This window comes from Schistocerca piceifrons, chromosome 7, assembly GCF_021461385.2.
Source record: "Schistocerca piceifrons isolate TAMUIC-IGC-003096 chromosome 7, iqSchPice1.1, whole genome shotgun sequence".
Taxonomy (NCBI): Eukaryota; Metazoa; Arthropoda; class Insecta; order Orthoptera; family Acrididae; genus Schistocerca; species Schistocerca piceifrons.
Window position 1 is genome coordinate 358938406 of NC_060144.1, and position 72089 is coordinate 359010494.

The window sequence follows — 72089 nt, forward strand, 5'->3', positions numbered from 1 at the left end:
GGAGTACAACAGCTAGAAACAAAAACCGAAGAGATTGATAGGAAGGTAAATAGTGCCACCTTAACAGTAGGGGAGGGAAAGTTCGTTACGTTTGTAAATGCTGATAATAGGTATACCCAGACCGACATGGGGCAAAAATATAAACCCAAAGGGGCATTGCATCCAATGATATTTACTAAATGGTTACGAGGAGTTTTCCCAGCACATGTACGAGATGCAGATAAAATTAAGTTCGCAGTAGACAGAATGGAAGGTGAAGCTTTCACCTGGGGAGTTAGGAAGAAAGAAGAAGTTACCAGCTACAGTCAATTTGAGGAAGAGTTTTTAAAGAAATATTGGTCCAAAAGTCACCAATGTGCAACTCTTGAAGATTTACTGCATCACAAGTCCCCTAACACCTGGAGAGGTACCTTGAGAGAATTTGCTGAGCATCTACGGGAGTTGAATGAAACATTGGAGCAGCCATTGAATGTCGACATAATGATATCAGCAATTAAAAGGAGGTTAAGTCGTAGGATGCAAGAAAACTTATCTGGAAGCCTGATTAAAGATAAAGATACTTTAATGGAAGTATTGGAGCAATTAGAAACTATTTGTGCACAGGAAAACAATCTGATGCATGATCAGAACCAAGGTGGAAATAATTACCGTCAAAGTCAACTTAATGGCCCACCGAATTACAGAGGTAGAGGTGGGGGTAATGGAAATAGGAACCGTGGCAATGGTCGAGAGTTTTACCACAATCATAGGAAGGATGACGATAACAGGAACTATGAGAGAAGAGATGATAGACAAAAGGATCACAAGGTACGAATTGAAGAAATAAGGAACTCGGCAAACTAAACAGCGCACCGGATGTGGTCCAATCGGGAGTGAGACCTATTAGGACCAACATTAATCTTATTAGACATGATGAGGGAGGTGACTTAAGAGAAGACTTAATGGAAGGAAGTCAGCTAATTTCCAAAGAACCTGTGTTACCCATGGTTAAGGTTAGACTATACAGTCTGGGGGTTAATGCCCTAGTAGACACTGGAAGTGAAGCTTGTGCTGTATCCCAGAAACTAAATGAACAATTATTAACTACCAAAGTCAGTTTACCAAGTTTTCCAGTGGTGGGTGTGAGAGTTGTGAATGCTGTTGGTGCCAAAAGCAAGTCCATTAAAGAGCAGGTGTTAGTTAGCTTTGAAGTAGATGGAGAAGAATATGAAGCGACATTCTTAGTGGTGCCAGGGTTGAACCTGCCGATCACTTTGGGTATAGACTGGATGAACGAGGTGGAAGCAAGAATCAGGTTTGACGAAGGTATCATAGAGGTTAAAGGAAAAGGAGGAGAAAGGAAGAAGCTGATATTTACAGAAAGGGGTGAAGCAGCGGATGAGGAGGAATTTAAATGGGTGAGCTTATGTTGGGAAGAGGAGCCAGCAGCAGGACAGCGAGAAGGGGAACCAGAGGAAGAATGTATGCTGATATTCTATGAGGGATTAGTACAAGAGTATCAACACCGAGAAGATATGATAGGCAAGAAACTGGAAAAGATGACACACTTGGAAGAAGAGATTCAGAGGAAATTGGCTGCAATACTGCGTAAACATCAGAAGGTCTTTTCCCAACAGCCTGGCGTTATGAGAGGAGTAGTATGTTAATTGAAGATAAAGGATCACAAACCATTCAATATCAAACAATACCCCATTCCTCAAGCAAGAAGGAGGGCAGTGGAAGAAGAAATTTAGAGGATGATGGACCTTGGTGTCATAGAGAGAGCGAATAGTCAATACAATAGTCCACTATTTGTGGTAGATAAAAAGGATGGGAAGGTGAGAATAGTTTTGGATGCATGCACAGTAAACCAGATCACTGAGCCAGAACGAGACAAACCGGAGATGATAAAGGAGCTAATCCAAAAATTACGAGGGGCAAAGATACTCAGTAGTATTGACTTGACTGCTGGGTACTGGCAGATACCATTGGCCCCTGAGTCTCGCCAGTATACAGCCTTTACATATGCTGGTAGGAGTTACCAGTTTAGGGTTTTACCATTCGGGCTTAATGTATCTGTTTCGGAATTTGTTCGAGCACTGGATAAAATTTTGGGTGAGGAGCTGCTAAAGGAAGTCACTGTCTATGTAGATGATGTATTGATTGCGAGTGAAACGTGGGAAGAGCATTTGGACAAATTAGATGCCGTGTTAGAAGCATTTGAGGTAGCAGGAGTGACAGCAAACCTAGGTAAATCAGAGTTTGCCAAATCGCAGATAAAATTTTTGGACCACATAATTTCAGAGGATGGTATCTACCCTGATCCGAGTAAACTGGAGGCAATTAGGCAGTTGCCGGTGCCAAGTAGTAAGAAAAAACTGAGAGCATTTTTTGGAGTCTGTGAATTCTACAGAAAATTTATAAAGGAGCCAGTACTAAATGCACCAAATTTGAGGAAGCTAACTATGGCGAAGATGTCGTGGCATTGGAATAAGGAATGTCTGGAGGAATTCGAGGAGATTAAAGAAACTCTATGCAATGCGGAGATACTTTACCATCCGGATTTTACTAAAGACTTCTATTTGGGGGCAGACAGCTCGGATTATGGATTGGGCATACATTTATACCAAGTGGAGAAAAACGGGGAGAATGATATTATAAAAACTATAGCCTTTGGTAGCAGAACCCTGAATGCCTGGGAAAGACAATGTTCTATTACCGTATGGGAAGCGCTTGCAATAGTTTGGGGCTTCAAACGATTCCATTACTACTTAGCAGGAAGACATGTAAAAGTGGTCACAGACCACAAGGCCCTGACATTTTTAACAACCAGTAAACTGACACATAGTCGCTTGATAAGATGGGCGCTTGCCCTGCAAGACTACGACTTGGAAGTAATATACAAGCCTGGTAGAACCAACACAATACCACATCCACCATCAAGACTGCCACTTGATTCACTGGGAATAGTGATGAGCGGACCAAAACATGAAGAAATTAGGATTAACTTGATGAAGGGTGTGCAACACGAAGAGTTTATAAGAAGATCCCTGAGAAATGTACGTAGGGAACAGAACGAGGATGACCGACTGAAGTTGATTAAGGGAAAGTAGAGGTGTGCGGGAGAAGAGAAGATCAGCGTGTATTATTATATCCACAATGGGATACTGTACAAGAGGAGCAATGAGAATGAGGAAAATTGGAAACTGTGTATACCGCAACATGTAGTGGACAAGTTGATCTGGTATATTCATTATAGTAATGCTCATTATGTACCCAAGAAATGTCTTGAGAAAGTGAAATTAGATTGTGCTTTCAATAACATGGGGAGATGCATACATACATTGTTAAGTACTTGTGACACTTGTCAGAAAGCTAAGACAACAACAGTCCAACATAAAGGTTATATGCATCTCATAGTACCAGCAGCAGTTAAAGATATCGTAGCTGTAGATTTATTTGGACCCTTGCCTGCAGCACGGGGGAATTGTACACAGATTCTAGTGGCTGTAGAATTAGTTTCAAAAATTGTAAAGTTCTATCCATTGAAGAAAGTTACCAGCAAAGCTATCGTTAATAAACTGGAAAAGGACTATTTCAATAGTATATGTGTACCGAAACGAATTCTGAGTGACAACGGGTGACAATTTATATCCAAGGAATGGAAAGAAATGCTAGATAAGCATCAGATAGAACCAATTGCAATCTCAAGATATAGACCGGCCTCCAATCCGGCCAGACGATCGATGAAGGAATTAAATCGTTTATGCAGGACATACTGTCACAGGAAGCATGGGTCATAGAAGGAATACCTGGGAGAATTTGAATGTATCAGGAATCACCTCCCACATGACTCGATGGGATTTGCACCGTGTGAGATCTTACTTAACCAAGAACCTGATAGTGTGTTTCGTGAGCTATTACATTATCCACCTGGAAATGACATAACATGGGTGAAGAAGTTAGAATTAGTGGAACTGAGTATGAAAGAGAAAGCAAAGAGGAGACAGGAGAGACATGATAAATTGGTAAAGCCAATAACGTATCGAGTTTGGTATGTAGTGCTAGTAAAAGTGCATGCCAAATCGAAGAAAATAAATTCTGAGATACATAAATTTAACCATGTTTATAAAGGACCATATAGGATCATAAGAATTGATCACCCGAACACAGTTCAATTGGAATATGTGCTAACAAAAAGTGCACATGGTAAAGAACATGTCGAGAATATAAAAAGATACTATCCACGTACAGATAAGGGCAACCCAGGTGATGGAGTAGAGTCAGAGTAGGTGTGGGGAGCCAGCAACTCTTTTGCTGGTATACCAAGTGGCGATTGATACACTCCCAGCTGGGTGAGACTTTATTTCTTATTTCAAGTTTCACTGCTCTATCATCTTTCTCTATCCTTAGGTTAAGAAGTTAGTGTATAGTAGTTATAATAGGTAGTAGTCATCCAAATAATACAGTCAGGAACCATGCAGCAAATATACAGTTGAATTATAATAAGAACTAATAATTACTGTTGAGGTAGAGTATGAGATGTCAAAGAATCTAAAAGTTAAAAATCAGTTTAGTGTCAGTACATTACAAAATTAATTATGCCTGAAGTAATCAAATGAGAACCAAATCAGAAAGCCAATGTCTAGAAAATGTGGTGGGAAGCTAATTGGTCAAACAAGAGTATGTGTAATCTTATACAGATGTTTTATGAGAGATGAAAAGTTCAAGCAATTGTGAGAGAATCGAAATAATGTATTAGCTTGTAATTAGGATTGCATATAAAGAAACAGATACATGAGGAGATAGTTGTTCGAATAAATGATGTGAAATATGATGAACGGAGAGGCCAAGGAGCCTGAAGTAGTATTTTTATGTAGTTATTGCAGCGAATATGGAGGATTGATGATGTAGGTTGAAGATATATATTTATTTGCAGTTGAAGTTGCTATTAAGTTGAGGGAGTTATGTGTAATGAAGAATATGGAGCATGAGATGTTTGAAGTATTGAAGTAGCCTATGTCATTTAGGACATGAGCAGTATCAGTTTGCAAGTTGTTTGTAGGTATACATGTTGATCTGAGGTATGCTGATAAAACAGAAATTGTAACTTATCAGTAATGAGCAATTCATGTCTTCAGTTAGCTATCAGAGTCAATTATGGTTATACTTGGGTCAAGCTTGAGAAGCAGAATTCTGGCACTCTGTGTGAATAATAAATATCCATATAGCAGATTTGAATTAATGTCAATTTAATAGGAAATATTGTACCTCTCATCTAAGCTTTAGTGATAACAATTCACATATGGCAGTAATGTTTGGCAAAATGAAATGATCAGTGGTTTAAAATTTTTCGTTGGATGACCACATTAGTTACAGTGATGCAAATTGTTATGTAAGACGTACTTAGTGCAATAATGGAGCATTTAATATTATTGAATCAATTTGCAGAGGTATGAGGGATTGTAAAATAATTGCATAAGTCAAGGTGTAAATGCTATATTTTGTTTTGATACTCAATTTCGCTTGTGTTAAGGACTCAAATGAATAAGTTGTGAATTTCATCCTTAACATTGCTGTGTGTTGACGAAGTGAGTTACAAGTTAGGGTGATAGTAGTACAGACGGCACGAATCCAGCTGAAAGGACGGCATACCAAAGGAGTAGCTGGCATTCAACTAATTTGTTTTTTTTTTTTTTTTGTCTTTGCTGTAGCAAGTTATAACAAAATATGTAGTTAATGGCCAAGAGAAACCTTTGAAAGTGATAATTTTTGGTAATTGAATGTAAGATAAGTTTGTAAAAATTTTTACCATGCCATATTAATTAGGATAGATTGATGTTGTATAATGTTTCTGTAGAGGCAGTTTGCTACTGCAGTCAATAGGGTGTAATTTTCAGTATTTGAACAAGAACTTATGTTCCTCATTTTCATTTATATACTATGTGATAATTTTTTCCTATTATTCTTTTTCGCCTGTGGCTACAAAGAAGGTTTTTAGGGCGGGGATGTAAGGAATCCGTGATCCCACGATCGCAGACTGTAGTCGATTGTCGAGTGCTGAAGGAGGCAGTGAGACTAGTATTGAGTGCGCAGTAGTAATGGAGAGTGTCGAGTGAGTAGTAGTGCGAGAGAGACGGGCAAGAATGGTGGTCGAGTAAGTTGTAAACGGTAAAATTCACCGGAGTATGACGAGTGAGCACGTCCCCCTGATCGCCGTGGGGTTGACCCTCACTAATACCGATTCGCGAGTGATATGAAACCAAAAGTGACAGGTGCCGAATTACGTGTTTCGCGTCAACCGCGCCGGCCAGCAACAACCATGGATTGTTGTGAAAGTTAACCATCAACATTGCGTGTGACGAAGTACTGAAAATCAACAACCAATAAAAAGATATAACTGTGAATAGACGTGTAAGGCGAAGGTACCAACTGCCTCAGCATTTGTGTGTTAGTAGGAAATATATATCAGTTTGCACATCGCAACCTTTGTGGTCCTTAATAATAGACAAACTTTCTATCATTTCCACTATTTAATCTCAGAACAGCCGCACTCGGTTGAAATACCCCCGAAACCAGCAGACAAACCGATGGCCTTTCCTCCATTAAGCAGACAGTCATATAATCATAATAATTAACTGTTTGGCGGCTATAATAAATTACACAAAATCCAGTAAAGGAATTAAATGTGGGTGATTCAAACTGATGAAAGACAAAACGATTGAAGACAAAATTAATGAAAATTATAGATCGTGTTGGATATCATTCAATTAAAAAGTCGGCAGATTGCCTGGCAGTTGCAAACACCACGAGTAAGAGGGTATGGTAGAAAACATGTTGGTTGACTTCAAATTATTCGTTGTCTCAGTATGCTTTAAGCTGGACTTGCTGGACTCCAGCTGTTTTCAAGAATAATCAACGTGGTGGGATGAGTGTCAGGAAGGAGATTTAATTATGACATTAAAGAAGGCAGCGGAAGTCCCAGGCCCGATGGGATGTCAGGGTGATAGCTAATAGCTGGGTGCTTCACAGTTTGTATTAGCCCTGAAGGAGCCAATACTTCGCCGGACATGGTGGCCGAGCGGTTCTAGGCGCTTCAGTCCGGAACCGCGTGACTGCTATGCTCGCAGGTTCGAATCCAGCCTTGGGCATGGATGTGTGTGGTGTCCTTAGGTTAGTTAGGTTTAAGTGGTTCTAAGTTCTAGGGGACTGATGACAGATATTAAGTCCCATAGTGCTCAGAGCCATTAGAACCAATACTTCATTATAATGTAATGAAAGCCCCATCGACATTTAGTGAGAAACCTTTCGCAACAGAGGGGTACCCGCTAAGGGTAATTTCTGAGAATAACATATCAAACATGTTAGGATCATGTAAATTGTTTAAGTAAAATAACTGTAAACTATAAATTTGTAGACCTGTGTAACATCTCAATATGTGCTTGAGAAGCTTGTGTAAAATGTTCAGAACAACTACAGACGATGTTTCATAGAAAAATTCGCAGTCATGCGTTTGTGGAACCTTTCATGAAAAAGCTTTGTGATTCCGACTACGAGATTGTGGATTTCGTAGTTTGCAATGAGTACGTATCGGTACGTGCACAATAGTACACAGGGCCAGAATGTTCCAGAAAGTGGCGCCAGATCACAGAGATAAGGATTCAATTCTTTTCAATAGCAATTGGCCTAGCGATCATTTGTATACCTATTGTAAGAAAGGGGGATTCTGTGACTGTCCTACAGTAAATTTTTCAAATTTTGGATGTTACAGACTTCTTCCAGCACAGAAAAATTGTGGAAATCTGTTAATTCTTTGCCATTAGATGTGGTCTAGTGTGGGCGTTAGACTCATAAAATCACCATTCATTCATTGGTGGTTACTGAGAAAAACCCAAAAGCCATCATTTCTGGGTACCAGAGTACAAGTTGTGACGATGACCACTTCTATAATTTCTATTTGGGGCAAGTAGTCGAAATTTTTAACCGTTATTCTTTTTTCTATACCACTGTACATTATTGAGACCCAAAGGTACATAGTTACCATACCTCCGTGCGTAAATATGGACGTATCTAGTCTCAGGCATAATGTAGTTTCAGCTGATATTGTGAGAACATGACAAGGGTCCGGGGGCATCTCAAGAGTTCTGAGGTCACCAAACTGTTTTTAATCACCATTTATTCAACAATACAGCTTTACGTTGCGTTGTCTCTGTATAACAGCACTTCACTCCCATACAGGCTGTCTTGACCTCAGACAAATTTATCTTCTCAAACGAAATTCATTATACTTTCAAATTAAACGCCGAATTTTTTGACACACTGTAGGTGTTTCCTAAACATATTGTGCATCTTTGTGTAAAGTTGTTCAAAATGCATATGCGATATATGGGAGACGATTTTGTGTTAATATTACTTTTTTCTACATATTTGTTGTTTATAGATGTCAAAGTATGTAAAAGTGCTGAAGTACACTGAAAAGCGAAAGAAGTTTGCACGCCTGCTTAATATAGAGTAGGGCCACCAAGAGCACGCAGAAGGGCCGCAAAATGACGCTGCATGGACTGTACTAATGTCTGATATAGTGCTGTAGGGAACTTACACCATGAGTGCAGCAGGGCTGTCCATAAATCGGTAACAGTACGAGGGGGTGTAGATCTCTTATGAACAATTCGTTGCAAGGCGTCCCAGATATGCTCATTAATGTTCATGTCTGGGGAGTTAGGTTGTCAGCGAAAGTGTTTAAGCTCAGAAGAGCGTTCCTGGAGCCACTCTGTAGCAATACTAGGCGTGTGGGGTGTCGCATTGTCCTACTGGAATTGCCCAAGTCCATCAGAGTACACAATGGACATGAACGGATGCAAGTGACAAGACAGTATGCATACGTACTTGTCACCTGTCAGAATCGTACCTAGACATATCTTGTCACCAGAACTTCACACTCCCCACACCATTACAGAGCCTCCACCAGCTTGAATAGTCCCCTGCTGACACGCAATGTCCATGGATTCATTGCAATGCCTCCATACCCGTACATGCCCATCCACTCAATACAATTTGAAACGAGATTCGTCCGACCAGGCCATATGTTTCCAGTCATCAATAGTCCAATATCGGTGTCGACAGGCCCAGGCGAGGCGTAAATCTTTGTGTCGTGCAGTCAGCAAGGCTACACGAGTGGACCATCGGCTTCGAAAGCCCATATTGATGATATTTCGTTGAATGGTTCGCAAGCTGACACTTGTTGAAGGCCCAGCATTGAAATCTGTAGCAATTGGAGGAAGGGTTGCACTTCTGTCGCGTTGAACGATTGTCTTCAGTGGTCCCGTTCTTGCAGGATCTTTTTCCGGCCGTAGCGATGTCGGAGATATGATGTTCTACCGGATCGTAGATATTCACGATATATTCGTAAAATGGTCGTACGGGAAAATCCCCACATCATCTCTTCCTCGGAGATGCTGTGTCCCATCGCTCGTGCGCCTACTGTAACACCACGTTCAAATTCAGTTAAATCTTAATAATCTGCCATTGTAGCGGCTTTAACGGATCTAACAACTGCGCCAGACACTTTGTGTCCTATATAGGCGTTGCCGGCGGTACCACCGTATTCCGCCTATTTACATATCTCTGTACTTGAACACGCATGCCTACACCTGTTTCTTCGGAGCTTCAGTGTATATAAACTTTCATAACTTAACTGACCTACAGAATTTATTTTGTATAAGCAGCACTCCCCTCTATAACACTGAAAAGAAATCAATTAGCAAAAAAATGCTTCTGTCAGAGCACAGAAATGCAAACGCGCTGCTACTTAAAGCACTCAGAGAGAGAACTGTCAGAGTCCACTCCCTATATCCACATTCAGTCTTCATCACTAAAAAAATTTGGCTTGTGAACATATTAGCGTCTTTCTGTGCTGGAGTATCAGAGAGATAGTGACAGAGGAAAAGAGAGGAGACAGTGACAGTGGACAGAAAGAGGGAAGAGACAGTATTGGAGGGAAAGAGATTGTAGCATTGAAAGACAAAGTGAGGTGGATGAAGACAATAACAGTGGAAGCCAAAGAGAGAAGAGACTGTGACTGTTAGTTACAGAGAATGGCTGTAAAAGAGAAACAGAGATGGGTGGAGATAGTAGCAGTTGGAGGACGGGAGAGAGGAGGTTGTGGAATTGAAAAAGAGAGAGATGTGGAAGACATACGTAGACATGGGGGCTCTGGAGGTCACCAGACGGCGAACTTCAACACGAAAAATCGGCACACTATCTCACATCCTCTGGACGAATGCCTTCTTTACTTACTAATTTTGTGAAGATCTTATTATTTATAATAAACCGTCCATTTCTTCTGAAATTGTAATCATTGGTTTGTATGTACATCTAAATCAAATCTACCAATCTCCGTCCCATTTAGATCATCTCTTCGTGGTGTGGTTCAAACTGGCTCTGAGCACTATGGGACTCAACATCTGAGGTCATCAGTCCCCTAGAACTTAGAACTACTTAAACCTAACTAACCCAACGACATCACACACATCCATGCCCGAGGCAGGATTCGAACCTGCGACCGTAGTGCTCACGCGATTCCAAACTGAAGTGCCTAGAACCGCACGGCCACACCAGCCGGCCCGTGGTGTGGTTTTTTTTATTTTGGTATATGTTGAATGCACATAAAGCACATTCTGGATCAGGTACGAGGAACATAGAGAGGCATTCAGATTAAGTAACTACAACAAATCAGCCTTAGCGAAACATACAACGAAACAGGCCACCCTCTCATCCCCTTAAGGCAGTGGTCATCAAACTCATTAGTACAGTGAGATACATGTCAACAATACGACGAGTGAAATTTTTTCCGAGAGCCAAGCTCTTGAACTTGTTCTATAAAGGCAGGTAATAGAAATGAGCTTATTGTGTCATTGGCTGGGAGGCCCCTTACGAGGAGAAAATCACCGATACAGCCGGGAATCGAACCCGGGCCCATAGGACGGCAATCCGTCACGCTGTCAACTCAGCTATCAGGGTGGACATAAAGGCAGGTATATTGTTATTAATTAGAATATTCCTAAACTGGCCTTCGCTAAAGTGCCAGAAATAAGTAACCTAAAAGTACATGTTTACTATTCCCCAAAGTATGAATTATGTAGCCCCTCTTAGTGTCCCAGATAATAGACTATGCAAGTGATGAATAAATAAGTAGGCGAAACAAGTATTTACTTATTTATTTTATCTCTGTTCCTACATTGTCTCTATATGTCCAAACGATTTTGTTGTGGACTGGCAAGACAGCCAATCCACAATGACGGGTAGCCGAAAGGCACGCGTTCAAGCTCACGCAGGCTAGTGTGAGGTATGGAACAGTTAAAGGATTGAGTCTAGCAAATAAAGTACGTACTTGTTGGAATACTTAACTTTAATCCATAATTGGTGAACATTGGTCTGACTGTACAGGCATCACAAGATAAATAGCAATTGATAATGGCGCCTTGCTAGGTCGTAGCAAATGACGTAGCTGAAGGCTATGCTAACTATCGTCTCGGCAAATGAGAGCGTAATTTCTCAGTGAACCATCGCTAGCAAAGTCTGCTGTACAACTGGGGCGAGTGCTAGGAAGTCTCTAGACCTGCCGTGGGGCGGCGCTCGGTCTGCAATCACTGACAGTGGCGACACGCTGGTCCGACGTATACTAACGGACCGCGGCCGATTTAAAGGCTACCACCTAGCAAGTGTGGTGTCTGGCAGTGACACCACATTCCTCCCCTGCAAATCGGCGTACGGTTGTGTTATAAGGCTTCCGCCCGCCGTGGAGAGGACCCCATGTTGACGTATGCGACGAGGTGGGGAGCCTAACAACAGGTGAGGCTGTGCCACCCGCACCCTGCCATTCGGTCCGAGGGGAGCTAGCAAATGCCTGAAAACCTAGTCCAGGGTGCACACCAACATGCGGTGTATGCGCCCGTAAGGAGACAGGAGGGGCCGTAGGGTCGACCGCCCTCGGGTGGGGGCAGCCGACGGGCGAAGACGCCATATAATCCGGAGCGGGCAAGAGGTCCATGGCGGAGGACAGCTGGTCACGGGAAGCGATCGGCGGCGCGTTACCCATGGAGGCGCCCGACGGGCTCAGCGACGCGTCCACTGCGGGCGTCGCCGGCGGGAGAACAGGCGGCGGCGCGTCGCCATGGGGCAAAATGGAAGGCAGCGTCGGTAACACCTGGGGAAGAGGCGAGCCAGTAGATGGGGCCCCAGGGCGTTGACCGGACGGCACCGTCGCTGAAAGCAGACGGGGAGCGGCAGAACCCGTGCGACGACAGAGGCGCAGCTGATTGAGATGCTGACGCACCTCACCAGAGGCCCCCAAAACCAGATACATAACGCGGCCGAGGCAGTGAAGAATGCGCCCTGCGAGCCAACGCCGTGAACCTCGATAGTTGCGATAGTATACAACGTCGCCTGGGGTAAAAGCAGGTGTCTGCCGCTGCACAGGAACCTGATGCGGCGGATGTAGCAAAGACATCAAGGTGCGATGAGGGCGACCGTGCAACAACTCAGCCGGCGACCATCTCGGGGCTGAGAGCGGTACGTGGACAATAAGAGCAATAAGGCGTCCTCCCGAGAATGTGACTCTTTCATCTTCAACATCTGTGACTTGAAAGTCCTGACCAAACGTTCAGCGGCACCGTTTGACTGCGGCGAAAACGGCGCGGATGTCAGATGTTGAATACTATTGGCCTTGCAGAATGACTGAAAATCTGCAGGCATGAATAGTGGGCCATTGTCGGAAACAATAGTCTGTGGAAGACCTTCAATGCAAAAGATAGCAGACAACGCTTGGATGGTGGCAGATGACGTCGTGGAAGACATCCAGACAACAAAAGGAAAATTACTCAATGAATCGACAACAACCAACCATCGAGCATCCCAGAATGGACCAGCAAAATCGATGTGTAAGCATTGCCAAAGGGTAGTGGCTTTCGGCCATGCAAAGAATTTCCGCGGTGGTGCGGACTGTTGTTCGGCACACGCCATGCAAGAGGAACACATATTCATAATCGCAGCATCGATTCCGAACCAAGTACAGTGCTGACGAGCAAGTTGTTTCGGTCGCACTATACCCCAATGTCCTTGGTGGAGAAGTCGTAAGACAGAGGGCTGTAACGAACGTATGACCACGACCCTGGAGTGATCATTATCAGAACGCAACAGCAAAACACCACGTCATACAAAAAGTCTCACCTTGTGAGCAAAAAATCGGCGAACCAACGGATCCTCGATCCGTGACTTTGACAAGGGCTATTGCGTAGCAACAAAACGCAAAACGGTAGCAAAGACAGGGTCAGCAGCTGTGGCTGTAGCTACACGACGAAAATCAATCGGAAACGATTCTACCACGTCATCAGTTTCCGAATCAATGAAGATGCAAGCAAGTTCGGAAGAATCGAATGCTCTATCCTCAGCAACAGGCAAACGGGACAACGCATCGGCGTTTCCGTGCTTAGCAGTGGACCGAAACAAGATATCGTAGCAGTACTGCGATAGGAAAATAGACCAGCGAATGAATTACGGCGCTGTATGTGGAGGTACAGGCTTGGTCGGATGAAAAAGCGATGTCAAAGGTTTGTGGTCTGTGATGATGGTAAAGTGACGACCATACAAGAAATCATGGAACTTAGTAACACCAAACACGAGAGCCAAAGCTTCTTTCTCTATCTGTGAATAATTTCTTTGCGCAGACGAGAGCAATTTGGACGCAAAGGCAATAGGGCGATCATGTGAGCCAACTTTGTGCGCAAGCACAGCACCGATCCCGAAATCCGATGCATCTACCATCAACAAAAGGGGTTTCTGGGGATCGAATGGTGTAAGGCAAGTATTGGAAAGCAACGCCGATTTCAACTGACGAAAGGCGCGTTCGCATTCCGTCGTCCAGACGAACGGAACACCTTTATGGCGTAGGCGATGAAGCAGAGCTGAAATGGAAGAGGCGTGGCGCACATATTTATGGTAGTAATTCATTTTTCCCAGCACACTCTGTAGCTGCTTCAAATTCTGTGGCGAAGGCAAGTCTTGTATGGCACGGAGGTGCTCTGGACTGGGATGTATGCCTTGGGCATTGAGTACATGGCCCAGATAGGATTCGTCACAAGCAAAAAACACACATTTGTCCTTCCGCAAGCGAAGACCATTTTGTCGTAAGACCTGAAATAATGTTCTGAGATTGGCTAAATGTTCGTCTTCCGTCTTACCGGAGATCACAATATCGTCCAAATAGTTTGCTGCAGTAGGGACCGACGCACAAACAGTTTGTAGACATTGCTGAAACAATGCAGGGGCGGATGCACACCCAAATGGCAGTCGTTTGAATCGGTACAAACCAAGATGCGTGTTAACCACCAAAACGCGCTGGGATTCTTCGTCCACCGGTATTTGCAAGTACGCATCTGCTAGGTCCAACTTCGAAAAATATTTACCCGGGCACAGTTTGTCAAAAAGATCCTCCGGGCAGGGTAAAGGAAAAGTTGCAATCAGTAGTTGTGGATGCACTGTTGCCTTGAAGTCCACACAAAGTCTCAATTTTCCGGAGGGTTTTGGCAAAATTACTAATGGTGATGCCCAGAGAGAAGCCTGCACATGTTCAATTACACCTTGTGATTCCAAATCGTGTAATGTTCTTGCGACCTCATCACGCAATGCGTGGGGAACATTGCGCGCTCTGAAAAATTTCAGTTGCGCGTTTACTTTCAGTTCCAAATGTGCTTTATAGTTCTTAGCGCAACCGAGGCCCGGTGCAAAAATGTCTGCAAATTCTGCAAATAGACGAGAAACACTGTCTGAAGGCACAGTCTGGTTCACTGAGAGGACCTGATTTACTATAGACGAGTTAAACAACTGAAATAACTCGCAACCAAACAAGTTCACTGCAGAAGAAGAACGAAGGACGTACAATGACACGAGTTTTGTTTGTCCTTTGTATGTTGCAAGAAGGCTGCATTGTCCTAACACAGGGATTGCTTGTCCTGAATATGTAGTTAGCTTAACATTTGTGGCACACAACGGAGGTGTGCCCAGCTGTCAGTACGTGTCGTCATTGATCAGTGAAACTGCAGCTCCAATATCGAGCTGGAATGCTATCACTTTGCCATGTATGTCCAAATCTACAAAAAGTTTATTGTCCTGCTGATGACAAGAGTGACTGTCTCATGCAACGTGACACTGGTACAGAATCACTTGCGATGCGACGGGATTTCCAGCGATGTCGACACACACTATTTGTGGGGCGAACACAGTCACTGAGAGAGAAAGTGGCACTGGGTGGAGTGGAATGAACTACATGAATTTCCATGGGCGATGGTTCACGAGCCTGAGTATTCGTGGTTCGATTCCGATTCCGGCGCGAAGCAAAGGGCCTGGAATGGTTTTGAGCTTTGATCGGAGCTTTTTCTGGCAAACACTTTGAACATGTCCTCTTTTATTACAGAAAAAGCAAATAGCTTGGCGTGATGGGCAGTTCTCACGCGAATGTCTAGTAGCACGCCACGGGCATGATTTTAGCACTGCATTTGCTTGCTTGCACGGCACACGTGGCGGAGAGCTTTGCGGAAGCTGTGTGGACGGGCGCGAGGGCTGTTTACTGTTCCGTGCAGCGCGCCCGGCGAGCCAGTTAACCTGACACATGGGTGGCGAAATTTCAAATGATTCCTGAGCAAAGTCAAGTGTGTCCTGCTGATCCAATATGTCTATCACTTGTTGAAGGGAGGGATTGACTAGTTTCAAAATCTGTTCCTGTATACGAACATCAGAAACATTCTGTGCAATTGCATCACGTACCATAGTATCTGAATAAGGGAGGCCGCATTGACACTCAAAAGCACAATCCCTGGTAAGGCCTTGCAAAGTTACAACCCCGATTAGTTTGACCGGCCGTACGTTTTGTACGAAAGAACGTATACCTTTTTGCAACTACATTGACTGATTCTTTGAAATATGCATCTAAGGCAGACAAAATTTCGTTCTAGGACAGAGTTGCTATGTCGCGTTGGGGAAATAATTTCACTATCACACGGTACATCTGGATGCCTACGGCGGAAAGGAGAAAAGGCTGCCGCTCATTACCTTGAATTCTGTAGGCGGCGAGATGGAATCCAAATTGGCGTGACCACTCCGTCCAGCTTTCCAGTGCAGCATCAAAAGGACGAAAAGGTGGTGGAACTGCATGTGGTGGCTGAGGTAGCAGTGGAGCGGCGGCTGCCGCATCGTTTGGCATTGCACGTTGACCCTGGACGAGCTGTCCAAGGGCATCCAGTAAGGCCTGCATCTGCTGATTCTGCAAGCGATAATATTTGGACAGTACATCTGGAGATTGTGGCGAAGCCATGACACAAGTAAATCAAAATAGGTATGAACGCAGAATTCTCGTCGCCAAAATATTGTGGACTGGCAAGACAGCCAATCCACAATGACGGGTAGCCGAAAGGCACGCGTTTAAGCTCATGCAGGCTGGCGTGAGGTCTGGAACAGTTAAAGGATTGAGTCTAGCAAATAAAGTACGTAGCTGTTGGAATACTTAACTTTAATCCATAATTGGTGAACGTCGGTCTGACGGTACAGGCATCAGAAGATAAATAGCAATTGATAATGGCGCCTTGCTAGGTCGTAGCAAATGACGTAGCTGAAGGCTATGCTAACTATCGTCTCGGCAAATGAGAGCGTAATTTCTCAGTGAACCATCGCTAGCAAAGTCGGCTGTAAAACTGGGACGAGTGCTAGGAAGTCTCTAGACCTGCCGTGTGGCGGCGCTCGGTCTGCAATCACTGACAGTGGCGACACGCGGGTCCGACGTATACTAATGGACCGCGGCCGATTTAAAGGCTACCACCTAGCGAGTGTGGTGTCTGACGGTGACACCACAGATTTTAATATATCTTTCTCAACACCCAACACTTCATATCCATTCACACCCTAGAATTAACTTAGTAAAATTTACTTAAAGTTACAAATTTAGACACGTTGAATTAATCTTGGTATCTCAGTCAGAACGATATAATTTATTAACGAAATTAAATTGTAAGCTATCTATAAAACTAAATCACTGTAATAACTGACAAACACTGCATCTCAAGCGAAATAACAAATTTACTGACAGGTGCTTGTTGAGAATAGCTGTCATAACAAGAACCGACCAGTGAACTAGTTTGGTCACGCCTTTTATTCTGTTCACCGTTGTCACATCACTCTCCTACCTCAGGCGCCAGTTGCGATAGTAACTTCCTGACGACTCTTGCCACCTGTGAAGTAATAGTTGTCATTCGTTGTAGCTGTTTCTATTGTTTATCTGAGCGGTGTATTTATTTTGCACAACAGAATGTGGGCAAATAGTAAAATGACCTTCACGCCCGGGTTCCCGGGTTCGATTCCCGGCGGGGTCAGGGATTTTCTCTGCCTCGTGATGGCTGGGTGTTGTGTGCTGTCCTTAGGTTAGTTAGGTTAAAGTAGTTGTAAGTTCTAGGCGACTGATGACCCTAGATGTTAAGTCCCATAGTGCTCAGAGCCATTTGAACCATTTAGTAAAATGACCATTAACACTCTGCTAAGCAAATCCAGTACTGCACGTTAACGGGCCGAGTGTGAATGTATCCACAATGGAAACTCCATACTGTTGCTGCCGCACAAGTACTGTGTGTGAAGACAAATGTAAACAGACAGCATCTGCCGTTCCCGTAGTCGACCGACAAGCAAGTTGTTATTTTGATCGAGAGGTGTGCAATACTAGCTCGCGCAAAATTACACCAATCTATTACAATGTGGGGCTATAGCCTTCTGACATTCATTCGTAGCAATAGTAACTAAATTCAGTATACTACTTTTTGGTTTATAATGTGAACAACTTAAATATATTAAAAAATTGCTAATAACTGTTTAATTTTGAGAAGAATAAAACAAAATGAAAGGAAAAATATTTATGTAATTGGATCGGATCTGCGTCCACAATTTACCAGTCTATGCTTTTTACCATCACCCCCTATGGAATCATAACAATGGCGATTTTAGATGCCTTCATACTCCACACTTACATAATGGGCTACATGCAGTTTCAAAGAAAACTACAAACCTTTTGAATTCAGTAATCAATTTCAAATAATTGACTTCAGATTTAATATTTGTTTGGGACATTATCTGCCCATCCTAAAACCATCTTGATATCTGCCTAAATTACTGTCCAGTGTTGTTTCTACTCTGGTTAATATAATTTTGGAAAATATGTCATATACTCGTATAACTGGTTTGAAAGTAATTTCTCAGTTGTTAGCCATATATAAAGTTCTGCTGTAATAATGTCTTCTCCACTAACATTATATGATAGTTGGAGGTAAATATTCTTATACATTGTTTTGTATGTTTCACTGTTCAACCTTATGGATCGGTTCATGACGATTAAGAAGTTGATCGACGTATTTTGCAAGTGTTTACATATTTTCATTGTTAACATATACCTCGTCCTACGCCCCTCTGTTGTTAGGTTTACATCAAGTACATGGATCTAATTCTTTTCATCTCACTTGCTCGTCCAAACGTCTACTGGAGAAGGGCCTCCTAGGCAGATCATCCACAGATCACTTACAAAATTAATTTTGATACTAAATTTCGTCCTTTATTCACTAGTTTTACCACTGTTCAGCCTATAGCCTCTCGAATTACAAGTTAGTAGCCCTAACTTAATTGAATTTAATAATTTAACATATACATACTAAAGCGTTATTTTTAAATTTTATAATTAATAGTTAAACGCTATGAAGAATAAATCAAAATAAAAAAGATTGGTGTTAGGAGTAATTGATCGCAGGTCTGCAAGTTACCAGTCTGTGCTTCAGACCACTCGCCCACATTGCTTTCATGAAACAAAGTCTTCAAAAAGTCCCCATACTCTACGCTTACACAATACGCTCCGTTCTGTTTCAAAGAAAGATACTGACTTGGTACTGTGAAGAACGTAGCACTTGTAGCACTGGAAGGGATGACATCGCATCAGAGCACATGCAACCGAAAACAGACGGCTGCATTCTTTCTCTGAGTTGATAGTAGTACGACTAACTGTCATTTCAGCACTCAGCACTGGTTTTCGATAATTACGGAGACAGTGCTACAAAATGTTTAAGTGTGCTTTATTTGTATACCAGCACATATTCAAGGGGGAATGACGTAAATTTGGTGCGATTTCTGGATCACATTCTAAGTGAAATGGCACCGTCCTAGTGCAATATTTACAGCATGCTGCAACACCTAAGGAAATGATAAATGGTCGCCAGTAACTTCCTCTAACACAGCAAAAATTATCTCTTTTTCCATTGTAGTTTAGGATTAAGATCATTTAAATGATACGTAACATTAAATAAAATTTTTGACCCACTGATCCTTCCTTATTTCTCGACAGTGAACTCCCTTCTCAAGATGAAATGCTTCAGTTCCTCCTAATAAGGAAGCGAAAGGTTACAGAAGGTTCCCTCTTGATAAACAACGTACCATCTTGCGCAGCAAAAGATTCGCACACCCAATCTCCATTTCAACAACAATTATTTAAATTGGTGATGGTTCAGGACGTAAGCTATAATGAAGTTAAAAATCGAATCGCGATTTCGGTAACTTTTCTGATTTCCTCTAGAAATGCCAGCCCACAAACACGCTTCCTGATGGATGTTCAATGGTAAATATCTCACGAATAAATTTTCTTTAAAAAAAAGAAGCAGCAAACCCATTTCTTACACCTGTCATACTTTCCGTCCCGTACTTTCTAACTAAGGCAATCTTATACAGCGGAAAGCTATATGTCCTAATGCAGTCAGATACAGCATGTGCTATACCCTCTCCACTTGCTTGGACTTTCAGTCTACATGTACATCTACATCTACATACATACTCCGCAATCCACCATACGGTGCGTGGCGGAGGGTACCTCGTACCACAACTAGCATCTTCTCTCCCTGTTCCACTCCCAAACAGAACGGGGGTAAAATGACTGCCTATATGCCTCTGTACGAGCCCTAATCTCTCTCATATTATCTTTGTGGTCTTTCCGCGAAATATAAGTTGGCGGCAGTAAAATTATACTGCAGTCAGCCTCAAATGCAGGTTCTCTAAATTTCCCCAGTAGTGATTCACGAAAAGAACGCCTCCTTTCCTCCGGAGACTCCCACCCGTATTCCTGAATCATTTCCGTAACCCTCGCGTGATGATCAAACTTAGCAGCCTGCCTCTGAATTGCTTCCATGTCCTCCCTCAACCCGACCAGATAGGGATCCCAAACGCTTGAGCAGTACTCAAGAATAGGTCGTATTAGTGTTTTATAAGCGGTCTCCTTTACAGATGAACCACATCTTCCCAAAATTCTACCAATGAACCAAAGACGACTATCCGCCTTCCCCACAACTGCCATTAAATGCTTGTCCCACTTCATATCGCTCTGCAATGTTACGCCAAAATATCTAATCGACGTGACTGTGTCAAGTGATACACTACTAATGGAGTATTCAAAGATTACGGGATTCTTTTCCCTATTCATCTGCATTAATTTACATTACCTATATTTAGAGTTAGCTTCCATTCTTTACACCAATCACAAATCCTGTCCAACTCATCTTGTATCTTCCTACAGTCACTCAACGACGACACCTTCCCGTACACCACAGCATCAGCAAACAGCCGGACGTTGCTATCCACCCTTTCCAAAAGATCATTTATGTAGCTAGAAAACAACAGCGGTCCTACCACACTTCCCTGGGGCACTCCTAAAGATACTCTCACCTACGATGAACACTCACCTTCGAGGACAACGTACTGGGTTCTATTACATAAGAAGTCTTCGAGCCACTCACTTATTTGGCAACCAATCCCATATTCTCGTACCTTAGTTAGGAGTCTGCAGTGGGGCACCGAGTCAAATGCTTTCCGGAAGTCAATGAATATGGCATCCGTCTGATACCCTTCATCCATGGTTCGCAAGATATCATGTGAAAAAAGGGCGAGTTGCGTTTCGCAGGAGCGATGTTTTTTAAAGCCGTGCTGATGCATGGACATCAACTTCTCTGTCTCAAGGAAATTCATTATATTCGAACTGAGAATATGTGCGAGAATCCTGGAACAAACCCATGTTAAGGATATTGGTCTGTAATTTTGAGGATCCGTCCTTCTACCCTTCTTATATACAGGCGTCACCTGCGCTTTTTTCCAGTCGCTCGGGACTTTACGTTGGGCAAGAGATTCACGATAAATGGAAGTTAAGTAAGGAGCCAATGAAGTAGAGTACTCTCTGTAAAACCGAATTGGAATTCCATCAGGACCTGGCGATTTATTTATTTTCAACCCATCCAGCTGCTTCACAACCCCAGGGACGCCTATGTCCTCCATACGAGACTCGAACGGTGGTATGTTTGTACGATCCTTCTGCGTGATAGATTTCTCAAATGCTAAATTTAAAATTTCAGCTTTCGTTTTGCTGTCTTCCGTTGCCAGGCCAGACTGATCAGTGAGTGACTGGATGGAAGCCTTCGACCCGGTTACCGATTTTACATAAGACCTGAATTTTCTTGGGTTTTCAGCAAGATCTTTTGTTAGGTATGACGGCGATAGTGGTTGTATGCTTCGCGCATCGTTCCTTTTACAGCAGCACGAATCTCTACTAACTTTTACCTGTCCTCATTGTCCCGATCTTTCTTGTACCTCGAGTGCAGCTGTCTTGCTTCCTGAGCATTCTCCGAATTGCACTGTTAAACCACGGTGAGTATTTTCCGTCCGTAACCCACTTTTTCGGCACATACTTGTCCAATGTGTGATTTACAATGGGTTTAAAATTTGTCCATAATTCTTCCACGTCCATCGTACCGGAAGTAAATGAAGTCGCTTCATTTACTAAGTGGGATGCTAACAACTGCTTATCTGCTCGTTCTAGTAAGAATACTCTCCTAGCCTTCTTGACCGACTTTTTAACTTTCGTAACCATAGTCGTAATGACATCATGATCACTAATCCCTGTCTCAACACTGACACTGTCGATGAGGTCTGGTCTTTTCGTGGCTACCAGATCCAAAATATTTCCATTACGCGTTGGCTGTCGATTTAGCTGCTCAAGACAGTTTTCCGATAATGTGTTCAAAAGTAATTCACACGACGGCTTGTCTGTACCACCTGTAATGAATCCATAGACATCCCAGCCTATACTAGGTAGGTTGAAGTCGCCTCCGACTAATATAGCGTGATCCAGGTACTTCTGCGATACAGAGTGTAGACTCCTTTTGAATGATTCTAGAACTGTCACGGTGGAGCCTGGTGGCCGGTAATAACACCCAGCAATTAACTTTATTTCTCCTAGCCCTGTTAAACGTGTCCAGATAACTCCACAATCACACTCTACTTCGACCTCAGTAGACACAATATTTTGTCAACTGCAATGAAGACACCACCGCCTACGGTGTCTAATCTGTCTTTCTGATATACGTTCCAACCCTTACTAATTTTTTAGAACTTCCTATCTCAGGTTTCAGCCAGGTCTCAGTCCCGAGAATAATTTGCGCGCCACACGCTTCCTGGAGGGCAGTAAATTGAGGAACTTTATTCCGAACACTCTGAAAGTTTGCTGCTAATATCTTGACAGCTGAAGTGTCTTTACACTGAGCGCGTCCTGATTTCCCTGCCTGCACGTCGATTGGTGAGTGATCATCAGAACACCTCGCACTACTGCCTAGCCTAAAAAAAACCCACGTGCACGCCACAAGTACTCTGCTAGCCGAGTAGCCGCTTCCTTTGTGTAGTGCACCCCTTACCCATCTAGAGGTATCCTACAATTCCCCACCTAATAACGCGAGTCTAGAAATCTGCAGCCAAGACCGTCACTGAGTCGACGAAGCCTCTCGTTGAGACCCTCCATTCGGCTCCAAACCAAAGGACCCCGATCCACTCTGGGAACGATGATGCAAATAAAGAGCTCTGCTTGTACCCCGCGTGCGAGGCCAGCGGTCTTCACCAAATCCGCCAGCCGCCTGTACGAACTGAGGATCGCCTCAGAACCCAAGCGACAGGCATCATTGGTGCCGACGTGGGCAACCACTTGCAGACGACTGCACCCCGTACGCTCGATAGCCGCAGGCAAGGCCGCCTACACATCTTGGATGCGTTCCTCCGGCAGACAAACCGAGTGCACGTTGGACTTCTTTCCAGCCCTGTACGCTATTTCCCTAAGGGGCTCCATCACCCGCCTAACGTTGGAGCTCCCAATAACCAGCAAGCCTTTGCCCCCGTGTGCCTGCTCGGGCCCTGCTGAAGGAGCGGCCACCTGCCCACCGACAGGATGAACGGGCGAGGCCAGACGGCCAGCCTCCACATTGACCCTCCGCCTCGAGCGAAGCGAACGCATTGCAGTCCTCCACTCACCCTGAGGTGAGCGAGCGGACGCAGCAAGCGACACCTGGGGTGTCTCAAGCGACGCGCCAGACCCTCCGCCGTTGATGCACCTCGAGGCAGCAGCCTGAAGGCGGTGACCGTGGCTAATAGCACACTCAGCTGCTCGCGAACCGCGGCCAGTTCCTCCTGCGCCAGCACACAGCACGCACACACCCTATCCATCCTACTGCTAATATTAGGACATATAGAGTTGCGACAAACAAAACAGCAATATGCGGTTGCACAGTTGCGTCACCAGCGCCAGATTGAGCTGCGATATGTGAACAATTACTTACGAACTAACCAATCAAATGACCACGACTACGCCACTTTACAGATATCACAATGCGATCCTACCCCTGTCTTAGTACAAATGACAACCACCTACGCGATGTTACACTCTGCCGTTATTAAAATTTGATACTACCCCTTTCTAATTCGAAAATACGCAAAGATCCGGAAAATTTCATCACGGAGGGACACAAACACACAAAGTAATTTGAATTAAACATGCGGAACTAATACGAAAAACTGAATGTACGACTAGTTTCTGCTACTGCTGCTCGCATTCGTCACTCTGCAAGCACATATGAAACTGCACTGGCCTCTGTCTGCTGCTAACTGACTCTACGAAATAAATAGAAAGCACTGGCTGTCCAAAACAAACAACTGACTAACGACTCCGCGAATTTATACTCTACAGCTATCAATAAGCAATATTACTCCTCTCAAAGACGGGAATACGCAAGGATTTTATATAATTAATTACGCAAGCGCACAAACACTTGGAAAGATATTAAAAATCAAACTACAAAACAAATATGAAAGCTAAATATGCGACTCGCTACTGCACTGCTGCTGCACTGATACTTCAACAGCGGCTGCTCAAGGCAGTAGCAATAACCCTAAAAGTTCTTCTTTAGGACGTGTGGATCAAGTAAGTCGTACAAAAAGTGAAATTATCGCTGTGTCACTTAAGTCAGAAGACCCGTCATCTACGATCGGTAACGCTGAAACCAACTGGATATCTTCGACTTGCAGTCTGATCTTATTCGAAGACATTTTGAATGTTAGAGATTTCATTTTTTAGCAAAGAATCGCAACTTTCCAGTATTTATTGATAGAGTATCTGCTTTGTTATTAAATTTTCGAAATAGCTCTTCGGATGCGTTAATAAACGTCTTTTTACGAGGGGACTTGGAAGAGTAATTTGCGTATTGTTATGGCAGGCCAAATATCAGTTCGTGCATGAGTGCGTAGCGTTTCTGTTTTGCATGTTGGTATTGCGGTTTATATGTGTTTATCTACGGATTTTCATTTTTTATTTGTAGTTGACTGTTGCTATTTGAGTTTACATATTGTCATCTCGTCATCTGGAGATAATAAGTGGAGCTGAGGGGGCCAGAAAGTGGAGTTCCAAGGGGGATATCGGAACATTTCCGACATATTCTTCTGTTTGCCTTCTGCAGAGGTGTGACAGCAGCGGAGGCAGCCAGAAACAATCGAGCCGACTACTGGGGTTAATGCCACTGGACAGAGCATGGCAAGAAATTGTTTTGCTCGTTTGAAATAGCATCGTTTCGACATTAGTGATCTACAATTTTAGGAAGATCATCTGGGTTTGATGGAGGTCATTTAGACGCATTAATCCACAATATTTCATTTCAATACACTGGAGAACTGACATATGTGGGGAAATGTGGTCATTCCACCATAATGCCACATTTCCGTGCAGCCGGTAAAGTACCAATATCGGGTGTATGGCTACCACATGCTCTATGCCAAAAATCAGCGCATGGTCATATGTACATCTCTGTCAGCTCCTCTTCAATTCTCTCGTTAACGACACCAACCTAATAACTTTTATTGAGGGTGGCACTAATCTCCGAAGTGAAACGGATACATGACACCATTTTAACCTAATCACCAAGATTCTGTAAACAACAGTCGGAACGTTTTATCAGTCGTTACGTACCTCGGCAACATAAATTCGCTCCTTGGAGCCACTCGAGAACCGCTGTGTGAATGTCAGCATCGATGGAAAATCTGCGATTGCTGAAAATCAGTTCCTCGATGCTCTGGATATTGCCCCCTGGGGTCTGTTCGATGACCTTCCTTCCCGATTAGCATGAGCGACGTCTGAGGCACAATGTTAACACTCATAGACGTGACAATGCATTTGGCCTACATACCTCCAGAATTTCACGTTGAATGTGCTTCCAATTTCGACGTTTTTCCCACAAGAATTGTGTTGTCCTGCGTACTTCAACTTTGCAATGCGTTTCCTGTGGGCGCGCCTTTTGACTACCACACTGCGAGCACCTGTTATCCGTACCGTAGCAGAACCATGTCTACAGGAAACATATAACACTTTCCCGACAGTGCGCCATTCACGCTGCACAGTGATCTTAGGGTGGGACGACATGTGTAACATTCTTTCTGAAGTCCCCTCTTACATATTCGCTGTCTGTACGAGAATATGCTCCTCCTCTCTTAATAGTCCTTTGAATACCCACAAAACATCCAATATTAACACTGTTGGACAATCATTTCCAGTAAGTAAATACGAACTCAATTTCCCCGACTAGTCGAGTTCCTCGGCCAACTTTTCCTGTATCGTTACTGGTGATGATAAACGTCTCTTGGTGTTGGTGGTAACATAAGGAAAAGAAAGGAATGGTTGAACCCAAACAGTGCAGCAACTCCGCCTACAAAGATCTGTACGCATTCACGAAAGATAATGCTGTGCGTCTGATGGAACATCGACGGTGTGGTTTAGAACAAACTGCTTTCCCGAGGAGCAACAATCACTGTTTGCATTTATTTTCAACAACTGAGACGTCTTGCAGATGCAGTTCAAGAACAACGTCCAGGAAGGCTGCGTGAAGTGGTGCTACTCAACGATATTGCCCATCCGCATTCTGCTCGGCTGACGAAAAGCGCTATACGGGAGTTGGGCTGGAAAATCATTCAGCAACCACATTATTCACCATGTCTTGCGCCCTCAGATCTTCTTTCCTCTGTCGAGCAATGTGCTAGGAAACTCCTTTCCGGTTGACAAACTGAGCGAGCTGGTGCAGCGGCTAGCACAGTGGACTCGCATTCGGGGGGACGACGGTTTAATCCCACGTCCGGCCATTCTGATTTAGGTTTTCCGTGATTTCCCTAATCACTCCAGGCAAATACTGGGATGTTTCCTTTGAAAGGGAACGGCCGACTCTCTCCTCCGTCCTTCCCTAATCCGATGAGACCGATGACCTCGCTGTCTGGTCTCCTCCCCCAAACAACCCAACCGCAACCCAACCCTCCGGTTGAAAATGTGCTCAGAAGTTAGGTCGACGGACACTTTGCCTCAAAACCACATGAGTTCTACAGTCGCGGAATCGACTAAAGTTTCATTTAGGTGTATCTGTTGCTCTGGGAACTTATGAAGCAACCCAATAACTTTTATTAAATGCGGAAGTACACCCCATAGTGACACATATACATGACACTATTCTTCAACTTAATCAGCAAGTTCCTCTAAAATAACGCTCAGAACGATTTACCAGTCGGTACCTACGTCGGCAATAAAAATCCGCTACTTGGAGCCGCACAAGATCAGCTGTGAGAACGTCCGCATCGATGGAAAATCTGCGATTGCTGAAAATCAGTTCCCCTAGGTCGTGGACGTTTTCTTCTGAGGTGGTCTGTGTCGATGACTTTCGTTCCCAAGTAGCATGACCGTCGTCTGTGGAGCCGTATTTGAAATGTAGGCATCACTTCAGTACAACAGCACGCGACAGCCGACCGCTGTGGTCGAGCGGCTTTAGGTGCTTCAGTCCGGAAACGTGCTGCTGCTACGGCCGCAGGTTCCACTGGAGACTGATGAACTCAGATGTTAAGTCCCATAGTGCTTAGAGCCATTTGAGCCATTTGTACGCAACATTTAACTCGGTCCATTACCGCCAGGATTTCACGGTGAATAAATGTTCAGTTCAGACGTTTTGCCCGCAAGAACTGTAGTATCCCGCGTACTCAAACTTTGGAATATGATTCCAGTGGGACCCCCTTTTGACTACTAAACTGTGAACTACCCGTATCGTATCAGAATCGTGTCTGCAGAAAACACACAACTCTCTCCCGACAATACGCCATTCTTGTTGCACGGTGGTCTTAGCGTGCGACGACATGAGTAATTTTCTTTCTGAAGTCCCTTCGTACATATTCACCGTCTGTACGAGGATATGGTTCTCCTCTCTCAACAATCCCTTGATTAACTACGAAACATTGTTGGAGAATTACTTCCAATAAGAAAACATGAATTTGATTTTTCTTGGCTAGCCCTCAACTGCTTTCTTCCTCACATCGCCGACAGGCTATTAAGAACCAAATGACAAGATTTTAGTTACAAAGTGTCATTTAAAATTCGATATCTTGTTATGAGCCTACTTTTCCTGACAAAGAAATGTGGTTGCAAGGCCGTGTAAGTTCCGACTCAACGCAACCGCCTCTATGCGTTCAACTTTAAATTCATGGTTTTCCTCTTCTGTTTTTATTTACCTATCTTTTACAGCCATGTAAAACCACGTAAAATAATGTTTCATTTTTTAATAATAGATGTCAAAGGTAGCTGTAGGATTAGCATCTGTTTGTAAAAATGTATTTAGTTTTATTCTTCGAGTAAGTACTTTCATCACCCTCGGGCTACCTATGTACGTGACTGACTCTAACTACTTCACAGTGAGACTGCTGACTGGCTCATTCATTCAACTCGTCTATAAATGCCGCGTTCTTCCCCCGCGCGTACAGGCCGATTGAAACTTCGTGCACAGAATAGCAGCGAGTGGGTGGTAAAGTGCCGCTGGTGGGGAACCTCTGGGGAAACGCAAAGCGCTTCGAGCAAGGGGAGGTGGAATAGCAGGCAGCAGGAGTTCGGATTTCAATACCAGTTATTCTAAATCTGAAATGTATTCACATTGGCGAATATTGACCACTATAAGCTGTGTAATGGAATGACTCCCATGAAGATTTGTGCCAGACTGTAACTCGAACAATGATTTCCCCCTTATCGCGAGTGATCGCGTGTTTTTGGTACTTGCATAGTTTAATTCATAAATTTCGGGCGTATTATAGTATTTGAGAGTTGTAGCATCGCGTTTTAGTACCTGAATAGTGTAAATTCGCGTAGTCGTTTGTCTTCTGTTTTTGTTTTGAACGGCCAGTGTCGGTTGGTGACAGTCAGTGTGCTCCCTGCCGCCGATGGATAAGCAGCTGCAGCAGCAAGTCGTATACTCCTAGCTCACTCATTTGTTACATAGTTCAATTCTTAATTTCTTTGCGTGTTTTTGGTACTTGCATTGTTTAATTCATAAATTTCGGGCGTATTATAGTATTTGAGAGTTGTAGCATCGCGTTTTAGTACCTGAATAGTGTAAATTCGCGTAGTCGTTTGTCTTCTGTTTTTGTTTTGAACGGCCAGTGTCGGTTGGTCACAGTCAGTATGCTCCCTGCCGCCGTTGGATAAGCGGCTGCAGCAGCAAGTCGTATACTCCTAGCTCACTCATTTGTTACATAGTTCAATTCTTAATTTCTTTGCGTGTTTTTGGTACTTGCATTGTTTAATTCATAAATTTCGGGCGTATTATAGTATTTGAGAGTTGTAGCACCACGTTTTAGTACGTGAATAGTGTAAATTCGCGTAGTCTCCTTCCGCAGCCGAGCAGTGTCAGCAGTGCACAAGTAGCAGCTTTACTGTATTTACTAGGCAATCTTGTATTTTAATAACAGTTTAAATTTTGTCGATTTGTTTGCGCTCTCTGTAGATTAGTTCAGACGTTCTTTGCAAAACAGTTTTTAGCATGGATAGGGACTGCAACTGCTGTGTTCGGATGCAGGCTGAGTTGGCATCCCTTCGCTCCCAGCTTCAGGCAGTGTTGGCTTCGGTCACAGAGCTTGAGGCTGTTGCCAATGGGCATCACTGTGGGGGTCCGGATGGGGGTTTGTCGGGGTCGGCCAGCATCCCCCGATCGGACTACGACTGTGGTTGCCCGGGATGATGATGGGATGATGATGGCATTGCAACAGAGGATGACATGCGTAAAGCTGAAATACTAAACACCTTTTTCCAAAGCTGTTTCACAGAGGAAGACCGCACTGCAGTTCCTTCTCTAAATCCTCGCACAAACGAAAAAATGGCTGACATCGAAATAAGTGTCCAAGGAATAGAAAAGCAACTGGAATCACTCAACAGAGGAAAGTCCACTGGACCTGACGGGATACCAATTCGATTCTACACAGAGTACGCGAAAGAACTTGCCCCCCTTCTAACAGCCGTGTACCGCAAGTCTCTAGAGGAACGGAAGGTTCCAAATGATTGGAAAAGAGCACAGGTAGTCCCAGTCTTCAAGATGGGTCGTCGAGCAGATGCGCAAAACTGTAGACGTATATCTCTGACATGTTTTTTGCTCGAGTATCATGTCGTTTTTGGAAACCCAGAATCTACTATGTAGGAATCAACATGGATTCCGGAAACAGCGATCGTGTGAGACCCAACTCGCTTTATTTGTTCATGAGACCCAGAAAATATTAGATACAGGCTCCCAGGTAGATGCTATTTTTCTTCACTTCCGGAAGGCGTTCGATACAGTTCCGCACTGTCGCCTGATAAAGAAAGTAAGAGCCTACGGAATATCAGACCAGCTGTGTGGCTGGATTGAAGAGTTTTTAGCAAACAGAACACAGCATGTTGTTATCAATGGAGAGACGTCTACAGACGTTAAAGTAACCTCTGGCGTGCCACAGGGGAGTGTTATGGGACCATTGCTTTTCACAATATATATAAATGACCTAGTAGATAGTGTCGGAAGTTCCATGCGGCTTTTCGCGGATGATGCTGTAGTATACAGAGAAGTTGCAGCATTAGAAAATAGTAGCGAAATGCAGGAAGATCTGCAGCGGATAGGCACTTGGTGCAGGGAGTGGCAACCGTCCCTTAATATAGAAAAATGTAATGTATTGCGAATACATAGAAAGAAGGATCCTTTATTGTATGATTATATGATAGCGGAACAAACACTGGTAGCAGTTACTTCTGTAAAATATCTGGGAGTATGCGTGCGGAACGATTTGAAGTGGAATGATCATATAAAATTAATTGTTGGTAAGGCGGGTACCAGGTTGAGATTCATTGGAAGAGTCCTTAGAAAATGTAGTCCATCAACAAAGGAGGTGGCTTACAAAACACTCGTTCGACCTGTACTTGAGTATTGCTCATCACTGTGGGTTCCGTACCAGATCGGTTTGACGGAGGAGATAGAGAAGATCCAAAGAAGAGCGGCGCGTTTCGTCACAGGGTTATTTGGTAACCGTGATAGCGTTACGGAGATGTTTAATAAACTCAAGTGGCAGACTCTGCAAGAGAGGCCCTCTGCATCGCGGTGTAGCTTGCTCGCCAGGTTTCGAGAGGGTGCGTTTCTGGATGAGGTATCGAATATATTGCTTCCCCCTACTTATACCTCCAGAGGAGATCACGAATGTAAAATTAGAGAGATTAGAGCGCGCACGGAGGCTTTCGGACAGTCGTTCTTCCCGCGAACCATACGCGACTGGAACAGGAAAGGGAGGTAATGACAGTGGCACGTAAAGTGCCCTCCGCCACACACCGTTGGGTGGCTTGCGGAGTATAAATGTAGATGTAGATGTAGATGTATTATTACGCTATCCGAGCACACTTTATGGCCAGATCCAAAATACCATACGTCACCATCACCAACCATGTGTCTACAAACTCCAGCCGTACATCCATTATGTATGTTCCCGTAAAGAGGAGACATTTTATTTGGAAGTCGCTTGCCTGGTGTCGGCGGATGAATACGATATTGCAGTGCTTGTAGAAAGAAGTACACAGCAACTTTCCTTCGGACGTGTACGTATACTTTCAATTAAATTGCTTTCCCTGCCTGGGAATGTACATAGTGGATGTACGAGTACAGGTTGTAGACACATGGTAGGCGACATACGGAAGTTTAAATCTGACAGTGAAGCGTGATCGGATAGCCTAAGCTTACGGCGACCTCTCGCGATAAGCTGGAAATTTGGGTGCTACTTATGGTAAGACAAAAATTTTCATAAAAGTGACTTCGCTATGAAGCTGATGGTTGCATATTCACAAATCGAATACATTTCATTATTTTCTAATGGATGCAGTCGCCACAGCGCCTCTTTCTTCTGGCACTGACTTAAGGGAACAGCAGATGACTTAGAAATCTTGCAAATAGGAAAAAAGGTAGGACAATCGAAGAATTTGAGGTCGCTATTCATGAAAGGATACATAGCAGTATTCAGAATGCACAGAGCATTGACAGTTGAATCAGATTTCTTAGCGCCTTGGTAGAACTGTTTTGAGGCAGGTACACAACTACAGATTTTCAATGCTTATTTGACGAAGTTTCTGTAGGTTGACGAGCGTAGACTTAGTAAATGAGGAAAATGTAGGGGACCAAAAGAACAGAAAAATGGTTGAGTCAATAGCAGCGCTTATGCTGAGATACCGCGGACGTGTCTATGTACAACAATCCCAGACCCCTGCAGAAACGTCAGCTCGACACTCTTGCGAGCCCAAACCAGAGCTCTAGGACGAAACGTAGTGTAGGTGCCCTGTGAGACTACTGACAGATGTTGATGATCTTAATTTAAGACCAGCAAGAACCGGATCCCTAGGACAATGTCTTTTTATTCTGTTTTATATTATGAACGTTAGAATAGTTCTTGTTGGCACATTTTTTAGTGTTTTCACTTTATGAACCAAGTTTTACAACACGATGATGAGAGAACTACCCCTTGATATGCGTTGTTGACCTGTATGTAGGACAGAAATACTGTTGAATACAATCATTTTCTTTTCGATTCATCAGTTTTCTGACTGGTTTCATGCAGAAGTTAGCTCCAATAAGGGACTTGTGGAAGAAATCGGTAGAGATATTACCTAAACTATACAATCTCAATACGTTCGTTACGGCAGACGAAAAACTTGTTGCATTCAGTCGACACCGACCCTTTCACCAGTAAACTGGCAAAGTATGGCACTAGGTTTTTTGTAACAATGAAACTAGTTACAGATGGAATATTCAGCCATACAAGCGTATAAGGATAGTGATGTATGATATACGATAAACAAAATAAATAAATGAAATAAATTCAGCAATATTCTCAGGAACGGCCAGGTAGCGCCCAGAAAAGCTCTAATGGTTATAACTGACTGGTTTTATGGCTTCAAATGGCATAAAATTATCTGCGACAACTCTTACATCTCCTACGAGTTACGACTAATGCTGATGAAGAAAAATATCACAGTGATAGGAACTGTGCGGAAAAACAAGCCTTTCATTCCACCCAAACTATTGCAGAGCAGGGGAATTCCTAAAGACACATCCACATTTGCTTTCAAAAAGAACACAACGCTTGTTTGAAATATGCCAAGGAAAAACAAATATTCGATTGTGCGAAGCACTCTGCACCAAGATGCAAAAGTCAGTGATGGCACCAACAGAAAGCCTCAAATTATTTTAGACTACCCTAGCCTACGGAAGGAGCTGTGGACACACTAGACAAGGTGCTGGTGAATTATACACTAAAGAGGGAGACAAACAGATGACAATTTGTTGTGTTCCCAAACATCGTTGACATATCAGCTTATAGCTCTTGAGGACAATATTATGGAAATGGAAGAGGATGTAGATGAAGATGAAATGCGACATATGATACTGCGTGAAGACTTTGACAGAGCACTGAAAGACCTGAGTCGAAACAAGGCCCCGGGAGTAGACAACATTCCATTAGAACTACTGACGGCCTTGGGAGATCCATTCCTGACAAAACTCTAACATCTGGTGAGCAACATGTATGAGACAGGCGAAATACCCTCAGACTTCAAGAAGAACATAATAATTCCAATCCCAAAGAAAACAGGTGTTGACAGATGTGAAAATTACCGAACTATCAGTTTAATAAGTCACGGCTGCAAAATACTAACGCGAATTCTTTACAGACGAATGGAAAAACTAGTAGAAGCCGACCTAGGGGAAGATCAGTTTGGATTCCGTAGAAATATTGGAACACGTGAGGCAATACTGACCCTACGACTTATCATAGAAGCTAAATTAAGGAAAGGCAAACCTACGATTCTAGCATTTGTAGACTTAGAGAAAGCTTTTGACAATGTTGACTGGCATACTCTCTTTCAAATTCTGAAGGTGGCAGGGGTAAAATACAGGGAGCGAAAGGCTATTTACAATTTGTATAGGAACCAAATGGCAGTTATAAGAGTTGAGGGGCATGAAAGATGTGGTGTCACCGCCAGACACCACACTTGCTAGGTGGTAGCTTTTAAATCGGCCGCGGTCCGTTAGTATACGTCGGACCCGCGTGTCGCCACTATCAGTGATTGCAGACCGAGCGCCGCCACACAGCAAGACTAGAGAGACTTCCTAGCACTCGACCCAGTTGTACAACCGACTTTGCTAGCGATGGTTCACTGACAAAATACGCTCTCATTTGCCGAGACGATAGTTAGCACAGCCTTCAGCTACGTCATTTGCTACGACCTAGCAAGGCGCAATTACCAGTTACTATTGATACTGTGAATAATGTACCGTCAAGAGCGACTTTCACCATTAATGGATTAAAGTTAAGTATTCCACCAGCTGCGTCCGTTTTTTTCTAAATTATAATTTCCTTGTCCTGTTCCAGACCACACGCCAGCCTGCGTGAGCTAAAACGCGTGCCTTTCGGCTTCCTCTTGTAAACCGGTGTTGGCTCTCCTGCCAACCCACATCAAAAGGGAAGCAATGTTTGGGAAGGGAGTGAGACAGGGTTGTAGCCTCTCCCCGATGTTATTCAATCTGTGTATTGAGCAAGCAGTGAAGGAAACAAAAGAAAAATTCGGAGTAGATATTAAAATCCATGGAGAAGAAATAAAAACCTTGAGGTTCGCAGATGACATTGTAATTCTGTCAGAGACAGCAAAGGACTTGGAAGAGCAGTTGACTGGAATGGATAGTGTCTTGAAAGGAGGATATAAGATGAACAACAACAAAAGCAAAACGAGGATAATGGAATGTAGTCGAATTAAGTCGGGTGATGCTGAGGGTATTAGATTAGGAAATGAGACACTTAAAGTAGTAAAGGAGTTTTGCTATTTGGGGAGCAAAATAACTGATGATGGTCGAAGTAGAGACAATATAAAATGTAGACTGGCAATGGGAAGGAAAGCGTTTCTGAAGAAGAGAAATTTGTCACCATCGAGTATAGATTTAAGTGTCGGGAAGTCGTTTCTGAAAGTATTTGTATGGAGTGTAGCCATGTATGGAAGTGAAACATGGACGATAAATAGTGTAGACAAGAAGAGAATAGAAGCTTTCGAAATGTGGTGCTACAGAACAATGCTGAAGATTAGATGGGCAGATCACATAACTAATGAGGAGGTGTTGCAGAGGATTGGGGAGAAGAGAAGTTTGTGGCACAACTTGACTAGAAGAAGGGATCGGTTGGTAGGACATGTTCTGAGGCATCAAGGGATCACCAATTTAGTATTGGAGGGCAGCGTGGAGGGTAAAAATCGTAGAGGGAGACCAAGAGATGAATACACCAAGCAGATTCAGAAGGATGTAGGTTGCAGTAGGTACTGGGAGATGAAGAAGCTTGCACAGGAAAGAGTAGCATGGGGAGCTGCATCAAATCAGTCTCAGGACTGAAGACCACAACAACAACAACAACAACAACAACAGCTCTTACGTTCCATACAAGGCAACTTATTCGCAATAGAAAGCAAATACTCTGTCACAGAGGCCCACAACGTACTCTTTTCACCTATCACTCTCTCCTCTGCATTAAAAGTAAATGCAGTAACATTAGGAGTTCAATGAAAACTCCAAAATTTTACATTACATTATATTACATGGAGGAAGTATCAATGTAATGTATTGTAACAGTTGAATTTCCATTGCACTTTTAATGTTACCGCTTTTGCTTTTAACTTCACCGACGATTGTTTTGACTTCTGTATGTGCTGGCTCAGTCCTTCCGAAGGTTTTCTCTTTTCGAGCTCTTTATCGTAAAACGTTGACAACCGTGTGTCTCAATCGCAGTGGATAATATTAAATGAAGTTATCTATTCGTAAAACAGAAGCAGAATTACAACTTGAAACAGTCAACATTGCTATTGGTCAGCAGTTTTTCTTATGACCGGTTTCAGCAAAACGTCGTTGCCTCGTCAGATCTCCTGTAGTAATTTTCACTAAGTCCTGACAAAATGCTTCTCATACCTTATCATACCAAAGGCCGATATCTCATGAACATGAGAACGATAATATATTAGCAAGCCAAGAGTAAAACAACAATTACACAAAGCAACGTACGTATTGCACTGATTACACAATTTCATGTTCATATACTAGTAGAATGAAGACTCTTCATTCAGGAGTCCGCATTAATATGGATCGCCCCCTACGTTGATAATATAGAGCATATACGCTACTTGTGAAACCTAACCGATTCTGTCCGTCGATGATCATGTTGAGTATTTCCTAGGAAATTTTAGGAAATACTTATTTCAAAGGCATCTTTATTTTTATAACATATAAATACAGGAATTATCTTATTTTGAAAGTACGCAGTTAGAAAGACATATACATTACATTTCGGTCATATCATACAGTGCCATCCAGTGGAATGGTCGCGTAGGTCGTAGGTGGCGTATAGGTGGGAACGGAATATGAAGCAACAAGAAAAATGGAGTCAGAAAACTAAAGCAGCTTACCATACAATGAATATTCTCACATAGTACTTTCATTGATTTTCTGGTGCTCCAAACTGTAGCAAAAGCTGTACTACATTATTTATACGATTACTGTGTTTTTATTTCGCAGTCCTTTAACGCTGGACTCATATGTTGTCACAAGTAATTTGTAATAATGGTTAGCTGCTTTCAGTTATAATCATTGTATGGGTATTCCTTGTTCTTACATTTGGACTAATCTCAAATGTTTACTGCTGATTAGCTCTTCCAATCAGTAAAGTATAAACTGCATTAAAAGTTTTGCAGGTTAATACTTCAGGTTCACAATGCGTCGACTATAAAGTGTGGCTTGCGAGTCTCATATAGACTCTATGGAATGGACCGAACACCAATGTCGTAATTTGCTTGCTTATAGAGCCCCGTGGCTGTGTGATAAGACCGACCTAAGAGGTGACGATGAAACGACAAAAAGTTATAATTATTTAGACTAAAGAAAATGAGACACTTGAAGTTAATATTTAATTCAGAAACTTCAGTAAATAATGGGTATGCAATTTCTATAATAATTTTATTTGTGATGAGAGGGCAGAGAAAGGAATGTAAACAAATGAAGATGATACAATGATAGAGCATTACTTACACCAGATTTTTGTCATCGGTACCCAGTAGCATTGAAAATTTTACTAATTACTGCCATGGTGGCAGTTACTATTGAAAGAAATTCTGATTTGAACTTGAACGCTTTCGCATTCAGGGATGCACCTGGTGATGAAGTTCGTCTTTAGAAGCCGCTTAGGGCGTGACATCCTAACGATCCACTTGTTTAGTTACAGAATTGAGAAAAAGAAAAGAAACGAAAGAGAAAGGCTAAGCACAGATCTGTCGACTGCTTTCCTTTTCTGGGAGGGTGCTGAGGTTTTAAATAGCTTCCAGACCGTGCAGTGGCTCTCACATTTTGCCTTGGCAAGGTTAAAATGCAATTCTGCGTTAGTTACAGTCAGCGTCCTCAGCACGTGGACGTGTAGGTTAGGTTCAAAATTTTTGGAATGTTGCTGAGTATTGAACCTTTAACCATTTTGCCAAGGTTGTTAGGTTTCGAAAGAGAAAACCATACAAGCAAACTGCAGCTCTTTAGTCTTAAGTATTCGCTTAACAGATGTTACGACGATAGTTCGAAATTACTATTGCTATTGAACGCGTAAGTCATCGGTGCTCCCACCTAAGTAATGCTACGCGTTCTGCAGGACTTGTATAATCACTTTAGAGGCTAGATTTCTCTGTTGCGTTCATTTTTTGGTTTTCCATTTTTCTTGTGAGTAATTTGCTCGAGTTCACCGATCAGTAGGCGCCAGTCCGGTGACCTGTACAAGGTTTACACATGCTTTGTCACTCAACTGCCATAACATTAACTGATTAGTGACGTTCTTTCATCTGTATATCTACGCATTGTTCAATATGCCTTTTCTTTAAGTTTACGACTCCTATTTTCGTAGTTCTCTAACCTCCCCCCTCCTTCATTCTCCCGCTCTTCTCGCCCCTTGCCCTTCATTTCAGTTAATAATGGTTCCAAACAGGGGAGGAAGCTGATATCTGTGTCGCGGTGAAACCAAGAAGATGTAAGTTTGGTGCTTACTTTTATTAGAAACTAGTAAATCTTTATCATAGTTTAATTAACCTTCGGTAATTGGACTGATTAATTTGTAGTAGAGCTTACTTACATAGGTCGTGATGATGACTGTGTGTATAACCAGAATGACTACGTTATATGTCATCATTCGAAGTGTGTACGATTAATGCCTGAGACTTCGCTGAATACTAACAGTTCAAGTCAAGTTGGACAACACGTTTGAATTTATTATCAAATAGCAATCACTAGCTTCCTACTTATCACGCACACTGTTGACAGAAACCTTTCACACCTTTGAGTCCGTTACCAAAAATTCCAGTGCAATAAACGTAAGATTGTTCCTACTTAAATCACTAGCGATATTATTTTGATGCTCTCCTGTTAACTTATTGTTTTACGTAGTCTTTCATAAGCGCACCAGTCACAAAATTTGCCACCACAGTGCACACCCATAGACGAATTTTCAAGTTTTTACGGAAGACATACAGCGCGAGTGACATACTCAGTTACGCACGCACTGCTTCTACGTGAGCATAAGCCAGTAGCGATCAGTAACACATTTATATTTCAAGCAGACGTTATATGTAAACAAGGAAGTACGTAAGCGCGTGACAGAGTGACAGAAAGGGATCATCGTGTTTGGTCGTGCCCGTGGTCATACAGTGTGTTAACCTGCTGGATTTATTGTTGTTTCGCGGCAGACAGTTCAACGTCTTTACAAGCAGTGATGTAATAAACGATGACGCGAAACACGTCAGAGATGGCGCCGGTGCCGAAATCGACGCCACCCCGCAACAACTTCTGCCACGAGAGCTGTAGCAAGAACAACCCTGCGATTCAATAATTACACAGTCCAGCGAGACAAGAAGTTTGCAGCTCGACCGGCAGAAGTCCCGCGGTACACCAGACACAAAAACTGGTAGCGCGCACACAGCGATAGTGCTCGCTCCTGCTGCCGACCTTGGTTGCAGCCGCCGTGCTCGGTACGTACCTCCGCCATGCGAGTTCTTAGAACCACAGCTGTCACGAACCAGGTATCAAGTCGTAGTCAGTCAAGGCGTGCCTTCTCCTACTGTATTCATCTGCATCTACATCATACTCCGCAAGCCACCTAACGGTGTGTGGCGGAGGGTACTTTCGGTACCACTATCTGATTCCTCCAATCCTGTTCCGCCAGCGAATAGTGAGTGCGATGAATGCCTGTCGGTAAGCCTCTGTATTGACTCTAAATTCTCGAATTTTCTCCTTGTGGTCGATAGGAGAGATGTAATTGGATGGAGAATTATTATGTGGCCCGACTGTTCCTGAAAAGTGCTGTCCAGAAACTTCAATAGTAAGTAACTCCGCCGGCCGTTGTGGCCGAGCGGTTCTAGGCGCTTCAGTCCAGAACCGCGCTGCTGCTACGGTCGCAGGTTCTAATCCAGCCTCGGGAATGGATGTTTGTACTGTCTTTAGGTTAGTTAAGTTTAAGTAGTTTTAAGTCTAGGGCACTGATGACCTCAGATGTTAAGTTCCATAGTGCTCAGAGCCATTTGAACCATTTTTTTAAGTAACTCCGTGATGCATAACGCCGCTCTTGTAAAGTCTGCCAGTGGAGTTTCCTTAGCATCTTCGTAACGCTCTCTTGCAGGCTAAACGATCCCGTGATGAAACGCGCGGCTCTTCGTTGACTCTCCTCTATCTCCATTATCAGTCCTACCTGTTGGGTATGCCAGATATATCAACAGTATTCAAGACTCGGGCTAACAAACGCCTTATATGCCACTTCTTTCATGGATTAGTACATTTTCTCAAGATTCTCCCGATGAATCTGAGTCTGGTATCTGCTTTTCCTACTATCTGCTCGGGCTAACAAACGCCTTATATGCCACTTCTTTCATGGATTAGTACATTTTCTCAAGATCCTCCTGATGAATCTGAGTCAGGTATCTGTTTTTCCTACTATCTGTTTTGTATGCTCATTCCACTTAAGGTAACTATGGATAGTTACGCCTAAATATTTTACGGCATATGCTGTCAGTACTAGGACAACCTTCACGCCAGGCCACACTGCATTGTTGCTAAATTTATTCAAGATGGCGGCGATGAAGTCATTCAAGATGGCGGCATGTAGACTTGGCAACATCGCATGACGTCATCCAAGATGGCGGCTTTTGGCGGGAAAATAGGTCAGTTGTGCTATTTCCACTAAACTAACCTCAAGAAAAAATGGCGGGAATTTTGAATTTTGGCGGGAAAATAGTACAATTGTGCTACGCCCACTAACCTAAGCCTCCAGACGAACAAAAAATTGGCAGGAAGTTTGAATTCCAAAAGGATAATGCATGCAAAGACCGTACTTGCCATTATTATTATTATTGATTATCATTCTCTAACATTTATTATAGTTCATTATCATTTATTATTATTTATTATCATTTATTATTATTTATTATTATTGACATGCCTCCACTAGAAAATTCCCTCCAAATTCAGATTCCAACATGATAATGACTGCAAAACATTACTTTTGTTTATTATTCATTAACATTCATTATCATTTATTAACATTCATTATCATTCAGTGTCATTTATTATCATTCATTATCATTTATTATTATAGGCCTACCTCCACTAGAAAATTGCGCCAAATTCAAATTGCAACGCGATATACTCTCGAAAACTGTACTTCTATGTATTATTATCATTTATTATTTATTCAAGATGTCCGATTTTCTCGATGAGAAAGCCATTCTCCTTACATCCATAACAAAAATCTATCCTAAGTTCAAATCCCCAACATCATAATTGATCACATGTACCAGCTTTCTCTGTCACTTATCTTTTATTTCACTGGTAGCCTGTCATAATCGCGTCAAATAATAAACTGCACTTATAGTAACGTAATTCACGTCCTTTGATTTTCCAGGGGGGAAGGGACTGAAGACTTTATTTCAAGCAGTATGGTCATCACTTGTTCTCCAACAGAGTCAGCACACACATCTTTGATATCGCAGTGCAGTCACCACGACGTCCGCGCTCAAACCGAATTAGTTCAAATCCTCGCCACGCCTGGCCAGCGCGCGGATACACTGCCTATGCCTGTCACCTGAGGCGGCCGGCTACTAGCGCTGGGGGCAAGCCCAGCGATCGCTCCCACGCTGTAAACTTGTTTTCGCTGGACACGCTGCAACTTGTCGGGTCTGACGTCACAGGGACCCCTTATCTGCTCACCACGTGCATTCGTCGCCTCCACACGTTTCCCGCCAAATTTGTCTCCCATGGAGCTGAATCACACAACAGTCAGCCGTTTCCCTGCAACACTTTTGACACCATGTTCAAACCTGTCGATGCCGACCGCTCACCGTTCACCACTTGTCCCTGTGCGAGCGACAACGCAGTGCTACACTTTAGGCGGCGAAGTTTGCTCGACAGTGGAATCCGCCATGCCAATATAACAGCACCTTTGGACCGCACTAGAACGCCCACAAATTGACTCACACTTGCACGCGTGTAATAACTGTAGAATTGCTGCGCCGCCACTCCGCTTACATCACACACCCTCAATACACGCGCCGGACATAGCCTTCTTTAAATACCTGGAAAAATGACTCTTTATTTCAGACATTATGGTCATGCAGGTGTGTCCCAACTGACTTCTCCATGCTCACACAGCGAAACTCCAGAGCGCAGCTGACGTACGCGCGGCTGGCTGAGCCCGCTCCCTGGCTCGCTGATGAAAAGCCCACCCCCACGACCAGCACGCCAGGTAGGCGGCGGCGAGCGGCGCCTGAGGGTCCCGCCACAAATGGTCTTCCGCGCCAGCGAGCACTTAACGCCAGACACGATGGGACCTGTCGATTGCGTGATGTACAAAGGATACGTTTGGCACCAGAGTTTCACCAACAGTGGAATCCACCATGAACGTATAACAGCGCGTTTGCTGGTCGTGAGAACGTTCGCTAATTCACTCTCACCACCCTCCTATATTAAATAATTCCATTTACAATTTCATATACATATTCAAACGTTTTCAGCTCCCTAATTTCAACTCCCTTTCGAGGACCAGACCGCCACCTCCTCCTCCTCCTGAGAACCAGCGCCAAGTCTGAAATCTGCCAGTAAAGAAAGATCACTTGCGCTTCCGCCACCAACCTAATAAAATTGTTTCAAACTAAGCCACCAGCACTCAGTTTCTTCTTTCACGTTTCTGGTAAACGGAATCACCCTGCACTACGTCCATGGATGGAGTAACGAATTTACTTTCTTTAGGAATGGGGTATATGTATCACGCCGACATGCCCCACATTATACAGACATGCAAAATACTCCTACATAACTTATTTATAATGTTGTACACACACGCTTGCTAATTGTAAACAGTTAAAAATAACTCATAGCACAGCCTACAGACATGCGAACTGCTCGTAAATAATGCAAAACATTTACCTCCAAATAGCCCAACATCTGCTAATTTTCAGAAATAATTTCAGTGCATAGGCTGATGGAAGGAGGAACGAGTGTACTTTATTTGCAACATATATTTTTGAAACTTTTACTTCTCATAGGTTTCGATATGTAAGGCTGACGACATAAGGCAGTTTCTGAACTCCAGTAGTGCACTACACTTCGCAACACAACCACATCCATCAAGATATTCAAGACCTGCAATTCCTCTACAGATAAATTGGTCCACTTATTTCTCTACTCACTCACATTCTGACCAGATTGCCGTTATTGCGCAAAAACAGCTCAGACTGCGCTGTGCTGCTCGGGAAAGTAAGGAAGGGATGCACTCTATTTATTTGGAGCCCTTTTATTTAGTCGTGGAGTATATTTGTCACAAAACACCCGCTCTGATCCCACTGTGGTCATCTGACACAGGCCACAAACACGTAAACCACTCCTAATTTCACCACACAATAGCAAACAGCTCTTAAATAATGCAGTACACAATATAAGCATACGAGCTCTGTACTCTTAATCTCTCCAAATAAGGCACCGGACAGTGCACAGACATGCTCGCAAAATAGTGCAACAGACGCGCCCGAACATCACCAGCTGCCAAACCAACAAAAACTCTCAACTCATCCTCCCCCAAACATGACCTCAACACAGTCGCATTAGCACTTATCACTGGAGAAATTGATATCGTCTATGCGCCTTAGATTACACTTCAAGGCAGGCATCGCGCGCGAGCGGTCGGTCGGGAAGGGGATTCCAGAGTCTCCAGCCAAGTTCAGCTTCCGAGCGCTCGTGACAGCTGACACATGTGAAAGCTGTATTGTTCTTCTCATTTATACCGCCGGCGTCTGAGGTCTGGACCTGCCTTCACGTCTATTCTCAGAATAGCTCATAGCTCGTTGACACACTCGATTAACGCAGGGTGAGTCCGTTTACCAGAAACGTGAAAGAAGAGGCTGAGTGCTGGTGGTTTAGTTTGAAACAATTTTATTAGCTTGGTGGCGGAAGAGCTAGTGATCTTTCTTTACTGGCAGATTTCAGACTTGGCGCTGGTTCTCAGGAGGAGGAGGAGGTGACGGTCTGGTCCTCGAAAGGGAGTTGAAATTAGGGAGCTGAAAACGTTTGAATATGTATATGAAATTGTAAATGGAATTATTTAATATAGGAGGGTGGTGAGAGTGAATTAGCGAGCGTTCTCACGACCAGCAAACGCGCTGTTATACGTTCATGGTGGATTCCACTGTTGGTGAAACTCTGGCGCCAAACGTATCTTTTGTACATCACGCGGTCGACAGGTCCCATCGTCTCCGGCGTTAAGTGCTCGCTGGCGCGGCCGACCATTTGTGGCGGGACCCTCAGGCGCCGCTCGCCGCCGCCTACCTGGCGTGCTGGCTGTGAGGGTGTGCTTGACATCAGTGGGCCAGAAAGGAGGCTCAGCCAGCCACGTGTACATCAGCTGCGCTCTGGAGTTTCGCTGTGTGAGCATGGAGAAGTCAGTTGTGACACCCCTGCATGACCATAATGTGTGAAATAAAGAGTCATTTTTCCAGGTATTTACAGAAGGCTATGTCCGGCGCGTGTATTGAGGGTGTGTGATGTAAGCGGAGTGGCGGCGCAGCAATTCTACAGTTATTACACGCGTGCAAGTGTGAGTCAATTTGTGGGCGTTCTAGTGCGGTCCAAAGATGCTGTTATATTGGCATGGCGGATTCCACTGTCGAGCAAACTTCGCCGCCTAAAGTGTAGCACTGCGTTGTCGCTCGCACAGGGACAAGTGGTGAACGGTGAGCGGTCGGCATCGACAGGTTTGAACATGGTGTCAAAAGTGTTGCAGGGAAACGGCTGACTGTTGTGTGATTCAGCTCCATGGGAGACAAATTTGGCGGGAAACGTGTGGAGGCGACGAATGCACGTGGTGAGCAGATAAGGGGTCCCTGTGACGTCAGACCCGACAAGTTGCAGCGTGTCCAGCGAAAACAAGTTTACAGCGTGGGAGCGATCGCTGGGCTTGCCCCCAGCGCTAGTAGCCGGCCGCCTCAGGTGACAGGCATAGGCAGTGTATCCGCGCGCTGGCCAGAGGGTGGCGAGGATTTGAACTAATTCGGTTTGAGCGCGGACGTCGTGGTGACTGCACTGCGATATCAAAGATGTGTGAGCTGACTGTGATGGAGAACAAGTGATGACCGTACTGCTTGAAATAAAGTCTTCAGTCCCTTCCCCCCTGGAAAATCAAAGGACATGAATTACGTTACTATAAGTGCAGTTTATTATTTGACGCGATTATGACAGGCTACCAGTGAAAAAAAAAGATAAGTGACAGAAAAAGCTCGTACATGTGATCAATTATTTGGTTGGGGATTTGAACTTGTGATAGATTTTTGTTATGGATGTAAGGAGAATGGCTTTCTCACCAAGAAAATCGGACATCTTGAATAAATAATAAATGATAATAATACATAGAAGTACAGTTTTCGAGAGAATATCGTGTTGGAATTTCAATTTGGTGCAATTTTCTAGTGGAGGTAGGCCTATAATAATTAATGATAATGTATGATAATAACTGATAATAAATGACAATGAATGATAATGAATGTTAATAATTTATAATGAATGATAATAACCACAAGTAAGGTTTTGCAGCCATTATGATTATGGAATTTGAATTTGAAGGGAATTTTCTAGTGGAGGCAGGACAATAATAATAAATAATAATAAATGATAATGAATGATAATAAATGACAATGAATGATAATGAATGATAATGAATAATAAACAAAAGTAATGTTTTGCACCCATGATCATGTTTGAATTTGAATTTGGAGGGAATTCCTAGAGGAGGCAGGTCAATAATAATAAATAATAAAAAATGATAATTAATAATAATAAATGATAATGAATGATAAAGAATGTCAATGAATGATAATCAATAATAATGATAAAGACAAGTATGGTCTTTGCATGCATTATCCTGTTGAAATTCAAACTTCCCGCCATTTTTTTTTCTTCTGGAGGCTTAGGTTACTGGACGTAGCACAATTGGACTACTTTCCCGCCAAAATTCAAAACTCCCGTCATTTTTTCTTGACGTTAGGCTAGTGGATGTAGCACAATTTGCTGCCAAAAGCCGCCATCTTGGATGACTTCATCGCCGCCAACTTGAATAAATTTGGCATCAACGCAGCGTGGCCTGGCACGAAGGTTGCCCTACTACTGCTGTCTCCAGTTGTTTGTCATCAGTAGTATAGGTGAACAGTAGAGAATTTCTTTTCCTATGTGTGAGCAATATGTTACATTTATTTACTTTCAGGGTCAACTGCCAGAGCTTGCAATACTCATTAATTCTGCAGGTCATTCTGCAAAATCTTACTATCTTCTGTTGTTGCTAGTTGGTGCAGACAAATGCATCATATGCGAATAGGCGTAAAGAGCATCCGACGCTTTCTACTAGATCATTTATGTATATTGAAAACAGTAACGGCCCAATCACACTTCCCTGTGGTACTCCGGATATTACCTTACATCCGTCGATTATGTATCATTCATGACTGTTGAAAGGATTTTGAATTTATTCCGTTATTGTCGGAACCTTAAGTCTTCTTCTGTTCGGTTATAAACTACCCAGTGGGAGCGTGGACTTTAGGATTTCTTGGTGTTCATTCTAGTGACAGGACTGTATGATACATGAAGAATAGTTTTGGATGTTGCAGAAATAAAAAGATCGTGTTATCAAGATTTCATTGAACTTTCCGTTTACTCTCACAATCATTTCCATATTACTGACAATTTCATACTTCGTCTGTACTGAGCTGCAGTATCTATCAAAGTAGACAACTTATGTTAGGTTGAGGAAAGTCACTTTGTTTCACTGCTTATCCACTTATCAATTAGAATTGCTTCCATACCCGACAGGAATTGGTTCAGGTAGTGACTTAAGGTCCATTCATCCCAACCTGTTAGCGAGAGAATATTGCGACGGGAGCTGCATGCTGTAATGGACATTTCGAGTCTCACACAAGCACATAATGACGACAACAGTAACGTTATTCGAAGTGGGTAAATATGTGACTCATTTTTGAACACTTCCCCACCCTACTGTCTACATCTACTTTGCAAGCTACCGACGGAGCAGGGCGGAAGGTATCCTCTACCACTACCTGACATTTCCCCTCTTGTTCCACTCGAAAATGGAGGGAGGGAAAACGACTGTCTGTACGCCACCGTATGAATCCTAATTCCGTGTATCTTATATTAGTGGTCCCTACGTGTGATGTATGTTGGTGGCAGTAGAATCGTTCGGCAGTCAGTTTCAGATGCTGGTTCTGTAAATTTTCTCGGTAATGTTTCTTGGAAAGAACGTCGCCTTCCCTCCACGGATTCCCATTTGAGTTCCCGAAGCATCTTCGAAACACATATGTGTTGTTTGACCGTACCGGTAACAAATCTAGCAGCCCGCCTCAAAATTACTTCGAGGAGTTGCTTCAGTCCGACCTGATACGGAACCAAAACACTTGAGCTGTATTCAAGAATAGTTCGCACCAGCGTTCCACAAGCGGTTTCCTTTAAAGTGAACCACTCTTTCCGAAAATTCTCCCGAGAAACCGAAGTCGACCATTTGCCTTTCCTACCACATTTATCACATGTTCGTTCCACCTCACATCGCTTTGCAATGTTACGCCAAAATATTTAAATGACTTGACTGCGTTAAGCAGGACACTAGTGATACTGTATCCGAACACTGCCGGTTAGTTTTTCCTACTCATCCGCATTAACTTACATTTTTCCACATTTAGAGCTAGCCGCCATTCACAAAACCAATGAGAATTTTGACTAAGTCGTATCTTTCTACAGGCTCTCAGCTTCGACGCCTTATCGTACACCACATCCTCATCAGCAAGCAACAGTAGACTGCTGCACACCCTGTGCGCCAAGTAATTTATGTTATAGAGAACAACAGTTGTCCTATCACACTTCCCTGGGGCACTCTCATGAACAATCGTCCTCGATGATAGCTTATTGGTTTCTATTATTTAAGAAGTCTCGGAGCCATTTACATATCTGTGAACTTGTTCCATATGCTCGTGCCTTCGTTAACAGTCTGTAGTTTGGCAGGTCTACAAAATCACCTGACTTGTGTAGTATCATTGCCACAGATACTACTACAACGCCGCACCAACACAAGGTTGACAGCCCGTCGTCTGTCGAGCACAGCGCACTCTAGCGGGCTGTGCAGCTCGACGGAACTGGAGTGTGCCTCGTTCACTTCTTAGATAGATTTCAACCTAGGCAGACGCACTTTCATAATCGGCCCTCAGCCAGTTCTGTTTGCACTGATTCTCTGAGGAGGGCCCATCAGGCTTAGTCAAATGGTTCAAATGGCTCTGAGCACTATGGGACTCAACTGCTGAGGTCATAAGTCCCCTAGAACTTAGAACTAGTTAAACCTAACTAACCTAAGGACATCACAAACATCCATGCCCGAGGCAGGATTCGAATCTGCGACCGTAGCGGTCTTGCGGTTCCAGACGGCAGCGCCTTTAACCGCACGGCCACTTCGGCCGGCCAGGCTTAGTCCCTGATAATATGTTGTATTAGTTCATGGCATTCCATGTTACGAGATTGTCAGTTCATAGCCGCAGCTGCAGTCCTGCAATCTACTGTTGATAAGTAATTTCATTGTACTATGTGTTTCTTGAATAATAATCCTTCTCTCTAACAGTGTGCCGTACCGCATATTATTGCAACCCAGACTCCTTCAGCTCCTATCAACTCGGCCTCCTACTTATTTGCATTTAGTAACGAGGTAAAAACACGCACCCGTTTTGTGCCTCTAAACAGTTAGACACAATAACTTGAACGCCTGGAAAATCTGTGGGATGTGTTGGAAAAACAGGTGGAACCCCCACATCAGCATCCCCTCAATTTTGTGGAATTGAGTGATAAAATCCTTAAGCTCAACCTGTCTGCGACGTACCTCACTCCCTAACGGAATACAGGCAATTGTCAAGTCCAGGGACGGAATTACACGATGTTAACTGATGCTGGTAGTGAGTTATCTAGGGGTGACTAAGTTTTTGTCCGGTGAGTTTATCTGTAACACCACGCATCGCCTGGCGTCTGTCCTGCAGCCCCAGCATACTAGGCTCCAGAGCGTTTTAATGGGCTGCACCAGTCATGCTGCAGTTCAAGGGCTAGCTGATTATATAATCCGTAGATAATTTGAACGGTTCTTTTACCGAAATGATGTGGAACTAACCAGTTTACAAAATATATATACGTAACTGGTTCAACGTTAATGAAGAAATTATTATTTTTGCTCCTACTGATGCAACTACACTTACTGCTTTTCTTATCTCACCGTTTTAAGTAGAAGTTCGTCATCGGAGTAGAAGGAGGTTTTCAATTAGATTTGAAGCTTTCCTATCTGTCAGACATGTTATGTTGTTGGAGAAATGTTCAAAAGTTTTTGTTGCTCCATATTGAACTTCTCTCTGAGCCAGACGTCTTTAACAATGAGTAATAAAGATAGCTTTCCCTATAGTGTTGCATACAAGTACATAACTGTTCTTTTGAAATTGTGATTGATTATTTATCATGAATGTCACTACCGAATATATGTATTGTGGTGGAGGAGTTAAAATGCCTAGCTACTTGAAGAGGTACCTACAAGACGTCCATCAGTGAACACCACGTATCAGTCTCACTGTTCACTTTTGCGCGTAAATAATATTTTCTTTATAAGTGATGAAATACCCGAAGAAATTATTCCGTACTACAAGACTGAAGCAAGAATATGCAGAATATCGCAAATGGTTAATTCATTGTTACTAAGATAAATAATTATACAAAGAGCATTAACTGAACTTAATTATTTAAGAAGGTAAACAAAATGTTTCATTCAGAAACTTCGTGGCAGATTGAAACTGTGTGCTGGACCGAGACTCGAACTCGGGACTTTTGCTTTTCGTGGTAAAGTGCTTTAGCATCGGAGCTGCCCAAGCACGACTCACGACCCGTCCTCATAGCTTTAATTCCGCTAGTACGTCGTCTCCAACCATCCAAACTTCACACAAGCTGTCTTGCGAACCATGCAGAACTAGCACTCATGGAAGAAAGGATATTGCAGAGACATGGCTATGCCTGAGGGATGTTTTCAGAATGAAACTTTCACTCTGCATCTGACTGTGCGCTGATGTGAAACTTCCTGGCAGATTAAAAATGTGTGCCGGACCGAGATTCGAGCTCGGGACCTTTTCCTTTCGCAGGCAATTGCTCTACCACCTGAGCTACCCAAGCACGACTCAAGACCCGTCCTCACATTCTGGAAACATCCCACAGGCTGTGGCAAAGCCATGTCTCCACAATATCCTTTTTTCTAGGAGTGATAGTTCTGCAAGGTTCGCAGGAGAGCTTCTGGTCGAGGTACTGGAAGAATTAAAGCTGTGAGGACGGGTTGTGAGTCGTGCTTGGGCAGCTCAGATGGTAGAGCACTTGCCCGCGAAAGGTAAAGTTCCCAAGTTCGAGTCTCGGTCCGGCACACACTTTTAATCTGCCAGGAAGTTTATCAGCGCACACTCCGCTTCATTCAGTTCAAGTTTTCATCAATACGTACACCCACAACTTTAGAGCATTCTCCTCTAGTTACTGACTCCTGCTCAGGTGCTATATCAATTGTTGGTATGAATCCGTTTGTTGTCTAGAACTGGTGTTTTCCTCAGAATTTAGGAAAAGTCCGTTTTCATGGACCACTTAATAAGCATTTACGAACTCTTCTGTTGCTTTCACTCTAACGGCATCTGTTATAACAACAGCAACGTCAGCAACAAAGAACGAGTTTTGCTTGTTAAATATTAAGTAGGTTATTCACACAAACAGTATATGGAATGGAAGTGGACCTAAAATGGAGCCCTGTGGGGATCCTTTTGTGGTTTCGTTTCGTAAGCATGAGTCAGACCAGCCGTAGATAAAGCCACCATTCCATAAGAGATTATCATGATGTACACTATCGAATGCCAGGGAAAGCCCACAAAAATGCCGACTGGAGAAATATTATTACTCAAGTCTGTCTGTTTGATGAATAAATAGCTTTCTCAGTCAAGCAGGGAAACAACTGCTGGAGAAAGGTGTACAACACCTCTATGTGAGGTGAGCGGTACGCTTGCAAACACGAGGAGTGGACTGTTGCACTTGCCCCTTGAAATAGTGATATTAGAAAAAAGAATACGAGGTTGGACAGAAAGGTTAACTCACAGTGTGACTGACGCTACTCGCCCACGCTTTACTGACCTTCAACCTCTGGAGCGGTGTGGTTGTTTGGCCAGACAGTAGAGACACAGCAGCCGTGCAGACACCGGCACTGTAAAAGAAAGGTACCGCTGAAAGCGCGCGCTGTGGCAGCTGTCTCTCGCCAGGCAGCAGAACGTGCCGAGCCGTGAGCTGGGCTCAGCTGAGCTCCCTGGGGGCGAGGCCAGTGAACCAGCCGACACTGTCCCCGCCGCAGCAGCAGAGTGGGCGGTAGTGGTACGGGAGGGTGGGGGTGGATGTGTCTGGAGTACAAACTCCAGCCCAGCGCAGCCCGGATCCCGGGAGGCCCATATCGCCGCCGCTTAGCGCCGCGGCCGCCGCGACGGCCCTGCTCTGCTCCATTCCCCTGTTTGCATACGCCGGCCCGCGTCCCTCGCACTGAGCAGAAACTTGGCGCCACTCCGGACCGACACAGCACGTGACGCCGCCTGCGCCAGTAACCGTCAGCCGTAGTCTGTGCCAGCAGCCCGTAAACATCGGTTGCACTCGTAAGCTTTCTGTGTAATTTGCCTATACATCAGATACTGAATATCAAAGAATGGAAAATTCAAGATGGAATGTAACAATATTATAAAAAGGATAGTTGCTATTTACAATATAGAGGAGATGCTGAATCGGAGATAGGCGCAACAAGAAGATTGTCATAAAACGAGCTGTCGGCCAACAAGGCGTTTGTCGAAAACAAAAGATAGGCATACATACACACACACACACACACACACACACACACACACACACACGAGCGTGCAAACGCATGTCACACACACATGATCGCAGTCTCTGGCAGCTGAAGCCAGACTGTCAAGGTTCAGCTGTGTGTGTGTGTGTGTGTGTGTGTGTGTGTGTGTGTCTGCCTGTTTTCTATTTTCGATTTACGAATCCTGCCACGGACCATCGAAAATTCTCTCCTTCCTTGTTTGGTGTCAATGTCGCCTCCCACAGTAGCCGACACAACACAAACATTTCATTCTTGCTCGTGCATTTATTAGCGTGAAATATTCCTCCGAAATTCTTATCCATCTGTACAATCAAGAAAATATCTTCACATAGAAATTTTCATCTCCGTAATAAGGGATTCCTGATAACTTCTCTCACATTCACAGGTATCAGATCTCCTTCTCTAAAATTCAACTGCTCGCTGCTATGCCTGTAGTAAGAATGCCCTAAGGCTGCACAACTGACTAACGACCAAGGCTACTGCACATTACATTAAACAGAGAGTCAAGGATATTTTCCATTGTTCTTGCAGTGAACTAATGTATCTTTGCCGCAGTACAGTGAAGGTGAAATAGCCAGATTGTCTGGCTTCAGCTGCCACAGACTGCGGTCGTGTGTGTGTGAGTTTCGTTGACGTGTGTGTGTGTGTGAAAATCCTTACACACTGTTACTTTCAGATGACAGTTATCACGACTCACAATCGATTTAGGTAACTGCTATTTGTAATTTATAAAAGTCTCAATTCGCATTCACGAATTCACAAACCATATCCGTCCAGACTCGTTCATACCAAAGTGTTCCCATTGTTACTTGCCACTGCAGCTCTAACACAGTGATTATTGCTCTACAATAATAGGACCCTGACCACTCTCCGCATTTATGATGGTTTGAACTCTACTGGATATTCAATGAGGTGTCCGATCGTCTGTGGAAGAGTGGCAGCCCATTCTTCACCCAGAACAGAAACCAGAAAAGGTAAATGTTTTTTACCCTGGGATCAGAAGCGAAGTCGACTTTCTAACTCATCTTAAGGCTGCTCAATTTTTTCTTACTTCGTTTTAAACAACACCATGCTTCAGCAAGAATGCACGCAGACACTTGATATAACTGAAGAATAACAACCAACCAGTGGCAAAATTAAAGCTTCATTAACCGTTCACCATGGTCGTCATTAACCGTTTACCATGGTTTCGGTGAATATCAATTTGTCTTCATCAGAACGAAAATGGACCTATTGAACAAATTATTACAAAATAGTCACAAATATCAACGAGAGAAGGAACCAGATACGGTGAACAATAATTACAATTTTTTTAAAGAGCATACTCATTCGTAAAATCATATATTATCAAAAACATAATGCTGAAGACGTAAGTCTTGTCTGATACAATCTGCATGTGACCCACAGACATCAACAGTTAAAATTCGTAAGTGAATCCCACTACTTCCTCCGCTTCCCTTCCCACCCGTCTCCCGAGCTTTGTGCTTGTATTTTAAGTTGTTACATCCATTTTTATATCTCAAGTTAGTTACGTGCTGATTAATATGGATTTACGTATTTTTGCTTTTTTTGCATTATGTTAACACCTTTTATGAAGAGTATAGGCTTCATATACTGTCAATAAGCACGTTCCAATATTTATTTATGAACTTTTCTCGTGCTGCTTTACGTACGCATGTGCAAATAATTGGCAAGATTTATCTGAGGATGCTTGCTCTTTACAAGCTTTATGACTTGGACGCCCCCGTCCCCCCTGTCACTTCCTTTCTTCCCACACCCTTTTCCTATTTTCATTAGTTTTATGCAGTTTCAGCTATTAACGATTTCATTTATTGAATGAGGCATTGGCTGCTCATCACAGCTATGCATGTACTCCTTCGTACAGTAAGTGCCGCCTACCAAAGTTTACTTATCGTCAGTGCCTGCGCATCTTAGGAGGATTCTCTTGAGTGCGAGGTCGCAAGTTCAACGTTTACTGAGACTCGTTTGAAAGTGTTCACAATTATGATAGGAAAAACATTAGGTGGTAATGACTCATCATGCGCATTAGGAGCGCGACAGAAAGTGTCTGGAAGTTCCAGAGCTCAACCATCTATGCAATGCATGTATTATACGTCACAAACTGGACATAGTCGACATTCAAGAAATATTCGAAACAATCAGTTAACTTGCATCATTAACACCGAATCAAAAATGGCGCGCCACGGTGATAGCAAAGGTTGGCACCATCAAGATCTAAGGCGAAATCCCCAGGAGTTACAAACAGTGAACGGCCTTCAGCTAGGTATCCAGTGTTAAACAATGCATACAAAATCATATTGGCGTAACGGGGCGATAAGGAGGGATAGAATGTGATGGCGTGCTACCGAGTGAGAACCAGTCTGCTGTGCAGCTTGTCGTGAAACCGGCTATCCTTTAAGGCGTGGGTAGATGTAGTGGGATAATATGTTTTATAGACACGGAAAAACAGAGGCTGAATTTGTCCAGTGGTTCGAGGTGTTATGGATTGCAATGTTACACACTTTTCGGGTGGGGGAGGGGGTGGGACAGTGTGCTCTAAAGAAGATGACGAGATGATTTTTATACGCAGACCAGGAATTGAGTAAATGCAAGTTAGCCAAAGCAGTGTTCGTGCCATAGCTTATTCTTTTATGACCATTATCCCACTATTGCTTGCTGTGACGTAAACATTCCCTACTGTCCTTGCAAGATCGCGCAAACGAGAAAGAACCGTAGGGGCCAGAGCACATCGTAGTTAGTCGATATTGACACATCTCTCTTGGTACCTGTAATTGCTAGGGTTTCTTTCATGTACATTTCGACTTCAAATCCCGATTTTTCGGAGCTGAAAATAAATTCGTTACTGAACGGTGGGATAAGTTTATCTCGTCTGTAAATTTTCTGGCCGATTTCACAATTTGCTGTGCATCATCAAGTTGGCACATTTTTTGAAATCTCATTATCTTACTTCGTACAATTCTATACCGCTGTTTGAAGTTTTGTAACCATCCACTGCTTCCGGTGAAATTACTGTAATCTATGCCGCGGGCAATTTGATATGCATAACGTAGCAGGTCACTACTTTCGTGTGAAATGTATTGAGTTTCCTTGAAACACGCAAACGACAGTTTTTGTAACAAGTGTGCGTTGTCCGCCCTTCAATAATTGCAGTTTTTCTTATGCGCTACTTGGTCATATTGCAGCGGACTTATTAGAAATTTATTCATATTTTTTTGTATATTACGCTGCAGATGATCTTCCATGTAACTAATTGTGTTTACTATCCACACCTTGGACTACTATTATCCTTTAATACGTTTCACTGGAGACGGAATTTGTGGCTGTCCGACAAGGATGATGGTTCAAAATGGTTTAAATGGCTCTAAGAACTATGGGACGTAACATCATAGGTCATCATTCCCCTATACTTAGAACTACCCAAATCTAACAAACCTAAGGACATCACACACATCCATACCCGAGGCAGGATTCGAACCTGCGACCGCAGCAGCAGCGCGGTTCCGGGTTGAAGCGCCTAGAACCACTCGGCCACAACGACCGGCCTATGGATGATGGACTGCTTGGCTCGACACCTGGCTCAACATTATTGTCACTTGTGAAGCACGTATCAGCATCATTGTACTCCCCATGTATATTCCCGCAAAGTCGAGCATATATGACACCACACATTCCACTGACAAATCTCTTACAAACTCTAATATTCCATCTGCCACTTTTTTCTCACTCTGCAGAATTTCTTGGGTTCTTGTCAGAATAAATGGTAACTTCGAGAACCGTTGTTGTGAAAATAACGCAATGTTTACTTTGTTTACCATTAACGTTGATCTGATTTCTATCAACACCACCAGCACTATACCACTGTTGCGAGGTACTCGTCGACGATGCTCCGTGGCTTCATAATGTGGTCACCATTAATGGCAAATATTGTGGTTGCATGGCAGACAATACGTGAGGTGTCGAATGCCATTAACATCACTGGAATTTTGCGACTTCGCGCTCAAGGGACTCCTTGCTAGTCAGTCGGATGATGCCACTAGCCTTCTACGTGCCATTATTGAATATCTTCTGGAGCCGATGTGACGTGTTGTTACGTTTTGAAGCTTCACGCAATGCCCTACAGTATTTGGCAATTACCTTTAATTATGCATTTTAACTGTTGATGTTTATGGGTGACATGCACATTGCACTAGAGAAAACATTCGTTTATGCTAGCATGTGATTTTATGAGTGATTATGCTCTTTAACAAAATTTTGTAATTATTATATATCATTCTTTGGCTCTTCAATTTATAACGATATACATCTAACAACTAATAGCCTAACTTAAAAATGTCACCTAACGTTAATAGCGTCTGAAGGGTGTGATTATCTAACTCAGGCGGTAACAAACAAAAATACAGAGAATATTATATTAAGATGTGCTTAATTTTAATCGATGACCTTGGTAGCGAGCTAAGTAAAGTCGGCCGCTTACTTTTGGGCATTGGGGTAAGTAACTTGGCCACTGCTGGTTTAGCATATGAGAAGGGAGAATCTTTTGTATTAAACTACTGACAACTCACCGACATGTGCAACTCCTACCGATCACCTGTTGTGGGATAAATATTGACATGGTTGTAACGTGGGTTCGTGAACACGCATCGTAGAGACGGTCGTGTATATGGAATATGAAATTAAATTATGCGTAGCTTAATAAAAACCCATAAGTAAAAGCGAAATGACATACCAAGCATTTAGCAAACATTGATACTTGCGCCTCATATTCAATAATGCATTTGAATAAAAGTGTAGTTACTGTTATTAATCAATTAATCATCACCCATTCAGACAACAAAGCAACACTTGGTCAGACACAGCGTCACAGCTCTGTGTCGCTGAAGGTGGAGGTAATCTGAAACCGAGAGGAGTCTACACGAAGTGTTCGACTGTTGCTGACTTCCAACAATCAGTACTTTGGGGCCAGCGACCAACTTACAGTACCCTTACTGTAGTAGCCTTTTGGAGGCCCATAACATACTACTACCTAGGCAGAAAAATAACCCATGACTGATGGACGACTTAACTTGAGGAAGAAATTTTTGAGAATCTACGTTTGGATCACAGAGTTGTACGGTAATGAGACGTGAACTGTGGGGAAACCGGAACAAAAGAGAATTGAAGCATTTGAGATGTGGTGCGTCGGAAATTAGGTGGGATGATAAGGTAACAAATGAGGAGGTTCTCAGCAGAATCGGCAAAGAAAGGAATGTATGTATAACAGTGAGAAGAATAAGAAGGTACAAGTTGATACGGCATCTGAAAGGATAAAAACGGTAGAGGAAGAGAGAGATTAAAATAAATCCAACAAATAACTGACGTAGTTGCAAGTGCTACTCCTAGATGAAAAGTGTGTCAAAGTAGAGAAATTTGTGGTGGACCGAGTCAGACGGATGGTGCATACTAAATTATGTAGTCGACATAAAAGTTTTCTGGGTATGATACAGCGTCATAATGTATAAAACTAGAAGAAGGCCGCTGCAACAGTGGCAGAAACGTTAGTTTTTCTCCAGCAGCAGTAGTTTTCTACATTATGACGCGGTACCATACGCAGAAAACTTTTATGTCGACTGACTCTGGCCGCGGAAGCCTACGCAATTAAATTATGCAGGTTGCCAATCAGTAGTAAGGTCGATACGCATGTGGCCCGAGGTGCTGCCCCTCAAAGTCAGAACTGCCTTTTGAGCAAAACAGTTTAACCACTGTCTTAGTGATTTTCCCATTTTGTATTTCATGAGGCCTGAGATTTTCAAGTCTTGTTTAAATGATTTTGCAGCGTATTCGTTCAAGTTGTATATTGTTCGAAGGGATGTTTTTATTAGATGACCTTCCTGAATGCGCTCAGCTAGTAGTGTTAGTTGGTGTGAGACCATTTTAATCATACAGATGTCTGCTCGAGAGCGTCCCCTTAAGTTGGTCGGGATCTCTCAGCACGTGGAGGGCGCCCGTTTTCTTGTCGAGATGGGCAGGTCTCCTCACAAGATTCCTGGCTCAGAACTATGTCGACGGCTGAGGCAGGTCTGAGCAAGGTCTGTTTATGACGTTTCGGTCGACATGGGAAAAAATGTAAAAAAGCACCTAAAAATTAATAAACGTTTCAGCCCAACCACCTCAGTCGCAAGGATCCCAGTGGTCCACACCCCAGCCACGTTTTCGTGATACACAGAGCATCTCTGCTACTTTTTGCACGATAGGAACTCTCTTTACCAAAGGTGGGAAGTGCTTACCGTATGCCTGTATAAGGCAAAAGCCAGGTGTAGCTATTTCACGAGAAGCCGCGCTTGAATAGTTAGCCACGGACAGGTTGTAGGAAAAATGCACTACGCGGAAATTTGACTGTCGAAACAATGAAGCCCCCATAACCCCGCTATCGGAAAGGCAGTTGCTCTTTCGCTGAGTCGTCATGGTCTTTGGCTCCGCAATGTCGTAGAAACCTGCGCCAACATTAGGGCACGTAAGGTGAGCCCATCTCGTGATTCTGTTCCACGTTAGGGGTATACTCAATTCTCAAAACTTCTGTAAAACACTTGCAATGCTACTTTAAGGACTATCTGTTGAAAAGCAGCGTTTCCTTCAGTATATTCCTTAAAATGTGTGTGTGTGTGTGTGTGTGTGTGTGTGTGTGTGTGTGTGTGTGTACGTGCGTCTGTATGTATGATCGTTACTCGTTCTGTTCGAATTAACTTTAAAGCACCAATTTCTACAGCTATGTGCTATCACTAATTTGAAGTATACGGTTCCAGTAATCTCACGTCCTTCGCGCTCTCACTGCCAAAAACTCCCTCGTTTTCCTTAGAAAGGTGACTTTTTGTGTTAAGTGCTCATGCAAGGAGATAACCGAACCCTTGTGCGTCAATGTAGTTAGTAAAGCCACTATAATGAAGGATGCAGGGGCAAAGCAGTCTGGTTTGCTTGTGCAAGGTACCAACTACAGTTATTCTCGCCGTATGTCGATTAAATTCGTATGTACAGCAACGACTGCTGTGTCTCCCCTTCTGTGTATTACCAAAAATAGTTCCGTAGAGAGAACATCACCATTCTGTGTATTACTAAAAATGTTCCTGTACAGCGAACACCGTCATCATCCCATAAATTCATAATCCTTTAATCTCATTACAATGCAGATTTACACTATGTGATCAAAAGTGTAAAGGCGCCTGGCTGAAAATGACTTACAAGTTTGTGCGCCCTCCATCGGTAATGCTGGATTTCAATATGGTGTTGCACAACCTTACCCTTGACGACAGCTTCCACTCTGGCAGGCATACGTTCAGTCAGGTGCCGAGGGGTTTCTTGGGGAATGGCAGCCCGTTCTTCACGGAGTGATCCACTGAGGAGAGGTATCGGTGTCGGTCGCTGAGGCCTGCCACGAAGTCGGCGTTCCAAATCGTCCAAAAGGTTTCTGTAGGACTGAGATCAGGACTCTGTGCAGGCCAGTCCATTACAGGAATATTATTGTCGTGTAACCACTCCGCCACAGGCCGTGCATTCTGAACCGGTGCTCGATCATGTTGCAAGATGTAGTCGCTATCCCCGAATAGCTCTTCAATAGTGGGAAGCAAGACGGTGCTTAAAACATCAGTGTTGGCGTGTGATGTGATGTTGTTGTTGTTGTGGTCTTCAGTCCCGAGCCTGGTTTGGTGCAGTTCTCCATGCTACTCTATCCTGTGCAAGCTTCTTCATCTCCCAGTACCTAGTGCAGCCTACATCCTTCTCAATCTGCTTAGTGTATTCATCTCTTGGTCTCCCTCTACGATTTATACCTTCCACGCTGCCCTCCAATACTAAATTGGTGATCCCTCGAAGTCTCAGAACATGTCCTACCAACCGATCCCTTCTTCTAGTCAAGTTGTGCCACAAACTTCTCTTCTCCCCAATCCTCTGCAACACCTCCTCATTAGTTATGTGATCTACCCATCTAATCTTCAGCATTCTTCTGTAGCACCACATTTCGAAAGCTTCTATTCTCTTCTTGTCTAAACTATTTATAGTCCACGTTTCACTTCCATACATGGCTACACTCCATACAAATTCTTTCAGAAACGACTTCCTGACATTTAAATCTATACTCGACGTTAACAAATATTTCATCTTCAGAAACGCTTTCCTTGCCATAGCCAGTCTAAATTTTACATCCTCTCTACTTCGACCATCGTCAGTTATTTTGCTCCCCAAATAGCAAAACTCCTTTACTACTTTAAGTGTCTCATTTCGTAATCTTAATTCCCTCAGCATCACCCGACTTAATTCGACTACATTCCATTATCCTCGTTTTGCTTTTGTTGATGTTCATCTTATAACCTCCGTTCAACTGCTCTTCCTAGTCCTTTGCTGTCTCTGACAGAATTACAATGTCATCGGTGAACCTTAAAGTTTTTATTTCTTCTCCATGGATTTTAATACCTACTCCGAACTTTTCTTTTGTTTCCTTTATTGCTTGCTCAATATACAGATCGAATAACATCGGGGATAGGCTACAACCTTGTCTCACTCCCTACCCAACCACTACTTCCCTTTCATTCCCCTCGACTCTTATAACTGCCATCTGCTTTCTGAACAAATTGTAAATAGCCTTTCGCTCCCTGTATATTACCCCTGCCACCTTCATAATTTGAAAGAGAGTATTCCAATCAACATTGTCAAAAGCTTTCTCTATGTCTACAAATACTAGAAACGTAGGTTTGCCCTTCCTTAATCTTTCTTCTAAGAAAAGTCGTAGGGTCAGTATTGCCTCATGTGTTCCAACATTTCTACGGAATCCAAACTGATATTCCCTGAGGCCGGCTTCTATCAGTTTTTCCATTCGTCTGTAAAGAATTCGCGTTAGTATTTTGCATCTGTGACTTATTAAACTGATAGTTCGGTAATTTTCACATCTGTCAACACCTGCTTTCTTTGGGATTGGAATTATTATATTCTTCTTGAAGTCTGTGGGTATTTCGCCTGTCTCATACATCTTGCTCACCAGATGGTAGAGTTTTGTCAGGACTGGCTCTGCCAAGGCTGTCAGTAGTTCTAATGGCATGTTGTCTACTCCGGGGGCCTTGTTTCGTCTCAGGTCCTTCAGTGCTCTGTCAAACTCTTCACGCAGTATCGTATCTCCCATTTCATCGTCATCTACATCCTCTTCCATTTCCATAATATTGACCTCAATACATCGCCCTTGTATAGACCCTCTATATACTCCTTCCACCTTTCTGCATTCCCCTCTTTGCTGAGAACTGGGTTTCCATCAAAGCTCTTGATATTCATGCAAGTGGTTCTCCTTTCTCCAAATGTCCTTTAATTTTGCTGTAGGCAGTATCTATCTTACCCCTAGTGAGGTAAGCCGCTACATCCTTACATTTGTCCTCTACCCATCCCTGCTTAGCCATTTTGCACTTCCTGTCGATCTCATTTTTGAGACGTTTGTATTCCTTGCTACCTGCTTCATTTACTGCATTTTTATATTTTTTCCTTTCATCAATTAAATTCAATATTTCTTCTGTTACCCAAGGGTTTCTACTAGCCCTCTACCTATTTGACCCTCTGCTGCCTTCACTATTTCATCCCTCAAACCTACCCAATCTTACTCTACTGTATTTCTTTCCCCCATTCATGTCAATTGCTCCCTTATGCTCTCCCTGAAACTCTGTACAACCTCTGGTTCTTTCAGTTTATCCAGGTCCCATCTCCTTAAATTTCCACCTTTTTGCAGTTTCTTCAGTTTTAATCTACAGTTTATAACCAATGGATTGTGGTCAGAGTCCACATCTGCCCCTGGAAATGTCTTACAATTTAAAACCTGGTTCCTAAATCTCGGTGTTACCATTATATAATCTATCTGATACCTTTTAGTATCTCCAGGATGCTTCCATGTATACAACCTTCTTTCATGATAGTGCCACGCAAAACAACAAGGGGTGCAAAGCCCATGCCCTGAAATACACGACCACACCGTAAGACCACCGCCTCAGGAGTTTACAGTTGGCACTATGCATGGTAGCAGATGACTTTCACCGGACATTCGCCTTACCCACACCCTGCCATCGGATCACCACATTGTGTACCGTGATTCGTCACTTCACACATCGTGTTTCCACTGTTCAATCGTCCAATGTTTACGGTCCTGATACCAAGCGAGTCTGGTTTGGCGTTTACGGGCGAGATGTGTGGCTTATGAGCAACCACTCGACCATGAAATCCAAGTCTTCTCACCTCCCGCCTCATATAGTACTTGCAGTCGTTCCTGCTGCAGTTTGGAATACCCGTAGGATGATCTGGATAGATGTCTGCCTGTTATACATTACAACCCTCTTCAACTGTCGGTGGTCTCTGTCAGTCAACAGACGACGTCGGCCTGTAGGCTTTTGTGCTGTACATGTCCCTGGACGTTTCCACTTCACTATCACATCGTAAGCAGTGGACCTAGGGATGTTTAGGAGTGTGTAAATTTTGCGTACAGACGTACTACACAAGTGACACCCAGTCACCTGACCACATTTGAAGTCCGTGAGTTCTGCGGAGAACCCAATTCTGGTCTCTCACAATGTCTAATGACTACTGAGGTTGTTAATATGGAGTAGCTAGCAGTAGGTGGCAGAACAATGCACGTAATATGAAAAACATGTGTTTTTGGGGATGTCCGGTTACTTTTGATCACATAGTGTATGTTACTTTCTATCCTCTGTAGAAGGATAAGTCTTTTTTAATGAAACACTTAACCTGAAGATGTTTTTGGAGTTATTTTGATTCCTATGTTTTATATTTATCATTAATTTTACGTTGTTTTTGGTCTCAAAGTAGTTCTTCCCAAGCTACATTATTTGTTTCTATTATCCTGATACTAATTTAGATACCGAAACCCCATTCTAATGCTCTCGTTGAAGAGACAAGCTTATAAACAGGTGTTCCCATTTATCTCGAACACAACAAATAACTTTTTGTCTAGAAATAGAAAGAAAATGTGTGAAGAAAATGTTCTGTACTTACCGGGAGCGTATTAACTAATATTATTACCTTCCTTGCGACTCATACTGTGATCTTGGGGATTATCACTCAGCGCGAGGCAGAAGTAAAATTGCGGCGTCTGCGGGAAGTGATAATATGCGGTATATTTAATATTATGTCACTCCTGTTACGATGATTTTCCACGTTTTCGAATGTATTTCTACAGCTTTCAGTAATATCTGTGAGATCTGCAGGCTTCATAGGCGACAGTGTAAGTATTAGCTGGAAAATTCTGTCTGTCTGAAACTTCTTTTATTTACTCTTATTTCGTAGGCATTAGGCGATGTTAGACTTTTCTTTTCTATTCATTTTGTGTTCAAAACGTGCTGTTAAGAAAAGAAACTTTTGGAGAAAATGATTTCCAAAGCCCTTGTTGATCCTACAGTTGATGAATACGAAATATCTGATGACGAATCAGATTACATATCATCTGAAAATTGTGGTAAGTCTATACTTTTTTTAAGATGAGGTGCTTCACAGTTACGAAGTATTCTGTTTCAGGTACATCAGAAAATGAATGTGAGCATAAGAGTCAATGAATAAAATGTGGGACTGTGTATCCATTTTTCCATTTACATCACAATATTCTCCACTATAAATCAAAACTTTGGCTTGTGTTTTGTGAGTTTCTTTAGATGTAAATTGGCTGTAAAAGAAATATAAACACAAAGATAAAGTTTTTATTTACATATTCGGATACATTCCTATTCAGTTTTTTTCTGTGATGATTATTTATAAGTTGAAGTTTGATCGTCCGGCCGCTGTGGCGGAGTGTTTCATGACGCTTCAGTCCGGAACCGCGCTGCTGCTACGGCTGCAGGTTCGAATCCTGCCTCGGGCTTGGATGTGTGTGATATCCTTAGGTTAGTTAGGTTTAAGTGGTTCTAAGTCTAGGGGACTGATGACCTCAGATGTTAAGTCCCATAGTGCTTAAAGCCATTTGAACCATTGGAAGTTTGATCTGATACTAAAATATGAGTGTTTAAATCAGAAAGTCTAATAAAGATAAAATTTCTGAAATTCGAACTACATAGTTGTAGGCTCGAATTATATCTTAAGACATACTTCAGCTAGTCCGTAGGTAATGACAGCTACCTATGAGACTAGCACCGTAAGTGTTAACAAGCCGCTTCATCTGTGTTTAATCATTTTGTTAATAAATCTCAACAGCTTTCGGGGTAATGAAAGCCATATCCTCAGGTGACATATAATAAAGTCACGACAGTTAACTAGTCCAGAACATAGAACCCAACATTCATTGTCAGACCAAACTAATAAGGCGCTAATGATCCCTAGCGAATACACTATTAAAGAATCACAAGAGGACGAGTACTTTGAAAAGGCCGGGAGAAACAGGAAGATTTCGTTTAGATTATATCATTGTTAGGCAGAGATTCCGAAATCAGATGATGAACTGTAAGGGGTACCCAGGAGCAGATACAAACTCATATCACAAATTAGTAGTGATGAAGAGTAACCTGAAGTTTGAGAGATTAATCAGGAAAAATCAGTGCGCAAAGAATTGGGATGCGGAAATACCAAGGAATTAGGGGAGATACACGTGGAATTTCTCTGAGGCTATAGATACTGTCATAAGGAATAGCTCAGTAAGTAGTTCAGTTGAACAGGAATTGACATCTCTCAAAAGGGCAGTCACTGCTGTTCGAGAGAAAAACACAAGCACAAAGAAGGTAAATGCGAAGAAACCATAGGTAGCAGAAGAAATGTTTCAGTTGATGGATGAAAGAAGGAAATACAAAAACATTCAGGGAATTCAAGAATACAAAAATACTAGTCACTAAGGAATTAAGTAAATAAGAAAATAAGAAGAGCAGAGAAGGTAAGGCCAAATGGCTGCGTGAAAAGTATGGATAAATCAAAAAAGAAATCATTGTCGGAAGGACTGACTCACCACTTTTTGTGTGTGTGTGTGTCATCAGTCTTCTGACTCGAAACTACGTGGCAGATTGAAACTGTGTGCCAGGCCGAGACTCGAACTCGGGACCTTTGCCTTTCGCGGGCAAGTGCTCTACCAGCTTCAAACAGCACATGAACAGGCTCCAGGGTATAATCCGGGACAAAAGACAAACATTTAAGACACAACAGTGGGACCAGAAACTCGAAGGGCTGGACACCTAGCGACCTGGCGTGTGGCAGCTGGCCCAAAACTTCACCAGGGAGAAACTGTACACCCCCACGCTACAAGGGCCCGACGGACCAGCATATTCTGCGGAAGAAATAGCGGAACTGATGGCCCTCACACTCCCATCGTCATTCACACCGAACCTGGATCCCTCAGACCCAGCGTTCACACTTGCTACCGACCAAGAGGTCACACATATCCTGGCCCAACCAGCGCGCAACATCATCCGACAAGCTAGTAAAGCTGAAGTCAAATGGGCCATCATGCATACCACGGCTAGGAAAGCCCCTGGTCTCGATGGCATTCAAAACCGTGTCCTCCAGGAGTTCACGGACAAAGCTGTAGACTACCTAACACACATCACGAATGCCATACTGAAGCACCAACACTTCCCCGCCTTTTGGAAGACGGCCAAGGTCCTAATGTTCAGAAAGCCGGGGCAAGGCCACTCCCTCCCACAAAATTACCGACCCATCAGTCTGCTGAGCGCGCTCAGCAAGATCGTTGAGAAGATAATATTAAAACGATGCACGAGCACTGTATCACAAACGACACCCTGAGACCGGAGCAATTCGGTTTCAGGAATCACCACTCAACAACACAACAACTCCTCCGTGTCGTTAAATACATAACAAACGGATACAACACAAACAAAGCAACTGGGGCGGTGTTCTTGGACATCGAAAAGGCTTTCGATCGTTTATGGCACAACGGCCTAATACGCAAACTCACTGACGCAGGGTTCCCCGACGGACTCGTACGTCTTATACACTCATATCTCACGGACAGGTGTTTCAACACGGACGTGCAGGGCAAACAATCGACACGACATTGTATCCAGGCAGGAGTACCCCAAGGAAGCATCCTGGGGCCCTTACTGTTTAACTTCTTCATTAACGACCTCCCAGCTACACACAACACGACGGTGGCAATCTACGCGGATGACACCACCATCCTTGTGCAAGATTGGAAGCCGTCTAACATTAACTCACGACTACAGACTGCACTCAGAGCGGCGGAGCCTTGGCTGGTGGAATGGCGTGTTAGAGTAAACGTCGACAAGTGCGAAGCCGTTCTGTTCACAAGAAGACCGAAGCAACTGTGCAAACATCAGCACCGCAACCCAATAACACTACACACACGCCCAATACGTTTCCGCGAGAAGGTCAAATACCGCGGTGTCTGGCTGGACAGGAAACTGCTCTGGGGGGACCACATTCAACACGTGACCAACAAAGCAAACACGAGGCTCAAACAACTCTACCCTATGCTTAAGAGGCGTAGCACACTGAATAGGAGAGTGTCTATGTCCATGTACATGACACTTATTCGACCCCTGATGACGTACGCAGCCCCTGTCTGGGGATACGCTGCGCCCACTCGCGTGCTCCGTCTACAGCTCATACAGAACAAAGTACTCAAAATCATAAGCATGGCTCCGCGCTACACACGCATCGCGGACCTTCACCGGGAATACCGGCTAGTACCATCTTGCAGGTGTTCCAAAAACTCTCCACGCGACTGTACAATAACACGAGACACTCGCGCAACTCGTTTATCCTTTCTCTGGGTAAGTACGACCACAACCATAGATGGAAGCATAACAGACCAAAGACACTATTGACTAGGAACTAAACATCTATGGTCCATAGCACGCTAAAAGGACAGTACTGGCGAGCCCCTGCAACACAGCTACTACTGGTAACCCCAGATGCTCGACCAGCCGAAAAAAAGGCAACCCCTAAGGAAACCGTACTGCATACAACAAGCAAACCAACCACACACACCCCCTACACTGTCTGTGAGCCGATCTATGACCGATCGCTCACTAATGTACAACGACCATGAACTGTTGCAGGGACGCAGCAACTGCAACAAGCCCCGCAACGAGATCCAGCAACGACAAAGGTAACGATGCACGAAACCTCGAAGTAACATAACCACACCTTGCATGCACTGTCGCAGTCAGCAAGCCGTTACTGCACTTACTACCCGTCCAACTGTCGCACAGGTTTTTTTTTTCCCTTTGCGCTTGTCTTGGCACTTTTTTTCCTCTGTCCTTACAACCGATACCCTTCGATCGCTTTCATCCACATTCTATCTCCTGATGGACCATGTTAATGAGTAATCTTACCCTGACGCATGGATAACATCACAGCCCGCATCCTGTGACTCCTGATTCAAAAACTAACATGTTATACGGAGGTGACAGTAGAACTTTTGGTTTGGTCACCACGTTGGTGTGAGCGTGGAGGGGCCCCATCGTCTGCGCTCTGCCAACTGAGCTATCCAAGCACGACTCACGCCCCGTCCTCACTGCTTTACGTCTGCCAGTACCTCGTCTCCTACCTTCAAAACTTTACAGAAGCTCTCCTGCGAACCATGCAGAACTAGCATTCCTGAAAGAAAGGATATTGCGGAGACATGGCTTAGCCACAGCCTGGGGGATGTTTCCAGAATGAGATTTTCACTCTGCAGCGGGGTGTGAGCTGATATGAAACTTCCTGGCAGATTGAAACTGTGTGCCGGGCCGAGACTCGAACTTGGGACCTTTGCCTTTCGCGGGCAAGTGCTCTACCTACTGGGCAAAGGTCCCGAGTTCGAGTCTCGGCCCGGCACACAGTTTTAATCTACCAGGAAGTCTCATATCAGCACACACTCTGCCGCAGAGTGAAAATCTCATTCCAGTCTTCTGACTCGTTTGATGCGGCCCGCCACGAATTCCTCTCCTGTGCCAACCTCTTCATCTCCGAGTAGCACTGCCAACCTACGTCCTCAATTAATGCCTGGATGTACTCCAATATCTGTCTTCCTCTACAATTTTGGCCATCTATAGGTCCCTCTAGTACCATGAAATTCAATCACTGATGTCTTAACGTATGTCCTGTTGTGGGTTGGCAGGAGAGCCAACACTGGGTTACAAGAGGAAGCCGAAAGGCACGCGTTTTAGCTCACGCAGGCTGGCGTGAGGTCTGGAACAGGTCAAGGAAATTAGAATTTAGAAAAACGGACGTAGCTGGTGGAATATTTAACTTTAATCCATTAATGATGAGCGTCGCTCTTGACTGTACATGATTCAGTATCAATAGTAACTGGTAATGACGCCTTGCTAGGTCGTAGCAAATGACGTAGCTGAAGGCTATGCTAACTATCGTCTCGGAAAATGAGAGCGTATTTTGTCAGTGAACCATCGCTAGCAAAGTCGGTTATACTACTTGGGCGATTGCTAGGAAGTCTCTCTAGACCTGCCGTGTGGCGGCGCTCGGTCTGCAATCACTGATAGTGGCGACACACGGGTCCGACGTATACTAACGGACCGCGACCGATTTAAAAGGCTACCACTTAGCAAGTATGGTGTCTGGCGCTGACACCACAAGTCCTATAATCTTGCCCATTCCTTTTGTCAGTATTTTCCAATTTTCCACATACTCTTTTCCTTTCCGATTCTGCGCAGAGCCTCTTCATTCCTTGCCTTATCAATCCACTTAATTGTCAACATTCGTCTGTAGCACCATATCTCAAATGCTTAGATCCTCTTCTGGTTTTTCCACAGCCCATGTTTCACAACCATGCTCAGAATATAGAAAAGTCAAAAAGACCATCGGTGAAATTAAAAGCAAGAGTACATTGGAGTTCCACATCTAAACTAATAGGGGGGAGAGAGCGAGGGGGGGGGGGGGAGAAAGCGTGAATCCAAATAGGTAGGAGTGTACTGAAGGCCGCAATGAGGGGGAATACATGTCGGATGACGTGATAGAAGAAGAAATAGGAGATGATGTAGAAGACAAAGGGGTCCAGTAATAGTCTTTAAAAGAGGAATGGAAGACTTACAATCGAGTAAGGCAGAAGGGATGGAAAGCATTACATCAGAATTTCTACGACCATTGGAAGAAAAGGCAAGAAAACGACTTTTTGCGTTGGCGTGTAGAATGTGGGAGTCTCGCGATCTCATCATCTGACATTTTGAAAAGCATCATACACACAATTTCGAAGACTGCAAGACGCGACAAGCTCGAGAATTAGCTTAACAACTCATGCATTTAAGTTGCTGACCAGAATAGTACACCGAAGAAGGCAAAAAGAAATTGAGCATGTGTTAGATGGCGACCAGTTTGGCTTAAATAAAGACACCACAGAGGCAATTCTGATAAAGGAAGCAAGACTAAAGAAAAAATAAGACACATTCATAGGATTTGTTGACCTGAAAAGTGCGCTCGATGATATAAAATGATGCAAGGTTGTCGAAATTCTCAGAAAAATAAGAGTAAGCCATAGGGAAAGATCGATAGCATGCAGTATGTACAGTAGCCAAGACGGAATAATAAAAGTGGGAGACGACGAACAGAGAGCTCGAATTAAAAATAATGTAAGACTGGGACGGAGTTCTTTGACCCTAATGGTCAATGTATACTTCGCAGAAGCAATTTGGGAGATAAAAAACGGTTTAAGAGTGAAATCAATGTTCCAGTTGAAACGATATCAATGATAGCGTTCACTGATGACATTGCTATCCTCAGAGGAAGTGAGGAAGAATTACAGGATCTGCTGAATGGAACGAATAGTCTATTGAATACAGAATATGGATTGAGAGTAAATCGAAGAAAGACGAAAGTAATGAGTAGAAGAAACTTAAAATCAGGGTTCGTGATCGGCTACCTAGGTAACAAAACAACCGATGACGATCGGAGGAAAGATAACATCAAAAGAAGACTAACACCGGCAAAAAGGACAGTCCTGACCAAGAGAAGTCTATTAGTATCAAACATAGACCTTAATTTGAGGAAGAAGTTGCTAAGAATGTACGTTTGGAGCACAACATTGTCTAGTAATGAGACATGGACTGTGGGAGAACCAGAAGAGAAGAGAATCGAAGCATTTGAAATGTGGTGATGGAGGAGAAAGTTGAACATTAGGTGGACTGAAAAGATAGCGAATAAGGAAGTTCTCCAGAGAATCGACGAGGGAAACAATACTTGAGAAACTCTGACTAGAAGAAGGGACAGGATGATTGGAAATCTGTTAAGACATCTGGATCAGGGAATGACTCCCATGGTACTAGATGGGGCTGTAGAAGGTAAAAACTCTAGAGGAAAACAAAGATTGAAATACATCCAGCAAATAGAGGACGTAGGTTGCAAGTGCTACTCTGAGATGAAGAGGTTGGCACCATAGAAGAATATGTGGTGGACAGCATCAAACCAGCCAGAAGACTGAGTATTTCGATTTTTTTGATTGTTTGGGGGAAGAGACCAAACAGCGAGGTCATCGGTCTCATCGGATTAAGGAAGGATGGGGAAGGAAGTCGGCCGTGCCCTTTCAAAGGAAACTTCCCAACATTTGCCTGGAGCGATTTAGGGAAATCACAGAAAACCTAAATCAGGATGGCCGGACGCGGGATTGAACCATCGTCCTCCCGAATGCGAGTCCAGTGTGCTATCACTGCGCCACCTCGCTCGGTAAGACTGAGTAGTAAAAAAAAAAGTGATCTCTTCTTCTGGCTGATTTTGATCACTGCCATAACACCTTTTACTGATTTATTAGTTTGGACCGACAACGAATATCTGATTTCCACATTTCTGGCTACTTAGCTGTTATGACTTGTTTTCAGTGCCACGAAATGGAAATTGGTTGTGATTTGACAATAAAACGATAAAATACAGCTGAAGCGGCTACTTAATCCACAAGGTGGTCAGTCAGAACTGTGCTTGTCCGGACTTCAAGATTTCCTGTATCACAGTGTACCATTTCTGTAAACATGGCGTTATTAAAAACGTAACACAAAGTTCAGTTTACTTCTCTTCTGCAAGCACACAGTGTTTGGTATCGTCCAAAGAGTGATGTTCCAGTTTATAGTTAGATCCTCACAATGGAACCACAAGTTAAAGGCAGCCTCTGCCAGACACAGGCACGATTTAGAGACGTCGACGAAGCTACACCCTCAGAATGTTCCATACCCCGCCGCTCCTGGAAAAATACTTTCGTCAGCGCCGCTCGATCCACTCTTTGGTCGCCCATTAAGAGACAAGGATCAGCATAGCTCAGATCCTGCAGCGCTAGTATTATTAGTTGGAGCTGTGCACCAGACCTCAATGTTAAATATACATTGGTACATGACTGTCCTTCATTAATATTGAATTACGAACGTTATTCTTATACTCGACTACAGTAATAAATCGATATTGTCATCCAAATGGAGACGGAATGCATTTACGTCCTCTCTATGGGAAAGTTACAGTAAAATGAACTATTAATTAATAGTTTTAGTAACCGCTCGACAGTCTTCTGAAGCAAATCTGGGTTTGCTACAATACTGAAAAAATGCCGACGAGTTTGTTTCAACTGCGTGTTTTCGTCTACCACGCAGTGCACTTACGCGGGAAAAAGTAACCGTGCACTCTCTGGAGCTGACAGTAAGGATGTGGTAACAGAGAAAAACACACGCGCGATATTACGTCAGCCGTCTGCAGCTTAAGGCTTTTGTGAGTACAGTGTACCTCAGCGAAGTGAAAGTAGAAATCCTACTCGTCTATGGAGAAGTTATAAGCCAGTAACTTCAATATTGATTCCTCATTTAAAACACGAGTATGCACATTAAATAGTTAAATGTTATGTTGTGTGCAGTAAAAGCAATCCTTGATTAAAACACTTCATCTTTATTTTCTTGTAGTTGAATGTAGGCGTAATGTTACGCGGGCAGAACGATTCCTTATAAGATCCAACTTCCCAATGGATGATTCCTCGGCTTCTTGTGATTTTACAGGAATTTGGAATTTCTATTCAAGGTAACGTAACCGTCGCAGAACCGCACAGATGAGGCCGCCGAAGTTACTATTCTCGTAGATCTGTGCGCATGACAGTTTCAGCAGGAGACTGACATTCCTAAAGTTAGTGTCGTTGTTGTTGTTGTGGTCTTCAGTCCTGAGACTGGTTTGATGCAGCTCTCCATGCTACTCTATCCTGTGCAAGCTTTTTCATCTCCCAGTACCTACTGCAACCTACATCCTTCTGAATCTGCTTAGTGTATTCATCTCTTGGTCTCCCTCTACGATTTTTACCCTCCACGCTGCCCTCCAATACTAAATTGGTGATCCCTTGATGCCTCAGAACATGTCCTACCAACCGATCCCTTCTTCTGGTCAAGTTGTGCCACAAACTTCTCTTCTCCCCAATCCTATTCAATACTTCCTCATTAATTATGTGATCTACCCATCTAATCTTCAGCATTCTTCTGTAGCACCACATTTCGAAAGCTTCTATTCTCTTCTTGTCCAAACTATTTATCGTCCATGTTTCACTTCCATACATGGCTACACTCCATACGAATACTTTCAGAAATGACTTCCTGACACTTAAATCTATACTGGATGTTAACAAATTTCTCATCTTCAGAAACGCTTTCCTTGCCATTGCCAGCCTACATTTTATATCCTCTCTACTTCGACCATCATCAGTTATTTTGCTCCCCAAATAGTAAAACTCCTTTACTACTTTAAGTGCCTCATTTCCTAATCTAATTCCCTCAGCATCACCCGAATTAATTAGACTACATTCCATTATCCTTGTTTCGGTTTTGTTGATGTTCATCTTATATCCTCCTTTCAAGACACTGTCCATTCCATTCAACTGCTCTTCCAAGTCC